The sequence below is a fragment of the Centropristis striata genome, chromosome 4 (assembly GCF_030273125.1).
Source record: "Centropristis striata isolate RG_2023a ecotype Rhode Island chromosome 4, C.striata_1.0, whole genome shotgun sequence".
Classification (NCBI taxonomy): Eukaryota; Metazoa; Chordata; class Actinopteri; order Perciformes; family Serranidae; genus Centropristis; species Centropristis striata.
The window spans coordinates 17,065,156-17,116,735 of record NC_081520.1 but is presented as its reverse complement, the minus strand read 5'-3'; the positions used below and the strand labels follow the sequence as shown (position 1 = coordinate 17,116,735).

Below are 51,580 nucleotides of genomic sequence, written 5' to 3'. Positions count from 1 at the left end.
TTTCTTGGTCATTTTTTTTCTTTTTTAAGTAATTTCGTTTGTAATGTCATTTTGTGTCTTTTTGGGGTCATTTTTGTGTCTTTTTTCATAATTGTGTCATTTTGTGTCTTTTTTTGGTCATTTTGGGTCTTTTTTTGTAATTTTGGGTCTTTTTAAGTAATTTAGTTTTTTTTTCTATTCGTGTCTTTTTTTTTTTTTTTGTAATTTTGTGTCTTTTTTTGGTCTGTGTATGCTCTCCACTACACCACTGATGTCAACCTTCAACACAGAATTACACAAATAATTCTAAGACATGATAAGAAAAGCTAGAAAAAGATTTGTGTCACTGTGTTATCAGGTTTGATAACAGATGTGATAACAGCGGCAGCAGAGATGTTCTTACTGTAATACTGAAGTTGTTTCTTGTAACTGATGTCATTAAATAAAAATGTAGGAATTTTTCTAGCTGTGGAGGCAAACGGCCACTAGGTTGCAGTATGTCACAAAAGCTAAACAGAACGATAGGGAATCAGATCATACATTGGAGATGACTGGGGAAAACAAATCAGGTCAAGAATCCGGTTTTTAATTTGGTGTGTCCCAAAATGTGATGTTAAATTAAAATAAAATCTTGAAATTTGCAGGGGTATAACCACACTCTTTCACTTTTGTTTTTAGATTTAAGAATGTTTTGGTTTTTTTTTGAAAAATTTGTCAAAATGGTTTTCGTGACTAAAGGGACAAAAATGTCTGACAAGACTCCAACTATTCTCTTTTTATATCTAGCAATAGTATCTTAATTATATTGTGGTGGAAGAGTATTTAGATCCATTACTTCACTAAAAGTATTTATACCACACTATGAAAACTCCACTACCAGTAAAAGCCCTGCATTAAAAACTTACTGAAGTAAAAGTACAAAAGTATCAGCATCAAAATGCAGTTAAAGTATTAAAAGTAAAAGCACTTGTTATGTAGATAATTTAATGTATCCCTAATATATTATTGCATTATTATTATTTATGTATTTGTGTACGTAGCATATTAATTAACTCAAGGTAGGGCTCATTTTAACTACTTAATATACTGTTATGAGGTTTAACAAAATAAAAATAAAAATCTAATCACTTTAAATGTATCATGTTTTTCATGTTAAATCTGAACTGAAAAGTAATTTAAGATGTCAGCTAAATGTAGTGGATTAAGAAGTTCAATATTTGCCTCAAAATGTAGAGAAGTAGAAGTATAAAGTTACATAAAAAGATTTTTTAAAAAGTACCTCAAAATTGTGCTTAAAAAAAAAATTCTGTCTGGCTCAAAATTGTTAATTTCTTAAAATAAGAAATTAACTCATTGCATCGTTCATCGCTGCTTGCAGCTTCATTTTATCTTGTTTTAAGAGTTAATTTCTCATTTTAAGTGTTCAACATGCTTATTTCTATATTTAATAATCTTAATTTAAGAAATCTTGTCAAGTGAAATTATCTGTCCATGCAGAAAGATAATTTCCCTCAGATTCAGTGTTTTTATCTTGTTTTTAGACACACCTTTTTTGCAGTGTGTGTATGACCTTTAAAATAGTTAGTTGATGCCTTAGATTGTAAGATCATTGATTAACTTTCTGACGAATGTAAGACCAAGTTCTTGTTCCCATTTCTATCTTTTAACTTTTAGCTTTAGAGGGTTGGAGCAAACAACATTATGTGGTTTGAAGGACTTTGAATTGTGTAGTTTATGTAGAATAAGTGTATACTTTTGTTTAGATTCTTTGTACGTATTTTACTCCTCTCAAAAGAAAAAGAAATCCATGCCAGAGATGGGTTTGTCTCCTTGAGGGCATATATAATGTAGCAAAATGCACTATTTTTAATTTAATGCCAGTTCTTCTTTGAACACAGGCGTATATATCTGAGGTTGCAATCTGAGCTGCTTCTTACTGTACTAAATGGACAAAAACAGTAATCAGCAATATTGTTCTTCTGCATCTGTACTGCCTGCACTGCCTATATTTACATCCCTGGTTGGCATTATAAACAAAAGTGCCATGCTTTTCTCTTTGTCTTTCAGTGTTTCCTCTTAAACTATGGACTGTATATCCGTGTTTCCACTGGGAGGAAAAGTGGCCACCAGGAAAGTCTCAGGCCACGCCCTCTCAAAAGTCCTCTCACTCTGCATGTCTCCATTACAAGTTATTACACACTATACTGCTACAGAGCTAACTGTTAGCCTATTAGCAATTTGCAGACCCCTCCGGCTCTGCAGCTGGGAGAGACTGCTGCAGGAGGACTGGGCCTCTTCGACTCGTTCTTACTCTTCTTAACAAGCCGCCGGCCCCCGCAGCTCATTAAGAAGAGAAGAGAGATGGTGGTTGACTTCAGGAGGAAGAAGATGCTTCCACAGCCACTTCTGATCAGGGGGGAGGTGGTGGAGGAGGTGGAGGACTATAAATACCTCGGAGTGGTGATCGGCAACAGACTGGACTGGAAATCTAACACAGAGGCTGTGTACAAGAAGGGGATGAGCAGACTCTATTTCCTGAGGAAGCTGAGATCCTTCAATGTGTGCAGCAAGATGTTGGAGATCTTTTACCAATCATTTTGTTGCAAGCGCCATTTTCTTTGCTGCTGTGTGTTGGGGCAGCAGCATCAGAGCCAGCGACACCAACAGACTTGATAAGATTATCAAGAAGGCTGGCTCTGTACTTGGTCTCAGGCTGGAGACTTTTGAGACTGTGGTGGAGAGGAGAAAACTAGACAAACTGCTGTCCATCATGGACAATGATCAGCACCCTCTCCATCACACAGTAGAAAGACAGCGGAGCACCTTCTCTCACAGGCTGCTCCAGCTCCGCTGTCATAGGGACAGATATAAAAAATCTTTCCTGCCACATGCCATCACACTGTACAATAACAAATAATAACCTGGTTCATTACATACTGTCTATGCACTTTATGTGTTTTTATGCACACTGTTCATTGCACCTTATTTGTTTCATAGCACCAACATTTTTATACTGTATATTCATATTTATTCTGCACTGGAATTCTATTCTACTCCTTCTTTAGACACTTTATATTTTATTGTATTTTTATATTTTATTGCTTGAAGTATGCCTAGGTTGTTCTTTTTACTTAATTGTGTTGTTATTGTCTCTGTGTGTAATGCTGCTGCTACACTGTAATTTCCCAGCTTGGGATAAATAAAGTATATCTATCTATATCTATCTATCTATCTATCTAAGAAGAGTAAGAACGAGTCTCCAAAAGTCTCCGATAACACCAGAAAAAGTCGCTGGATTTGTCGCCAGCCGCTTTTTTTGAAAAATAGTCGCTAAGGGGGTCTGAAAAGTCACTCAATATAGCAACAAAGTCGCTAAGTTGGCAACACTGCTTTGCAGGTTTTTACAAATGGTGCGTGTTGTTGTGACGTCGAGTACTACGTCACATCCTGCTTAGCGTTCTATCCAATCAGCAACCAGGCTTTTTTCAGGGGAGAAAAAAACGGCCCTGCTCTTCTACAGGGATGAAAAAAGACAAAAGGTCGCTCCAGACGGCTCGTATTCAAATTAGGGGCGTTTTGGTGAATGAGACCAGCCTCATTCCGGGTATTGTAGTGGAAACATCCTCATGTTTCATTCACAACCAGCAGTGATTTATTTTAAATGCACTCTTACTAAGATACATGTGTGTTCATCTAGAGACAAACCTTTGCTTGCTTTGACACTGTCTACTGAATGGCAGGATGCAGATTTGTGGCCTTTAAGTCAACAATACTGCCTCTCAACCTCTCCCAGCCTACATTTTTAAGTTAGTGCATTTTCTGCTACATGCATCTTTTTCCTTGTTTAGAATACCAACAAAACCTTGTGTAACACGATCCTCGTCTCCATCGACGAGAATAAGTGAAACCCCAACCTTTATTGTCCCGACACACAAAGAATCCTGCACGTCTGGTATTCTTTGGCAGAGCCTCTCGTGTTCTTTAATAGCTTAGCTCTCACGCCTCCCATTCTTCATTGTCAGCCGGCTCCACATGAACATAAACACCTGATCGGCTGCTGATATTCTCTCAGACACACGGAGAAGACGATGGCTTCCATGGGGATGCAGATGGCGGGCTGCGTCCTGGCCCTCCTGGGCTGGATCGGGGTGATCATTGTCTGCGGCTGCCCCATGTGGCGCGTCACTGCTTTCATTGGCAACAACATAGTGACGTCCCAGGTGATGTGGGAGGGCATCTGGATGAGCTGCGTGGTCCAGAGTACGGGCCAGATGCAGTGCAAGGTGTACGACTCCATGCTGGCTCTGAGCACCGACCTGCAGGGGGCCCGGGCCCTGGTGGTGGTCTCCATCGTCACAGGCTTTGCTGGGATCCTCGTAGCGTTCTGTGGTGGAAAGTGCACCAACTTCATTCCAGAGGAGAGAGCCAAGGCGAGGGCTTCAATAGCAGCCGGCGTGTTGCTGATCATCTGTGGGATCCTCATCCTCATCCCTGTTTCATGGACCGCCAGCATCATCATCAGGAACTTCTACAACCCCGTGCTGGTAGACGCCCAGAAAAGAGAGCTGGGGGCAAGTCTGTACATCGGCTGGGGGGCTGGGGCCCTGCTGGTCGTGGGAGGAGCTCTACTGTGTGCCAACTGTCCCCACAAAGAGGAGGAGGCCCCCTCAGTGAAGTACCTCCTAAACAACCCTGGAGGAAACAGCAGAGACGACTCGTTTCGGTCTTATGAGCCAAATAAGACGTATATTTGATTTTTAAACCTCTGAAGTCCAGGAGATTTTGGTTCAAATTTGTCAACTTCCTATGCATTCATTTCTGTCTCTGTTTAGCATCTTTCAGTCTGTCCTTACATCACATGCATGGCTCCTTTTTCTCCACACAAACTTGGCTATCAGTCCGATTTTTCATTTTATTTTAATTAACAAAGTATAAAGCTGCCAGGAACCGAAAATACAAACAAAAGACACAGGTGTCTATGGAAATGTACCTTTTTTTTTCTTCTTTTTTTTTTTTTTTTTTTTTTTTTTACCATTTATACACACAAAAACAGCAGAAAAAAAATTAAATAATAAAACTACAAATCAGTCTATTTGCATGCAAATTAAAAAATAGTAATAGTTTTCATTGTAGAAAGAAAATTCACAATTTAAAAATGGTCTAGAAACATAAATGGCACACTGTGAAAGCTCTTATGATTGAACTTTCAACTGGCTTTCTCAGCTTGTCTACATATCATATATAAATAAAGTTATTTCTGTAAATAAAACATGTATTTTCAATAAATAGATGGACTCCAGAGGGTTAACCCTCTGAAATCTTGGGCTATTATGTCCTTTAAAAAATCTGTTAAAAAATCTTCACCATGCCATGTTGGTATCAGTTTTTCCAGCGTTGCCTCACCTATATGTCCCGATAATTAATTTTACTTACTTGGTAAAAATGTTGAACCGAAAAGAAACAAAGGAAAACATAAAATCTTATCTTGAAAATTATATTTCAATACACAGAATTTTAAATGTTGCAAATATGAATACAGGTTGCAAATATTACACATAACAGGTAAAATGAGGATAATCTCTAGTTCTATAGTTTTATACTAAATATATTTGACATTATCTCCGGTTTTAACTTTCAAGCCAGAATTTTCGAGGGAAGCTGATGACAAGACTAAATGTTGCTTCATTTTTTATATTTTCACGTCATGAAGAAGTTAATGTGCCGGTGCTTTCATGGACTCTAGAGGGTTAAACGGACAATTCTGGAGAAGTCTGGTTGATGTTTTTGTCTTCAAGAAGTAAAAGAGTTTGATCAGCTGCTGTGAAACCTCAAGAAAAAAAGACATTCAACCCACAATGAAGGAAATTTGCACTTTGTTCTTATAAGAGATTCACTCTGGATGTATGAAGGACCTGTCTGAGATGTTTTTAATGTTTGTTACTCTTAGAAATGAACATTTATATGGTGGTAGTCTAAATTATACAAACTAAATGTGCGTTATGTTTGGGGAATTTGTTTGGTTTCTGTTGAAAATTCATGTTGTAATTGCACTGTGCACCTTTTTGTCCTTTGATAATTGTGATTTAAATTCCCCCACAATAAAATGAGCTTCTGTTTTTAAGTTTTGTGTCTCTCACGCTTTTTGTTTATGTACTTTTTTTTAAATGCCTTTGGTTCTTTTAACCAAACACTGGGAAAAAACCTGTTTGTCAGAGACTTCACAAAGGGAACAGAGATGATGACTCAGTCACTTGCAATCCTGCTGCTGTTTAGTGAAGCATGACCTGCTTGCAGGAGTTTCACTGTCAATGTTTGCTGCATAAGTCAGGCAGGGAATAGTTTAAAGGAATTTTAAGGGACTTTTCCAGACACAAAAGTAAAAAAATAAACTGTCAATGTTATTTTTTCTCTTGAGAATATAAATCATTTGGGTTTAAAATGGTTTTGAATAATTGTTTTGATTTTAACTCTACGGAGTCTTATAGGGCTATTTTGTCCATTTTTGAGTCATTTTGTGCATATATTGGTCATTTGTGTCTTTTTGTGTCTTTTTTGGTCATTTTGTGTCATTTTGTGTCTTCTTTGGGGTTTTTTTGGTCATTCTGTCTCCTCATTTTGTCTTTTTTTGACCATTTTGTGTCCTTTTTTTGGTCATTTTGTGTCTTTTTTGTCAGTTTGTGTCTTTTTTGGTCATTTTGTGTCTTTTTTTAGTCATTTTGTGTCTTTTTGGTCATTGTGTGTTTTTTTAGTCATTTTGTGTCTTTGTTTAGTAATTTTTGTGTCTTTCTGTGTCTTTTTTAGTCATTTTGTGTCATTTTGTGTCATGATTTGGAGCTTTTGGTGACTCCAGGGTTAAGTGTTGATGTTTCAGTCAGTCCCACCAACCTGATGGGAATGTTGTGTTTTCTCACCTTATCTGGCTGCAGATCAGACAGACAGGAGGGTCAGGTTACTCACATGTCACAGGAAGTGCTTGAAATATTCAAAATGCCAAGCAAGGGAAGTTTTCTCTTCCCTTGTTTTCTTTCTGGTTTACTGTCACCTTGTCCTCCACAAGTAACTAAAGTAAGATTCTAGGTATCAATAAAAGAACAATATCAATATTTGTACTCTTTTATGGTGATAGTGAAATACCTTAATAACTAACTGCCAACACACAAAACATACAATGCAAAGATAACACTGCAAAAACCAACTGACAAAACATAAGAAATAAATAAGCAAATAATGTTTGAAACAAGTAAAATTATCTGCCAGTGCAGTAAGTGAATTTTTCTTTGTAGGAATTCTTTAAATAAATAAAAAATATCGAGAAACTGGAAAAAACAAGTTATGGCTTGAAATAAATCCAAATAAACTTATTTTGAGCAATTGTGAATAGACCAACTGTAATAACAATAAAATAAGCCAGCAATACTTGAAACAAGCACGTTTTGGTGGATAGAAAATGCTTTTAAAATATCATTAAAACTACATGCAACTAAAACTCTCAATTGGAGACAATATTTTAGATAAAAACGTAAAGATTCAACAGTTGAATAGATTGAAAAGCATGAAAAAGCTCACAATGTCAATCCTAAACAAGTCTTTAAACAATAAGATAATTAAATAAGCACATAATAATAATAATAATAATAATCAATCAATCAGATTACATGTGTATGTTATTTCTCATGTGTTGTGTTCCTGGCCTTTTTTTCCTCTATTTTTTATTGATTTAACATTGTTTTTACGGTAAAAAAAAACGGCAGCTGTGGTTGCCAGAACTTTACCGTAATAAATACGGTGTAACTTTTTGTAATATTACAGTAAAATGATATTAGCGCTGTTGATTTCACATTTAAGAATGCTATTTTATTCCATATTAATAGGACTTACTTAGGTTGAAGTAACAATCATGGTCTGGGTTTAAATAACTACTTTGATGACGTCATGGTCATAATGATAACTGGGTCAAAGAATGATCTTAGTCACGGTCAAAAGAAACCCAATGTTAACTGTAGGCTGGAAATGTGCACACGAGAGGGTTTTGTCCCTTGAACATGTCAATTATTCATTTTCAGTGAAGCTTACATGTATCTGAAACTGTTATTATGCAACGCAAATTATTTGGTTCTTACCAAGATAGGGAGCGGCAATGAGCTCAGACACAATTAAAACTTCCTGCACACTGTAAATTTTTTTAAAAAAATGTTGTTTTTACGGTAAAAAAACAGCAGCTGTGGTTGCCAGAACTTTACCGTAATAAATACGGTGCAACTTTTTCTAATATTACAGTAAAATTATATTAGCACTGTTGATTTCATGTTTAAGATTGCCATTTTATTCCATATTTTACCGAAAAAATTAAAACGTTTTTCCATCAAAAGAAACACTGTTCTGCTATATAATTGACAAGAAAATACTTTATAAATGCTGTATAAATTAAAGATTTTACCATTAAATATTACAGTATATTTTAGTTCATAGATATGATGTTTAGTACATTTAACAGTAAGAAAAAGTATTTTTACAAAAAATAATGCAAAAATTACAGAGATGCTTGTATATATATTACAGTATATTTTTGTTACAAACACGATGCCGGTGTATTTTACAGTGGAGTAATTTATTTATTTTTAAAAACTGTAAAAAAAACCCCACACACACTGTTTTGGCTGATATATACATTTACAGTGTTTCATTGTTACTGAAACTGAATTAACCCATTTATCATTTTACAGTCTTTTACTGTCATGGTTTAGCAGTTTTTCACCGTAAAATCTACAGACATTTTTTACAGTGTTCTTATGGGGGGGTGAAACTTGGGTAAAGTTGCTCATCATGTTTTTTTATGGTAAGATCATTATAAAAAGCTGACAATTAGGTGTTACTGATTAAACACAATGATCAAGTATCACATACTTAAAATAAATAAATAAAAATTATATACAAATGTAGAAAAAAAAAACACTTTTTCCCAATGAATCGTTTACTGAAACCCATGTTTTTTAATCACTGCTAGTTGGACAGTGATGCATTTGTTCCATTGTTAACTCTGACATCAGTGTTTGGCACACAAGCATTAATTCATAACAGGTTCAGGTAGATTCTCTCTCTAATGGCAGAGGGCAGCTCAGGAATGTGAAACCAGCAGAACAACAGGGTGTGGTGACACCAGTGGATCACCTTGAAATACTCTGCTGACACTACGCCTGTAATGAAATGTCTTCAGAACATAATAGAAAAATGAAAAGATACTTTATTGGATGTCATACGGGCTGTTTTGTGTTTTATTTATGCTGTCTGGTTCAGTTCAGGCCTAAACAGGACTTACTTAGGTTGAAGTAACAATCATGGTTTGGGTTTAAATATCTACTTTGATGACGTCATGGTCACAATGATAACTGGGTCAAAGAATGATCTTAGTCACGGTTAAAAGAAACCCAATGTTAACTGTAGGCTGGAAACAAGAAATGTCCTCATAATTAATGTGCACACCAGAGGGTTTTGTCCCTTGAACATGTCAATTATAAATTTTCAGTGAAGCTTACATGGATCTGAAACTGTTATTATGCAACGCAAATTATTTGTTTCTTACCAAGATAAAAAAACTCTTTAGATTTAGAAGTGTTACATAATTTATCTTGTTTTAAGAGTTAATTTCTCATTTTAAGCGTTCAACATGCTTATTTATAGATTTAATAATCTTAATTTAAGAAATCTTGTCTGTCTGTCCATGCAGCAATATCATTTCCTGCAGATTTGGTGTTTTTATCTTGTTTTTAGACACACCTTTTTGCAGTGTGGAGGTTAACTTACTAACTTTCAGCTCTCAGGGACTTTAAGTGACTTTTATGCAGTGCAATGTTGGATTTTTGACTAAAGTTGCTTTTCAGAAATACATATTTTCTAGTTCAAGATTGCTTCCACATGGCTGTTATCAGAGTAGGAAATTCAGTGTCTGGACCTGTATCTGATGTCATAAAGGTCAAGAAGCATACACTGCAAAAAAGGTGTGTTTAAAAACAAGATAAAAACACTTGTTTGTTTCAAAACACTCTTGTTTCAAGAGTTAATTTCCTATTTTAAGCGTTCAGCATGCTTATTTCTAGATTTAACAATCTTGTCAAGGTAAATTATCTGTCCATGCAGCAAGATCATTTCCCTCAGATTTAGTGTTTTTATCTTGTTTTTAGACACACCTTTTTGGCTGTTACCAGAGTGACATTCAGAGTCTGGACCTGTATCTGATGTCATAGAGGTGGATAAGCATAAATGGCGGCAGCTAGCAGTTCTTTAAATAATCGTGTGTCAAATTGGTACAGTGTGTACCAGACTGTCACGGTGAAGAAGGTGCTGAGCAGAAAGGCAAATGTTGATTTAGAAACTGTGATTACTTTGATTACATATATATTTAATTTGCTTAAACTGATTAAGATTCTATGATCACAAAGAATATTATTGTCTGTTTCATATTTTTTAGACTTTAGAATCCATGTAAGATAGTGAAAATCCTTTGGCCTTCTCATTGTGTTGCAAGCAGTGACGTCCAGATGTATTGATGCACAATTTTTGCTGTGCGTGTGTGTGCATTTGTGAGTGTGTGTGTGTATGTGTGTGTGGAGAGAGCGGTGAGACCACAGAAAGCGGAATAAAAATCCTGTGTGAGGGATCTCTGATGTCATGGCGTGACGTGCCCCTGTATTGATTAAGACTGGCGAATCAGCGGATGAAGAAGGCGGAACTTCCTGGAAGAAATCTGCCAGCATGTTTAGTAAACAAATGTTAGTATTTTAATGGGTTTGTGGGAAATTAGACGGGGCTCAGGCTTCACGAACTGAACCCGTCTGTGTGTATCAGGGACATGTAGAGTGAACCCGGAGCTCTGTACTTCACATTTCTTGACGTATTGTAATAAACTTTTGTTAAACTGAGAACTTGGACGTCTCCTGCTCATCATTCCCCATCAACGACTGCGCAGGGAAAAATGGTGAGGGATTCTCTGTTGGTGTCAGATTATTTATTATTATTAATTTTCAGGGTTTCCTCATGCAATTTTTCTAACAATGTCCATCTTTGTTCCCTCACATATGGTCATGAGCTCTGGGTACATTAGAATGAGATCTGAGCTGAGTGGGTGGCCTCAGCACTAGAGATAGGGAGCGGCGATGAGCTCAGACACAATTAAAACTTACACCGGAAAAACGAAAACCTGTTGTTTTTACGGTAAAAAAACAGCAGCTGTGGTTGCCAGAACTTTACCGTAATAAATACGGTGCAATTTTTTCTAATATTACGGTAAAATGATATTAGAACTGTTGATTTCCCGTTTAAGATTGCCATTTTATTCCATATTGTGCAGTAAAAAATAAAAAGTTTTCCCATCAAAAGAAACGCTGTTCTGCCATATAACTGAAGAAAATACTTTATAAATGCTGCATGAATTAAAGATTTTACCATTAAATAGTACAGTGAGAAAAAGTATTTTTTACAAAATAAAAATGCAAAAATTACCGTGATGCTTGTATATATTACAGTATATTTTTGCTACAAACACGGTGCCAGTGTATTTTACAGTGGAGTAATGCATTTTTTTTTTAAAAACAACTAAAAAATACTGTTTTGGCTGATATATACATTTACAGTGTTTCATTGTTACTGAAACTGAATTAACCCATTTATCATTTTACGGTCTTTTACTGGTTTCACAGTTTTTCACTGTAAAATCTACAGACATTTTTTACAGTGTACATGTGTGACCCATATTTTAAGGTTTATGCAATCAGTAGAAATCATCGGCCAGAGACTGGATAGGGCAAAAACAATGTAGCCCATTGAGTGATGTTTTTTTATTTGTTGGCAATAACAAACATATACACTGCAAAAAAACATGAACCTTACCAAGTGTTTTCTTCTTATATCTAGCAATAGTATCTTAATTATTTTGTTTTGAGTATAATTTACCTACTGACCATAGCTTTATGTGCTTATTTAATTATTACTAACATTATTATTATGTGCTTATTTAATTATCTTATTGTTTAAAGACTTGTTTTTAGGATTGACATTGTGAGCTTTTTCATGCTTTTCAAGCTATTCAACCGTTGAATATGGTGAGTTTTTACCTAAAATATTGGTTCCAATTGAGAGTTTTAGTTGCATGCAGTTTGAATGTTATTTCAAAAGGATTTTCTACCACCAAAACATGCTCGTTTCAAGTATTGCTGGCTTATTTAATGTATTTAATGTTACTACAGTGCTCAAAATAAGTATATTTGTATTTATTTCAAGACATCATTGATTTTTATTTTACTTATTTAAAGAATTCTTACGAAGAAAAATGTACTTACTGCACTGGCAGATAATTTTACGTGTTTCGAGCATGTATTTGCTTAATTCTAGTTATTTATTTCGTATTTTTTGTCAGTTTTTTGCAGTGTAGAAGAATAATGCCAGCTGAATTTCAGTGCCAGTGTGCTTATTAGCAATTTATTTAATATTTTATCTTCTCATCTAGAAGCAAATATATATTTAGAGTGTTTAAAAGCAGGTGCTGTATAGTTAAAGGCTCATACAGTGTTCAAACTAACACAGTGTAGCCAGTTCTGTTTCTGGCACTCATCACTGTCAAACTGGTTGAACTAGTTTAACGTCTGCCTGAAGACTCGTGAATGTTTTTGAATACACTTTGTTGTTACTCTCTCTCTTCTGCTTCACTCTACTTTTCAGTTGGTGACAATAAACTTCCACTTCCTTTAAACAGTTTGCACAAATAATAAATTAGTTAGAACCGTCCATGCACGTCATCAAGCTTCAGTCTGACATGACCAAAATTTCAAAATGTTATGTTACTCACTGCTGACTGTCCTGATTTGAGTTTGTATATTTGAGTTTTTAAAATATTGCTGATATTTTTTACTGCATTTATTTTAAAATCTACACTGTGAATGTAAACAGCAAATAAAAAAACTTCAAAATTCAATAAGAAAGGCACACAAAACAATATAATTTAAGCAAATGTTTTTATTAAAAATCGTTGATTTCAGTAAACATAAACAGACTTCTGATAATGCATTCAAACAAGATATTTGTAAAATATTTTATACAGTAAATTCACAATATATCAAGGGTACTGTACAAGTTTTGTTCTATTGTAGCTCTTTTTTGTGACCACAAACATCCTTCTAGCGCAGCTTTACATTTACATTCAGAGAAAACAATCGTTTGATACAACAAGCATTATATATAGAATCGCTCTCATTCAGTCCAGTCATCATGCTGTTGGGAGATTTTCTTTCCAGCACAATAGATTCACACCACATCTTTCCCTCTGTTTCTTTTTCCTCAAGAAACGCTCTCTTGTGCCTCCAACAAAGAAATCTGAATTTCTCAGAGTATCAGTTCTTTTGCTGTGTCACTTTAAAACATTTTTTAAGTGAGACACAACTTCTGGCGCCATCAGAAACTCACAACAAAGGAGAAAAGTAAAACAGTCTTTCCCAGGAGAATCTCCCTCTCAGACGTAGGCCCTGCTGGTGGCTGTGGACCGGGCCCCGGAGTACTTCACTGGATACTCTGGGCTTTCTTTGGCCGGACAGGAGCTGCAGAGGAGGGCCCCGCCCAGGATGAGGAGCGCCGCCGTGCCCCAGCCGATGTAGAGCGCGGCGCCCAGCTCCCTCCTCTGGGCGTTGGTCATGATGGGGTTGTAGAAATCTCTGATGATGGTGTTGGCCGACCAGCACACGGGGATGAGGACGAGGACGCCGGCACAGATGAAGACGATCCCAGCAGCGATGGCCACCTTGGTTTTGGCCTGCTCATCCTCCACAAAGTTGGTGCACTTTCCCCCGGCGATGCCCAAAAGGACGCCGAAGGCGGAGACGATGATGGCGATGATGACGAGGGCTCTGGCGGCCTGCAGGTCCTGAGGTAAAGCCAGCATGGAGTCATAGATCTTGCACTGCATCTGGCCTGTACTCTGCGTCACACAGTTCATCCACAAGCCTTCCCAGATGACCTGCGCCGTCACAATGTTGGCTCCGATGAACGCCGTCACTTTCCACATGGGCAGGGCGCACACGATGATGGTCCCCAGGAAGCCGATGATGGCGAGGGCGAAGCCCAGCATCTGTCGTCCCAGTGACACCATGATGAAGTCGAGTTTGAGTCACTTGAACAGAAGAAGAAGAAGTTTTCAGAAGGCGGTCAGCTCAGCTGGGTTGTCAGGTTGAATAAAGACTGTGACAGACTCCTCTTTGTTATAAGGACGTCTTGTTTCTTGAAGGAGGAGTTAGGACGTCCTTCCCTCTGGCCTGAAACCAGAACGCTGAATGATTTACTCGCCCGACCAGATTCTTCACATTATCTGTGAGCGGACAGGGAGCAGTTTCGACGAGATGAACATCAGTCTGAAACGACTATGTTAATGAGAGAGAGAGAGAGTGCTGCATTCCTAATTGAAACAAAGCTCTCCTATTGGCCAACCTTTGATTGGGGCCGTTACCGGAAGATCAGGTCCAGTCACTGGTTTCAGGTTTAAAAGAAAACATCATTAGTGGGAGTATCACCGGATGGACAAATGTCAACGGAAGAAGCCTCCATTTATGGTTTCACTCATGTTTAATCATCACCATATGTTATTTATAGCTAGGTTTTGCTTTTAGTCAGAATGACAATGGTCATAAATCAACCAACCAAATAGACCAAATCAATGTCAATATGTTAATGAGAATTGTCACCCTGACCCCCTTTAACCTCTGAAGTCCAGGAGATTTTGGTTCAAATTTGTCAACTTCCTAGCATTAATTTCTGTCTCTGTTTAGCATCTTTCAGTCTGTCCTTACATCACATGCATGGCTCCTTTTTCTCCACACAAACTTCGCTATCAGTCAGATTTTTCATTTTATTTTAATTAACAACAAAGTATAAAGCTGCCAGGAACCCAAAATAATTTTTTTATTTTATTTTATTTTTTACCATTAATACACACAAAAACAGCAGAAAAAAATAATAAACAATAAAACTATAAAACGGTGTATTTGAATGTAAATTAAAAATAGTAATAGTTTTCATTGTAGAAAGATAATTCACATTTTAAAAATGTCTAGAAACATAAATGTCACACTGTGAAAGCTCCTATGATTGAACTTTTAACTGGCTTTCTCAGCTTGTCTACATATCATATATAAATAAAGTTATTACTGTAAATAAAACATGTGTATTTTCAATAAATAGATGGACTCCAGAGGGTTAACCCCCGGCATGGATTCTCTTTTTGTTTTGTTTTCCTACAAACTTATTTTATACAAGGTGAAATTGGATCAAAACAAAAACCTCTTTTTTTTCTATTTTGTCTTTATTCAAACTAGTTTATGTCAGAGGTTTTTTAGTAAGCTCCTTAAAATGGTGAAACAGTGAAATAATAGCAATTATAATTATTTTTAAAAGAAGAAGAAAATCCTTTGTTTTAATTTTTATAGATTTAGAGGGAATTTTGTATTATTATAATTGTTTTTTTTTTTATTTCTGCCTTTTACTTAACCAGACACAGACACATAGAAGACCCATGACCTTATAAAAAATTTTTTGTATGTATATATATATATATATATATATATATATATATATATATACGTATGCATATATATATATACACTATAGATAATATTTTGTGATAATGACTCAATAAACAAAAAAGTGAATGTACTACAAACATTTTATTGCATTTAAAAATAAAGTGGCATTGACAGAAAACAAACATCACAAATCATTATTATTTACAAAATGTGCTTAGAAAGACAAGGAAATAAATACAACAACAGTGACTTCCTTATGAAAAGCAATGCAGCTTTCACGGCACACACACTGCAAATTATTTGTTTCTTACCAAGATAAAAAAAACTTTAGATTAAGAAGTGTTACATAATTTATCTTGTTTTAAGAGTTCATTTCTTATTTTAAGTGCCCAACATGCTTATTTCTAGATTTAATAATCTTAATCTAGAAATAAGCATGTTGAACACTTAAAATAAGAAATTAACTCTTAAAACAAGATTAATTATCTAACACTTCTTAATCAAAAAGTTTTTTTTTTATCTTGGTGAGAAACAAATGATTGTCAGGTCACTCTGCTCGGGCCAGTTCATCGCTGCTTGCAGCTTTAATTTATCTTGTTTTAAGAGTTATTTTTCTTATTTTAAGCGTTCAACATGTTTATTTCTAGATTTAATAATCTTAATTTAAGAAATCTTGTCAAGTGAAATTATCTGTCCATGCAGCAAGATCATTTCCCTCAGATTTAGTGTTTTTATCTTGTTTTTAGACACAGTGCAGCCATGCTAATACAACATTTCTCTAAAAAGACTTCATAAACTAGGAAGATTTCTACTTAAGAGCACAAAATCAATCCAAAAGAGAAACATTTATGTCTAATCAAAAAGTCACAGTTAATTCTAGTTTAAGTGAATTCATGTTAAATCTAATCATTGCATTGAAATACATACCATCCTCTAGAAATACAATGTGTATTTTTATATTCTAATGGCATAATACGTCCCTGTTGCCTTCTCGGCAGAACCCTCAGTCTTTTTCCTCTTTCTGTCCTTTCAGTTTTAGAGGTATTGTCTCGGAGAGTATGCAGTTGGTGCTGCGTATGGTTTGGCTGGTGCATACGTCCCACTGGCTGTGTACGCTCTGCTGGATGGAGGAACATACACGGGGCCGTACGCCGGGTTCGGCCCCGGTCCTGCGTAGGGGTACCCCGGTGCTGGTGGGTATCCTGGGTATCCATAAACGGGCTTCTGAGGAGGGCAGGACGTGCAAAAGATGATCCCCCCGATGAGAAGAAGAGCAGCAGACGCCCAGCCGATGTAGATGGAGGCTCCGATCTCTCTCCTCTGTGTCTCGATGGTGATGGGGTTCTGGAAGTCTGTGATGGTGATGGCTGCAGACCAGCAGACGGGGATGAGGAGCAGGATGGCAGAAACAATGATCAGAACGCCTCCAATGATCACCACGTTGGCCTTGGAGGAGTCCTTCCTCAGGCAGCCGGTGCACTTGGCTCCGATGAAAGTGACCAAGAAGCCGATCAGGCCGAAGACGATGGCGATGATGACGAGGGCTCGGGCAGCTTGCAGATCCCTGGACAGCCTCATGACCGACTCGTTCAGCTTGCACTGCATCTGCCCCGTGCTCTGCATGACGCAGTTCATCCACAGGCCGTCCCAGATGATCTGCCCCGTCACGATGTTGGCTCCGATGTAGGAGGTGACCCTCCACATGGGGATCCCACAGGTCACCGCCAGCCCAACCAGCCCTACGAAGGAAATGACCTGACCTGCTATTTCTTTGCCAATTCTCCCCATTTTGAAGAGGCTTTGTCCGCTACAGATGAGTGTTTCAGCATACAGGTGCTTTTTCAGAGTGACACGGCTCTCTCTCTCTTGGTGTTGACAGAGAATGCAGAGGAGGAAGGCTGTGGCGTCGTCAGGTGAGTTCTTCTGGACAAACAAGATTCCTCCGAGTGCTAGAGGAGTGGCACCAGGTTTTAAACAATGTCGCCTTGCTTTTGTTCTTGGAAAACACTTTTTTGTATGTAAAGTTTATTGCACTAACGATGGGGATGTTGGATGGAGTAACAGCCACTTAAGAACTTTAATGACCCTGAAACCAGCTCAGACTGGAAAAGATCAATGCATGATCAGATTACATCTAGGCACTGTTTTCACAAACAGGATCTTTGCTGTGTTCATTTAAAATCTGAATATTTTAAGGCATTTTAACAATAATGATACATTATATTTTGAGTCAATGTTGAGCCAAAACACTGCAAAAAAGGTGTGTCTAAAAACCAGATACAAACAGTAAATCTGAGGGAAATTATCTTGCTGCATGGACAGATAATTTACCTTGACAAGATTTCTTAAATTGAGATTGTTAAATCTAGAAATAAGCATGTTGAACACTTAAAATAAGAAATAAACTCTTAAAACAAGATAAATTATTCAACACTTCTAAATGTAAAGTTTTTTTTATCTTGGTAAGAAACAAATAATTGTCAGGTCACTCTGCTCGGGCCAGTTCATCGCTGCTTGCAGCTTTAATTAATCTTGTTTTAAGAGTTAATTTATTATTTTTAGCGTTCAAGAGATTTAATCAAGAAATCTTGTCAAGTGAAATTATCTGTCCATGCAGCAAGATCATTTTCATCAGATTTAGTGTTTTTTGTCTTGTTTTTAGACACACCTTTTTTGCAGTGTTGTTGAGAGGGCTCTGCCATGCTTGAATCACTGATGCTGAATTACAACAGTCTGGCAGGTGATGAAAGGCATTTACAGCAAGCAGACCATAACATGTCCTGTCCTGGATCAGGATCAGAATCAGGATCAGAATCAGGATCAGAATCAGGATCAGAATCAGGATCAGAATCAGGATCAGAATCAGGATCAGGACACAAGATGTGCCCCAGTTATGATACTCAGCCCCTCCCACTAGGACAGATCTGATAGTGATCACTTGATGGAATGATGTCACACAGGAAGTCAGTCATGTCAGCTGACATCGTCCCTTTGCAGAAAAACAGAAACTACATCCTGCGTCACGTCTGTTTGATAAACAAACAGTTGAAACTGCATCTTTCACACACACACCTCATCCAGTAATGTGATACTGCACAAACATTTCCACACCAGGGAAGAAAGTTTGTTTTGGTGATTATGAAATACTTTTACACCATTTTAAAGTCCTACAGTTAAAAAAGCTAAACTTTAGTTTAAACCTATTAACCTCTGAGTGATATTTTTTTTACCGGCCTTAGTAGAATACAGTCCACTCTAAAATTTGATTGTGTCCTGTTAGTGTAACAATTTTGGTCATTTTGTGTATTTTTTTAAAAGTCATTTTGTGTATTTTGGTCTTTTGTGTGTCTTTTTTGGACATTTTGTGTCTTTTGTTGTATCTTTTTTCATTATTTTGTGTCTTTTTTTTGGGTCATTTTGTGTCTTTTTTTGTCATTTGGGGTCTTCTGTGGGGTTTTTTTGTTCATTTTGTCTTCTCATTTTATGTCTTTTTTTGGTCATTTTGTGTCTTTTTTTGTAATTTTGTCTTTTTGTGTCTTTCTTTAGTCAATTTGTGTCTTTTTGTGTCTTTTGTTGTGTCTTTTTTGTTATTTTGTCATTTTGTGCCTTTTTTAGTCATTTGGGGTCTTCTGTGTTTTTTGTGGTCATTTTGTCTTCTCATTTTGTGTCTTTTTTGGTCATTTTGTGTCTTTTTTAGTAATTTTGTGTCTTTTTTTAATAATTTTGTGTCTTTCTTTTTAGTAATTTTGTGTCTTTTTTGGTCATTTCGTGTCTTTTTGTGTCTTTTTTTAGTCATTTTGTGTCATTTTGTTGTCTTTTTCTTTGGTAATTTTGTGTCTTTTTTTGGTAATTTTTTAAATCTTTTTTAGTCCTTTAGTCCAACATAAAATGTGATATTTAATCTATTTTTTAACTTTCAAAACACTATCATGCTCAATAAAGAATTGTAAATGTTGCAAATGTGAACAAAGGTGTCAAATATAACATATAAGAGGGTTCCATCCAGTTCTATCATTTTATACTAAATATATTTGAGCTTGTCTCCAGTTTTACTTGGTATATCATCATCAAACTGAAACTGGCCTCATGGAGTTTACAGCCAGAACTTTAGAGTTAAATTTACAGTAGGGCTCCACGCTGCTTTGTTTTCTAGTCTGGATGTGAGTTTTGGAGACTCCAGAGCTGCTATTGTATGCTTTGATTTTCTCAGAAGTAAAAAAATAATCATGAAGTGAGTATAGAGTTTATTTACAGTAACAGAACATTACAGGATTCAGAGACAGAAATAAAAATGTGGAATTTGCAGGCTGTGTGAAAATGAAAAGGACAACAGATATGAATGGATAGATTTTCCTTAATCTACAGTGTTAAATATTACTGATCCCCCTTTTTGCTATTAATACAAATATAATCAATGCAAAAGTTGCTTAAACAGAAGTTAAACACAAAGGAAGCTGTAGCTTCTGCCTTTACGATGTGAATGACAAAGACAATTACACCGTAAAAGCAACAATCTAGCTTAATATTTACAGATTGGAATCATGATTCAAATCCAAGTTACTCATCAAACAGACACAATACAACGTGGATTAAAATATTTAAATGAGATAGTCCATTTTTAAATTTTCAAACTGAGACATTAACAAAGCCACGTTCCTGTTTTGGTCTTTAAGTAGACGGATTGTTTTCACAGCAAACATTCTGACTCATCACTGCAGGAAAAGCTCGATTACAGGTTACAGATGTGACTAGAGCCAGTGTGCACAATCCTAGCACTGCAAAAAAGGTGTGTCTAAAAACAAGATAAAAACACAAAATCTGAGGGAAATGATCTTGCTGCATGGACGGATAATTTAAAAAAAAATGTTTTATTTTGGTAAGTAACAAATAATTAAGAGTTAATTTCTTATTTTAAACATACGACATGCTGATTTCTAGATTTAATAATCTTAATTTAAGAAATTTTTCCATCATCTGTCCATGCAGCAAGATCATTTCCCTCAGATTTTATTGTTTTTATCTTGTTTTTAGACACACATTTTTTGCAGTGAGGGCCCTGTTTGCACAACTAATTGGGATGCAGCCATTGTTTACTGTTAGCTACACTTGCTTGACAAGACGAAACGTCCTCTGTGAGAAAGGTCACTTTGATTTATACACATCAAAACTCACACTGCAAAGAAAGGTGTGTCTAAAAACCAGATAAAAACACTAAATCTGAGGGAAATGATCTTGCTGCATGGACAGATAATTTCACTTGACAAGATTTCATGAAATAAGATATAATGATAGTTAAATATAGAAATAAGCATGTTGTACAATTAAAAAAAAGAAATGAACCCTTAAAACAAAATAAATGAAACAACATTCCTAAATATAAGTCTAATAATCTTGTTTTTTGCAAATAATTTGCAGTGCAGGATTCAGTTTGTGGCAAGCTGTGATTTCAGGCTATATTCACATTTCCAGTAAATAAAATAGTTTTCGTTGGTTAGTTTGCAAACTAGAATTTCATTTCTTTTCAGCTCCTGTGACCTGAAGAGTCCATGTGTGAAGTGTTAAACCATCTTAAACGTATTCTCTGGACGTGGAGGCTGACTTCACAGGCCTGAACTGGGGAACGTAGTGAGGATGTTCACGTTTGGGAGGGCAGTTCCAACACAGCAGCCCGCCTCCCATCAGCAGCAGAGCAGCAGCCGCCCAGCCGATATACAGCGCCGCTCCCAGCTCGTACCTCTGAGCTTCCAGCAGTAGAGGATTATAGAAGTTACGGACGATGGTGTTGGCGGACCAGGAGACAGGAATGAGACAAAGCAACCCAGAGACGATGAACAGAACTCCAGCCAGGATGCAGGCCTTGGACTTGGACCGCTCGTCCTCGATGCAGTTGGTGCATTTCCCCCCGGCGATGGACAAGATGACTCCAAAGATCCCCGTCAGGATGGAGATGATGATCATGGCGCGGGCGGCCTGCAGGTCCTGAGGCAGAGCCAGCATGGAGTCGTACACCTTGCACTGCATCTGACCCGTGCTCTGCACCACACAGTTCATCCACATGCCCTGCCAGATGGTCTGAGCCGTGATGATGTTGGCTCCAATGAACGCCGTCACCTTCCACATGGGCAGGGCGCACACCACGATGACCATGAACCAGCCAATCACAGCCATCGATATGCCGATCATCTGAATCCCCTGAGAAACCATCTTGAGCCTCACGTGTTAAAATCCAGAAAAGGAAGACAAGTGCAGTGATGAGAGCTTGTATTTATAGGCTGCTGAGTGAGAAGACATGAGGGTTTGTGGTACCGAGGTCCTCAGCTCTGATTGGCTGGAACAGTTTACACATAAACAGAGAGCCAGAGACCTTTAGGAGTGCTGAGCTGCCTGAATACAAAGCTTCAAGGTCAGAGACGGACAAAAGAAAACTTGTTTACAAATCCATCTTTTATTCTCTAAATCAGCTATTCTCAACCTTGGGGTCCCGGCCCCAATTGGGGTCGCGAGATGATTTCTGATTTTTCTTATTTTATCTATTTTCTGTTTGTATTTTTATTTCAATTTCCCTGTTTTAATTGCCTGTTTTTACTGTTTTCAATTGTGTCCTGCTGTTTTAATGTTTATGTAAAGCACTTTGAATGACCTTGTGTTGAATTGTGCTATACAAATAAACTTGCCTTGCTTTGCCTTGCCTTTTTTGGTCATTTTGTGTCTTTTTTTTTTGGTCATTTTGTGTCTATTCTGGTCATTTTGTGTCTTTTTTGGGTCATTTTGTGTCTTTTCTGGTCATTTTGTGTCCTTTTTTGGTCATATTGTGTCTTTTTTTTGTCATTTTGTGTCTTTTTTTTTTGTAATTTTTTTTGGGTCATTTTGATACTACCTCCAGCAGCTTTAACCACACAAATATGACTCATGTAACTTACCCACTTTTTCAAAAATAAAAAGTATTATTAACTTTGTTGGTACACTGTAAAAAAATGTCTGTAGATTTTACGGTGAAAAACTGCTAAACCATGACAGTAAAATCTTAAATTGCAACAGCGTTTGTTTTGATGGAAAAACTTTATTTTTTATGGTAAAATATGGAATAAAATAGCAATCTTAAACATGAAATCAAAAGTGCTAATATCATTTTACTGTGATATTATAAAAAGTTGCACCGTATTTATTATGGTGAAGTTCTGGCAACAACAGCTGCTGTTTGTTTTTTTTACCATAAAAACAACTTTCTTTTAAGTAATCATTTTCTTTAAATAAAAAGAGTTGCTGTGTGTTCACAAAAATGTGCTTTTCTATGATTATATTACAACCACAGGTGATAAAAGTACTGTTAGTTGTGTGTTTAGTTAGACAACCTAAGAGATGTGCTGTTTTTCTAACTGTAAGGGGCAGTGTTTGACAGGGAATGTCCCAGATTAAATGGGGGGGAAAAAAAGTTTCCTGTTAAAAGCATCTCATAATTAATGGGATACATGATATGATAATGATGATGATAATGATAATACAAACATCTTATTAGATTCGTCTGATACCAGGTAAAAATTAAAGTGTATTTTGTTGCTTTTTACATGCATGTTTATTCATTTAATATGTCCATTAACTTCAGCTGTTTTTGTCAACTTACAGTCCAGAAACACTTTAAAAAAAGTTATTTTTCAGGGTAATTTAATTAGGAGTATTTAATAACATATTTAGGAGTTATTTTTTGGGAAACCTTATTGGTTGAATATTATTATTTTTATAAAATATTTATGAGTATTTTATTATCACGAGCTACACTGCAAATTATTTGGTTCTTACCAAGATAAAAAAAAATGATTTAGAAGTGTTTTAAGAGTTAATTTCTTATTTTAAGCGTTCAACATGCTTATTTCAAAATTTAATAATCTTAATTAAAGAAATCTTGTCAAGTGAAATTATCTGTCCATGCAGCAAGATCATTTCCCTCAGATTTAGTGTTTTTATCTTGTTTTTAGACACACCTTTTTTGCAGTGAAAAGTCCTCAAATATAAGTCTGGTTGTGTGTAGCAGAGTCCCCCAGAAAGAAGACATGAGGTCTTCTTTCTGAATCCTCCATTTTATCTTGAGATGCATTTTCTAAAAAATGTTTTAATAACTAAAAGAACAAGCAAAACACAATAATTCAATGTTAATTCAATAAAAAAATCTTTATTTACAGTTTCAGACAGTCATATGTAACAGACAATTTGAAATGAAATATGTAAAAAGGCACAAAAAGCATAAAAACAAAAGAAAATGTCTGACCAAATAACAATTATTCAAATTAACAAGTTAAATGTTCCAGCATGTAGCCTAAATATAAATCTTTATATCGTTTTCCCTCTTGCTGATCGAGCATTGTGTCACTCAGTCCACTGTGTCGGGGCGTGGTGCACATCTCTTCATCTTGGCACTGATGAAACAAATCTGGGTAACACTTTACAATAACCATCATTTATAAATGGTAAACAGATAGTTTATTAATGTTTAATCATCATTTATAAACCATATATAGACCATTTAGAATGGTACATACATAATTTATTGTTGTTCAACTTTGTGTTCAACTATCTAAATCATTTAAAAAATGGCAAATACATGGTATATTTATGTAAGTTTATAGTTACTTTACCATTAACAAACCATTAAATTATAATTAACAGTTTATTAACTATTAGTTAGTAATTAGTAATTATTAGTCTTAGTTGCACTCGTTATAACATTTTTAACAACATATTAATGATTTTGAAATGATTCATAGGCCTTTAAGAAATTGGTTGAAAACATTTAACGATTAAATATGTATAGCACTTTGTAAATGCTTAATAACTGGTTTATAAACCATCTATAAACATTAATTAGTTGCTTATTGTAAAGTGTTACCCAAATCTGTAAGTGCTGTCTCTCAACATGAAGGTATCAAAGTAAAACATGAGCACAATAAAGTCAGTGTGAAATACAAATCATACTTATTGTGGCACAAACACAAATCAATGTCATGGACGACGAAGTGAGTCTTTTTTTTAGTCTTTTTGGCTTTTCTTTCCCTAGACGTAGTCTTTGTTTGTAGCTGAACGTGCAGCTGAGTACTTGGCGGTGGAGTAGTTATCCTTGGGAGGACAGTTGGCACAGAGGAGCGCCCCACCGATGATGAGGAGGCCTGCAGCCCCCCAGCCGATGAAGAGTGCAGCTCCCAGCTCCCTTTTCTGCGATCCCTGCATTAATGGGTTGTAGAAGTTGCTAATGACGGTGTTTGCCGTCCAGCTCACAGGAATGAGGCACAAAATTCCAGTAAGGATGAAGACCACGCCCGACGCCATGCCGACTTTGGCTTTGGAGCTCTCGTCCTCCACGCAGTTGGTGCATTTCCCCCCTGCTATTGAAAGGAGGAGCCCGAAAACGCCGAGCAGGATGGAGATGATGATGAGGGCGCGGGCGGCCTGCAGGTCCCGGGACAGAGCCAGCATGGAGTCGTACACCTTGCACTGCATCTGGCCCGTGCTCTGGTGCACACAGGTCATCCAGATGCCCTCCCAGGTGGTTTGAGCCGTGACGATGTTCTGGCCGACGAAGGCCGTCACTTTCCACATGGGGAGGGCGCAGACGACGATGACCCCTATCCAGCCGATGATGCACAGGGCCGTGCCCAACATCTGTAACCCAGCAGACACCATTTCTCCTCTCAAAGATTCTTGCACAGCAGAAAAAAAAGGTCCAAAAGTGTGTTTGTGTCTCTGGAAGTCTGTAGTCTTAAGCTTGAGAGATCCCCAAGAGTTAATGTTTGGGGAAGGTTGGAGCGGGTCTTTTATACACTTAACTCGGGAGGGGCATGACACACACACACACATATTGTCCCACAGAGCAGTGACGTGGTAACTACCCCCACCCCCCGCCGTGGGCATGTGTCATCATGTCAGTTTTTGTCTAATAGAGGAAATCGTTGCAGGTGCAACAGCCACGCTGTGACTCACAGGTATAAGGATCAGTTTAGTAGACTTTAAAAAAAAGCCACACCCTCAAAATAACAATCAAAGCTCTTTTGGTCCGTTTTTTTCAAGTTTTCTGTTACGTAATGTGGGAAAAACGACTGGAAATATACTTTTGATTCATCTGAGTGTCATGCTTGTATAAAATATAAACTTTTATGAAATTGTAGGTAACAGCTCAGTTAAAAGTTCACCTAAAATGTTTCCAAGATCTTAAGATTTTACTTTTCAGGCTTTAAAGGAGCATATGAAATTTAGTTTATGATTAAAATTGGAGACACAACAAAGATTTTCTCAATGTTTCAGGGTTTTCTTTAAAAGTTGACAGCTGGTAAATGTTTGCTTTCCACCCTCTGATGTCAGAACATTCATTTATGTCAAGATATAGCCGTCATTTCCATTTTCCATTCAGTTTGAGACAAAGGTGGGACACACTATAGACTGAAAATTGTATGAGTGAAGGTCAGAATATGTATCGAAGCGCATAAAACACCATTTTCTTACTTCACTATACATTTAAGTACATAGTACATCTGATTTAATAAGATCCAGTGTTGTAAAGATTAGTTAAACCTAAATAACTGGTCATATTGTTATAATGTTGTCCATAAGAAAGAAATACTTACTTTGATAAAGTACAGAATGCAGCTGGTTGAATAAATGCTCAGATCATTCTATGATTAATCACCTTGTACCCCATTTATTGTACAAATGTAACAATGAAATACATATTATACTAGAGCTGCAACAGTTATTTGATTAATCGAACGATAATCGATTATTAAAGTCCAAATTCTCTGATTTCAGCTTTTTCAATGTGAATATTTCTGGTTTCTTTGTTCCTTTATGACAATAAACTGAATATCTCTTTGGTTTGTGGACAAAACAAGAGATTTGAGGACGTCATCTTGTGGTTTGGGAAACACTCATTGATATTTTTATACATTTTATTGACCAAACAACTAATCAATTAATTGTTTAAATAATCGACAGATTAATTGATAATGAAAATAATCGTTAGTTGCAGCCCTATATTATACTACACTTTAAACACTCACAGAATTGTAACAAAGTACAATTGTTTGCCTGGCTTAAGTACACACATGGAAATATTTTCATAATGAGTAGAAAACTAAAAAGCAAATTGATGCAAGAAGGAAATAAAATATATAAATTAAATTATTGTTTTCTTATGAACCACTGTAGTATATTTTATGTTGCAAGTGGTATCATTTCTGTTACTTTTAATCAAAAGTCCTCTGCTTTACTAAAAGGCCCCAGTGTGACCTCCTGATTACACTACAGGCCAAAAGTTCCACAAAAAAAAGGCCAAAAAATTTCCACAAAAAAAGATCATAGTTTCATTGCTATACTTTGCAAAAAAAATAAATGTGATTATTATATAAAGAGTCACTTATTAGAACACATTTTTACTCTTGTTTCTTTACTCAGCTGCTTCAATTTTAGCCATTTTTGTGGTATTTGGTCAGAGACATGAACACAGTTGAGATTTATTGGGATTTTTTTATCGAAACTCTCAAAAGCCAAATAGCTAAAGTGAATAATGCAACTGTGATTTGTATTTCTTTTGCACTGAAGTTGTGACTCTTCCAAATCTTCTCAACCCTAATTGTTTAAAAATGCCCTGACACAGACAGAAAGAAAGAGAACTCAGGGATTTATTGAAGACGGGACACATTTTCAGCAGCAGCTGGGCAGTGTATTCTGATGTCTGGTAATAAAGAAAACTTAAAGGAACATCAGGTGCTCTTCGATTCATTTTCTCACTCAAGAGAAGTAGTAATTCTCGCCAACTTTGAAGACCTCAATGTAAAGCAATGTAAAGTGGTAAAATGATTCTGAATATAGCATACGCTTAAACTGATATCGATTGTTTTAGGTGGCTAAAATACATTCATGCATGGACAGAAAAGATGCAGCAACAGAAGGTGAAAAACAAGAGATGAACGCTGACCTTGCAGTGATTTCTGTCCTGAAAGGCTGAAAGGCTGCAGCCTCCACCTGTAGGTTGTCTTGGGGGGAAAATGTGCGCTCCAGGGGTCCCTCTTGATTTAGCGACAGTTCCTCCTCAGCAGTGAGAAGATATCAGGAGGAAGATGTTGGGGAAATGGCAAACACTATGCCAAGTGATTCCTGTTGACACACTGTAGCAAAAAGAGGGAACAGTGAGAGGGGGAAAGCAAAGAGAAGTCGAGAGGGAATCAGATTGTTTCTGAGATGAATAGAGGCAGTGTTTAAGGGCCAAAACTGCCGTTAGGACTATAATGCCTCTATTTTATCCAAGGTAGGATCATTAAAGCTACTTGGGCCTGGCTGCAGAGATTGGGTTCCACACACAAGGAGGGAGGGAGGAATTTCCACAATTAAGAATCTGAGGAGAGATGGTTTCAGGGTGAGATTAGTCCTGATGTGCAGGACTCAGAAAGGCCATAATCACGTCTCGTGGTTTTGTAGAAGTACGTCACCAAAGCACTTTTTTCAGATGAATAATCCAATATGCACATAATCAAATCTTTTAAATCAGCTAAAAGTCAAATTGAGTCATGCTAAATGAGCGACATTTAGCATGACTTAATTTGACTTTTCGCTGGATATGCATTTTTGAAAGTTTTAAAGCTGCACTGCAAAAACAGGTGTGTCTAAAACAAGATAAAAACACTAAATCTGAGGGAAATGATCTTGCTGCATGGACAGATAATTTCACTTGAGAAGATTTCTTAAATTGAGATTGTGAAATCTAGAAATAAGCATGTTGAACCCTTAAAATAAGAAATTAACTCTTGAAACAAGATAAATTATGTAACACTTCTAAATCAAAAGTTTTTTTTATCTTGGTAAGAAACCAATAATTGTCAGGTTACTCTGCTCGGGTCAGTTCATCGCTGCTTGCAGCTTTGATTTATCTTGTTTTAAGAGATAATTTCTTATTTTAAGAGTTCAACATGCTTATTTCTAGATTTGACAATCTGAATTTAAGAAATCTTGTCAAGGTAAATTATCTGTCCATGCATATATATATATATATATATATATATATATATATATATAATTTGTACTGATGCATTTATGTAAACTAAACTAAAAAGTTTGTAAAGGTAGGGCTCATTTTATCTATTATAAAGTTAAATAAAATGGGTTCACTCAAGTACACGTACATTTGTTGATTCAAATACACGTACCTCAAAGTACCCATGTACTTGAGTAAATGTAGTTACATAGTTACATTCCACCACTGATACTAACATTTTGTGGCTCCAGTGAGTTTATTATGTTTTTCTCAGGTGATTTCGCTACAATATCATATATATATATATATATATATATATCCATCCATCCATCCATTTTCTTCCGCTTATCCGGGGCCGGGTCGCGGGGGCAGCAGGCTAAGCAGGGCATTCCAGACGTCCCTCTCCCCAGCCACAACGTCCAGCTCCTCCTGGGGGACCCCGAGGCGTTCCCAGGCCAGGAGAGAGATATAATCCCTCCACCGTGTTCTGGGTCTTCCCCGGGGCCTCCTACCAGTTGGACTTGGAGAAGGCCTACGACCGTGTCCCTCGGGGAGTCTTGTGGGGGGTACTGCGGGAATATGGGGCACCGGACTCGTTGCTACGAGCTATCCGGTCCCTATATAACCAAAGTGAGAGCTGTGTCCGCATACTCGGCACAACGTCAAACACGTTCCCAGTGGGTGTTGGCCTCCGCCAGGGTTGCCCCTTGTCTTCGATTCTGTTTGTGGTTTTCATGGACAGGATCTCAAGGCGCAGCCGGGGGGAGGAAGGGATTCGGTTTGGTGACCTAAGAATTGCATCTCTGCTTTTTGCAGATGATGTGGTTCTTTTGGCTTCATCAAGCCGGGACCTCCAGCACTCATTGGGGCGGTTTGCAGCCGAGTGCGAAGCGGTTGGGATGAGAGTTAGCACCTCCAAGTCTGAGGCCATGGTTCTCTGCCGGAAAACGGTGGACTGCCCCCTCTGGGTGGGGAGAGAGGTACTGCCTCAAGCGAAGGAGTTCAAGTATCTCGGGGTCTTGTTCACGAGTGAGGGTAGAACGGAGCGTGAGATGGACAGGCGGTTTGGTGCAGCGTCAGCAGTGATGCGGGCGTTGTACCGGACCGTCGTGGTGAAGAAGGAGCTGAGCCGGAAGGCAAAGCTCTCGATTTACCGGTCCATCTACGTTCCAACCCTCACCTATGGTCACGAACTTTGGGTAGTGACCGAAAGAGCAAGATCGCGGATACAAGCGGCTGAAATGAGCTTCCTCCGTAGGGTGGCTGGGCTCAGCCTTAGAGATAGGGTGAGGAGCTCAGACATCCGGCGGGAGCTCGGAGTAGAGTCGCTGCTCCTTCGCGTCGAAAGGAGTCAGCTGAGGTGGTTTGGGCATCTGGTAAGGATGCCTCCCGGGCGCCTCCCTTTAGAGGTGTTCACGTCCAACTAGTAGGAGGCCCCGGGGAAGACCCAGAACACGGTGGAGGGATATATATATATATATATATATATATATATATATATATATATATATATATATATATATATATATATATATATATATATATATATATATATATATATCTGACAGTGTTCAGATAATGGGGAAGATATTTGTCTGCCAGCCAGGCGTTCCTATTCTGCAGCAGGCAAAGCTGAACAGAGCAGTTGGGAAATTATTACAACAACCACATCAGGATCACCACACCCAACTCAATGTTACTGTCCTTTACTACTAGTTTACCACCTTGAATCAAGAGGCCTGGCGAGGCACTCAGTATTCTGCAAATACCAACCACTAGCATCACCTCACTACCAAGGAGAGCACACACAATGGGTCTGAATTTATCAATAAACAAGATTTTATTCTGCCAGCATGTTCCTTACACAAAGATTAACAGAACATTTAACATCCACACTAAACTCTGTCACTCTGACAAACGGAGAAACACAAACATGTCAATGATGCTCCAAGATAAGAGATTATATAGTTAACTCCAAACAACAAACTAATTACAAGTTAACAAGCAGTTGTCAATTCTATCCTTGTGTTTCATACGGGCAAATCTACCAACTTTATAACTGTGAATCTGAAGTCTTTACATACAGTTTTCCATCCTGAATTTTAATTTATATCTGTTTATTAACTTTATAAACTTTCTCTTCCATGTCTGCAGAGTGATAATGCTTTTTCAACTTTGCATTGCATAATGAGCCAGCCAGTTTAACTGAAGGGTTAAGACACGTGACTGTGAGCCAAATCCAGCCGTTACTGTGAAGTCTGGGCTTGCCTTGAACTACCTGCTAACACTTGTCGCTCGGCTCCCTCTGGCATTTTCTCACGGCTGCTGGAGTCTTTCACCTGTTGCTGCAGAGATTGCACCCTTTTATAAAGTTGCCTTGATGGGACAACATGAGCTCCACATATGAGAGTAAATTACTTATTTTAGCTCAGTGTTTCAGCTTTAAAACAGTTCAATAATGCATATAGAGCGACGTTTAGCATGACTTAATTTGGCTTTTAGCTGATTTAAAAGATTTGATGCACATATTGGATTATTCAGCTGACAAAGTGCTTTGTAGACGTAATTCTATAAAAAACACGAGACATGATTATGCATTAAATCTTTTAAATCAACTGAAAGTCAAATTAAGTCATGCTAAATGTTGCTGGATTTTTTAAAGTTTTAAAGCTGAAACATTGAGCTAAAATAAGTAATAAACTCATGAAGAGCTCATGTTGCCTCATCAAGGCAACTTTCTGCATAAAAGTACTTTTACTTTTGATGCTGATACTTTTATAGTTTTACTTCAGTAAGTTTTGAATGCAGAACTTTTACTTGTAGTGGAGTAATTCCATAGTGTGGTATTAGTACTTTTACTGAAGTAAGGGATCTGAATACTTTTTATTATACATGATAAATTAAAAATGATGTACACCACAAGGTGTAAATACAAAAGAGCTAAATCACAAGTTCCAATATCAATATTTTGAGGTAATAGTACATGTTAAAATGGAGTAGCAGTATTATTATTTCATTGTAAGTTGGTGTTTCTTTGTGGAAATAGTATTTTCTGATGTAATGAAAATTGTCCTTAGTAACATTGTTTGGGGGAATAAAAACTATGAGTAGTTTCATGTATGTGAGTGGGAGGAGCATGTCTTTATTTGGCATGTGATGTCATCACAGCGAGCCCTGGGGCCATTGTCCAGGTACAGTCACAGTTTCAGTGGGTAATTTAAGCACGGAAGGTATGTTTGTTTGCCGGATCTTCAGTGAGTCATGCATGTTCGGACATGACACGTTATCACATGACAACAACAGGAACCTGAGGTCGTCAAAAGTCTGCTTAAGCGTTGAAAGAGTTTTTTTTCTTATAGAGATAACAATATCTCTACAGATCAAACAGTGTATTTTATTAATCCATCCTCAGGACATAATGGCTCAGAGTCTCTCTTGAGAGTGGTTTATGCTATATTGGTGAGCTAGGACTCATTCTGCTGTAGATCCCATCTGATGTTTGTCTAAATGAGAGTGTCAGGCAGGTGTTTGTGGCTTGTTTTAGCCCATTATATACATTTACACTATCCGACTTTCACACAACCACTGTGGTGCAAGTGAGGATATAAGCCATTTTGGTTGTGCAACAGGGAGTGAGTGAGTTTGTACTTTTGGTTCCACATCAGTATTCATTCTTAGGGTGATTTTGAAGACACAGCAACAACTTTTGCTTATCTTATTTTTTATTAGCTTAAATATGTGGTGAAGTAAACACAATCTAAAGAAACACAATATATGTAGACAGAATTTGTCACAACTTATACTCTGGTTAGTATTAGGAAAGAACAACAACAGCCTGCAGCAGACGCCAGTCCCTCATGAAACCAGTCAGACTGGCTCTTGTTCCCATGACAGGTGAATGTTAGCAAGGTGCTCTGCAAGTGCCTACATGTATATTTCCAGGTGGAGCTGCACCTGCAGAAAAAATGATGAACTTAAATAATGGCCGGGTGGACAAATATCTATTGAGATTTTATGCATAGACCTGTTGTATCCAGCCAGCAAACAATATGCATAAGATATTAGAAAGAGGAAATGCATGACACACACAAACGCTGCCAACAAAGACTTTCTGTCATCCGCAAACTCAAAGCACTCTCTGTAGCAACCCAACTTCTGTTATTACTTTACAAAAGCATCGTTCAACCCATCATCCTCTACTGTTCAACCTGGTTCTTTAACATGTTAACCACCTCAAACAGGAACACACTAGCACGCATTACACACCACGCCTCCAAAATCATTGGTCTCCATACCCCCAGCCTCTCTGACCTCAACAACACAGCTGCACGCAGAGCTGTTAGCATAGCACACGACCCCAGAAACCCCCTCGACTCATCATTTGTGCTGTTACCTTCTGGCTGCAGATACAGGACCCTGCTATGCTATGCTGGAGGGTTAAATATGATCAATGTGGTGGATTAAGTGTATATTTTTGTTGTGCCATGGTGTCTTTATCCTGTGTCAATGTGTGCATATATGTTGGAAGTACATGTACAGGCTGCAAAAACAAATTTCCTGAAAAGGACAATAAAGTGCCTATCTATCTATCTATCTATCTATCTATCTATCTATCTATCTATCTATCTATCTATCTATCTATCTATCTATCTATCTATCTATCTATCTATCTATCTATCTATCTATCTATCTATCTATCTATCTATCTATCTATCTATCTATCTATCTATCTATCTATCTATCTATCTACGACTCCCTGTAAATACTCTGATGCATCAGTCTTATGTGATACTTTTCAAGTCTCTGATTCACATAAAATCATCATAAAAGGATGAACCGTAAGAGCTGTCGCATTAAGGAAAGTTAATGTCAACTATTCAACATGCTATTCCTGAATTTTGGTGGCAAAAATAAAGGCTGCCTCCCCACACATTTTACTGAAGGTAAATCTAGTGCTTTGTGAAAAAAAGTAGCTAATATGCAAATCAAGAAATGCAATACCTTAGTAAGATTTAAATGTCAAAAATTGCAGCCACACAGAGGCCAATGCAACTATGTAATACAAGTGTAAGAAGGGAGTGTCATGCCTAAAAAAGGATTGCAACAGTCAGAACAAGAACGAATCAAATATGAATCAGTGTCTCAGACTGCGTAAGATAATGTTTGACGGGGAGAATAAAAAAAAGGTCAGCATTAGTGGTTACTGGTAAATTTGAAAATTAAGTAATCAATTCTCTGGAACAACATCGAAACTTCTCTTGCCTCAGGCTGAATCTGTGATCTGTGATAGTTAACATACTGCTACAAAGTAACTACACATGCTTCATTTGTATGTTTCATAATGATGAGTTGTGTTTTGTAACAGAATGAAGTAGTTAAGTATCAGTTATAGTATTGTGTTTTGTGTGTTTTAATCCCTATAGCAGGATATTTCATTATGAACAATGTGTTACCAGAGCGACCCAGTCGGCAGAACAAAATGTACACATTTAACATTTCTGCAAAATGCCAAAATGTTGATCATGTACGTTTCTAAACGAAAAATACGTATCATTTGGACGTTCCTAGAAATGTCCACGTTATAAATCTGAGTGCTTATGGCGCTTTGGGGCATTAGGTAAGGAAATAGTGTGGTTTTAAGCTTTAAAAACAACATTCTGCTTGTGAAATAATGTAAAATACTTTATATATTTCACTTCAAATGGCATCATGTAGGCTTTTTCGAGCCTGTCTAACAAGTACATGGATCTATTTGTGTTCTTGGTCCAAATCTCCAGTTATCATAAAGTCCGACGCACGTCACAACGCATCCCAGTCACCAGAGCAAAATGTAAATGTGTACATTTTGCCCTGGTTGACCAGAGAGTCAACCATGAGACGCTGCTGCATAAAGGTTAATAAAACAGAGCACACCTGTAGTGATACTGCCTCACCCTCCAACAAGCCGTTTCCAGGATACATTAGCCAATCACTGTTATGATTCAAGCTGTTTCTGGTTGTATCTGATTTAATCCGGTAACTGGCTGCAAGAGGTTTAAAAACACAAAAATGCATTTTCCTTGGAAGTAGAAACTCCCTAATCTTGAACACTCCTCGTGAGGCATCTGCCAGCTGCAAATCACGATAAAACCAACTGATAAAAACAATATTTGGCTCATATTAGAGCACCTTGTGTTCTGGACACCTCATAAAATAGTTCAGGGATAAATCAAAATTGAGAAAGGCATCAGAAGGCTGCCTTGTGTGAAAATAAAGATAAACATGTGTTCGAATAAAAATAAATAAAATCAGGAAAAAAAGAGTAAAATCAGGATGAGCTCCCATATAAAGTATGTTTTTATTTATTGAGCTTTAAAAGATTTGACTGACTCAGCCAACCTGATTTTTTCACTGTAACAAAACAGACAAATTCTTGTGAAGGGTGTTTTCAGGAAAACCAAACCCAGAATGCAATAGTGGCTCCCCCTGCCTGTAAAAACACACATTTACAATATAATGCACATAAACAGTTACAGTGTGTTGAAATTATTATGTCACGTCTTCAGTGTCTGTCCCAGAGTGCAACGAATCCTCCGTAATAATATTTAATTAATATTTGTAATAAATATATATAAACCAGTTCTTGGTTTTGCATTGTCTTTCTCTTGGTTAAATCAAGATGGCATTGTTATTAACTCTTTGGAGTTTGGGGCTATTTTGTCGGTTTTTGACTCCTTTTCATTCTGCCTGTATAAACCACTGAAAAACATTTACCATGATGTGTTGGTATCATTGTTTTCAGCACAATCTCATCTGTATGACCTGATTATCTTTTTCATTTTGACTTACTGGATCAACATTTTGAACACAAAAAACACAAAATGTTTACAAAAACACACATAAAAACAGACAAAAAACACCAAAAAACAAACAAACAAAAAACACATAAAAACACTCAAAAACCAAAAAAAAGTGACAAATAAGACACGTAAAAACACATTAAAAAAATTACAAAAACACACATAAGAACACACTCAAAACACACACAAAAAACACAAAAACCCCACATAAAAACACACAAAAAACCACATAAAACCACACAAAGACATTACAAAAAACACACAAAAAACAGTACATAAAAGATTGCATTTAAAATGCTGAATGCATACTGCATCATAAGAAAAATCTTAAAAGAAATTAGAAAAAAACCCACTTGGTCGAGGTGGTTTTTACCGTTGTTACCCTTTATTATTCCTCTATCAGATGTAAAATAATGCATTAAATCACTTTGCCTGTTAAAGTGTGTTAAGTGTGTGTGTATTTGTGTGTGTGTGTGTGTGTGTATGGGAGGATGGAGGGTTGGGTGTGTCTGTACTTGTGAGTCAACCACAAGATAACAGAGATCCTGATCCTGACCGCTGACCCTAGTCAACCTCAGTTATTAAAGAAAAGCCTGTAATGACACAGAGCTCACCTGTCAGCTCACCTCAACCCCCTGTTGTCTGTCAGATGAGCTGCTGCAGATATTTTAGGATATTCCCGTCTGCTGAGGTATTCTTTCATTCACCTCATGTTCAGCATGACAAAAGACTGATGGTGACTCACACAGACAGAGAACAGCTGTGACAGCATTTTATGGAGGCAAAAAAAAAAAAAGAGCCAAAGCTTACTCCATTTATTACACTGAAATCTACACCTTTTTAAATTAAGATTTTCAGGTGAGCAATTCCAGCTGCACTGCAAAAACTGAAATCTAAGTAAGATTAAATATCTTAGATCAAGGGGATATATGCTTATTTTTTGTCTGATAAGATAGTTCTTCTTAGTCAGCATATTTTATGTTCGACTGTTTCACTTGTTTTAAGTGTTTTGGTCCTTAATTATCTAAATAATAATAATATTACAACTTGTTACTGAGATTTTATGACCTTTACTGAGTACATACATGCAAGAAACTAGAATATCAACAGTTACAAAGCTGTTTCATCAACACTTACAAGTATAAAACTGCTATTTCAAATTAATAATTTCTTATTTCAAGCATAACTAAGAAATCATAACTTTGACATAATTTTACCTCTTCACCATAGACTGTATAAAATAGCTCTTCACATACTTAAAAAAAAAGCAGCCAGATTGAAATATTTGTAGCTGTATCACGAGAAGTTCACTAGTTTTTAGTCTGACTTTGCTGGTTTCTAGAAATATAATGCCTATGCATATCATGCAATATTTTTCAAGATATTGAGAAAATAGGTCACATGTATTTCATTAGAATCAAGAAAAATGCACTTTTTTATTAGTAAGAATACACTAATTCTAAGTTATTTTAGGGTTCATTAAGATTAGATATTTTTTACTTGTTTTGGAAAGTCTTGACATTTTCTTGTTCCATTGGCAGATCATTTTGCTATTTTTAAGCAAAATACACCTAATTTTTGTACTTTTTTCCCCTTGTTTTACGTATTTAGATAATTAAGGACCAAAACACTTAAAACAAGTGAAACAGTCTAAAATAAAAACTGCTGACTAAGAAGAACTATCTTATCAGACAGAAAATAAGCAGATATCCCCTTGATCTAAGATATTTAATCCTATTTAGATTTCAGTTTTTGCAGTGATAGGCCGATATTCTCAGTTTATTTAAATGTGTTGCCATGTATTCTACATATTCTTCCTTTTTAAGAGAAACACCTCAAACATGCACACTGACAATGATGCCTGTTACCTCAAACCCAGTGTGTTTTTTTCCTCTCAGGAGGGATTATGTAGCTGACCAGCTAAGACAAGGCCTGTCTTTGTTGCTTGTTTTTTCATGCACAGAGATCTCATTCAGATGGTGATTCAGCAGTTTTCTTCAAGGTTGTCACATATCACATACACAGATACATATCTTTCTCATATTTAAAAGACTTAAAAGGGAGTAATGCAAGAAAAATCTTTATGTAATATAGTATAATCAGAACTGACAAAATGGTTGCTGTAAGCATCTCTTCTGTAAATTAGCTTTCAGACAACACCAGAATCCATATCCATATTTAATGGAAGGTCCCTTTAATTACTTTACTTTTTTGGTAATTCTGTGTCTTTTTTGGTAATTTTGTGTCTTTTTAAAATAATTTTGTGTCTTTTTAACAATTTTTTGTCTTTTTAATAATTTTTTGTATTTTTTTGAATAATTTTGTGTCTTTTTTGGTCATTCTGTGTCTTTTTAAAGCAATTTAGTGTTTTTTCAGTCATTTAGTGTCTCTTTTTTGGTCATTTTGTGTCTTTTTTTTGTAATTTTGTGTCTATTTTTGTAGTTTTGTATATTTTTTGGGTCATTTTGTGTCTTTTTAAAATAATTTTGTGTCTTTTTTGGTCATTTTGTGTCTTTTTAAAGTTTTTTTTTTTTTCTGTCATTTTGTGTCTTTTTTTGGATACTGCCTCCAGCTGCCCCCAGGTAATTTGACTTTGAGACCCCTCTACAGCTCTACAGGGCCGGAATAAAACATGTTTTCATAAAGAGTGCTGATGATTTTCTCCATGTGAGCCTATAATTCCAGCTGCTGAATACAAAAGCATTCCCACTTGCAGGTGAAGTTTGAAGGTAAACACGATGCCACCTTAAGCTGACTCCACCTTCAGTGGTCTAAGCTGTATAAAGAAGCTAGAATCTGTTTCTCCCTCTCTCACTAAAAGTCTTATGCAGGATCCGATATCGCCTTCATCTCAGGAGGGTTGAGCCTGCCGACACAGAGGGCCTTCTATCCCACAGAGCCCTGGAAGAGAGTCCTGTTCAGCTCCTTCTCCATCCCCGGCTCCAGCCATGTACTCTGCAGGTTTGGAGCTCCTCGGGATGATCCTGGCGGTGGCGGGCTGGCTGGGGGTGATGGTGGCGTGCGGCCTGCCCATGTGGCGTGTAGCTGCCTACATTGGCCAGAACATCGTCATCTCCCAGGTGATCTGGGAAGGCTTGTGGATGAACTGCTCGGTGCAGAGCACGGGCCAGATGCACTGCAAGGTGCACGACTCCATGCTGGGGCTGCCGCTGGACCTGCAGGCGGCTCGTGCCTTGGTCATCGTCTCCATGGTGATGTGCATCGTGGGCATCGGCCTGTCGGTGGCAGGGGCCAAGTGCACCAACTGCAGCCGGGACGTGAGCAGCAAGCCGCGGCTGGTGGTGTCGGCTGGAGTCACCTTCGTGGTGGCCGGGCTGCTACTGCTGGTGGCCGTGTCCTGGACGGCCCACGCCATCGTCCTGGGCTTCTACGACCCGATGCTGGAGGAGACGGGGAAGAGGGAGTTTGGTAACGCTCTGTACTTTGGCTGGGCGTCCTCCTGCCTCCTCATCCTGGGGGGAGCGCTGCTCTGCTGCTCCTGCCCCCCTGCAGCTGCTGCAGCAGCCAGCGGCGGCGGCGGCGGCTCCGTGCCGCCCCGGGTGGATTACTCTGCTGTCAAGGTGATGTCAGTCAACGGATACCCCAGGAGAGACTACGTATGAACATGTGACATGAAGATAAAAGGACTCATGTTAGCATATTTGTGCATAGTAGGTGGATGTTTGGTGGCAGCAGTGCAAATGCAACATCATGAGCTTGGGCATTAAGTATTAATATCTGATGCATGCTTGATAATTTGTTTTATTGTGAGAATTTTTCTGTAGCAGGAATATTATATTGCTGTTAACCCTTGTGCCCTCTTTTTTTTTTCCATTTGTTGATCATTTTGGCTGTGTTAGAGCTTGAGGCATGAATTTTTGCAGGAACTTTTCTTTTTTTAAAAAGATGATGATGTATGGTTATTTAAAAGCAGTTTTAGTGTGCATGGCCTTTTTTGGCATATGGAGTATCTGGCATTGCATAAAAAATACTAATGCAATCAAATCAATTTTGTTGCTAATCTTTGACATATCCAAGACTCTAATCACCACCAAAACCCCAGCTCCCTACTACTTATTATATGGGGAAAAAATTCATCTTTTGTGTTTTTTTGGAAGAAATTATGAAAAACTTCAATATATTTAAACTGGCATATAAAAGGTTAAAATTCTGAAAATGATTTAATGTTTGGTAGTTTTGAAAAAGTCTGAAGTTGTTTAAGAGATTTATGAAAAAAAAATCTGAAAAAATATTGATATATGGTGATATTATAGCAGTTTTAGTGTGCATGGCCTTTTTTGGCCACGAGGGTCACCAGAGGGAGTATCTGGCACTACATAAAAAATACTAATGCAATCAAATCAATTTTGTTGCTAATCTTTGCTTTATCCAATGCTCTAATAACCACCAAAACCCCAGCTCTCTACTATTTATTTTATGGTTTAAATAATCATCTTTTGTGTTTTTTTGGAAGAAATTATGGAAAACTTCAATATATAAACTGGCGTATAAGGGTTAAAATTCTGAAAATGATTGAATGTTTGGTAGTTTTGAACAAGTCTGAAGCTGTTTAAGAGATTTATGGAAAAAAAAATATATTGATGTATGGTGATTTTATAGCAGTTTTAGTGTGCATGGCCTTTTTTGGCCACGAGGGTCACCAGAGGGTAGTATGGAGCAGGAGGGCATAAGGCTTAATATTTTATTTCAATTATTATTTTTCCTATTTTACTTTGTTCAGAGAAACATTAAGATGATGTCTGATCTTAAATAAATACTACGTCCATCCAGATTACTTGTGATTAAAGCAAGTTTTTACAAGACTATAAATAAAAAACAAAACTTTTTAAACTAATTGACTCATGTTTAAGTCTTCTTTATGGTGGAGATAAAGTTTGGAACTCTGCACTTTTATTACAAAAGACTTGAAATTGATGCTTAAATTAGGTATAACATACCTTTTCCTGCATGAGTTCTTTGGTATGCATAAAGAGTGGCAGATGCAGAGTTCAGCAGAGACTGACCAATAAGAGGTGCACGCCAAAATGAGGTATTTTATTTCAATGTAAATTGATGAAAGAAACAATGGGTGGCTTGTTTCAGCAGGAGGAGCACCGTATGCTTCCCTTCCATTGTAGCTTGTCCTCCATTTAGAGAGTGAAACCGAGTCGGAGATAAAAGTCTCTTGCAAGGGGAAGTAACCTGCACTGTAACCGAGCTACAAAGACCCCATTGATCTGATGGTTTCAACTGTTTACTTTATTCCCCAGGTGGGCTTCAGTGTAATGAAAGGTTATCCAAATTCTAAAAGAGTCACTAGAAATCTAAATGACAAAATACGAGCAGGTACTGTAGGAAAAATATTGTCTCTTTATAATATATGAAACATACAAGAACTTGCATTGTAACTCAGTGCTCCTAATTAAGTAATATAATTAACCCTTTGGAGGCCACAAAAGCACTGACACATTACTTCTTCATTATGTCATTATGGCATAATAACGAAGCAACTTCAAGTCTTTCTAAAGTACTGGCTTCAAACTCTGCCAGTTTTTGTTTGATGATGATAGGCCAAGTAAAGCAGATAATAAGGTCAAATATATGTAGTGTAAAATATAGGACTAGATTCATATATATATATATATATATATATATATATATATATATGTGTATATATATATATGTATATATATGTATATATGTATATATATGTATATATATATATATATATATCCCACCTTGGCATGAAAGTTTAATGTGAGTTTTAAAAGAATGGCACTTGTAATTTTGTGTATTTTTTTGTAATTTTGTGTCTTTTTTAATAATTTTGTCTTTTTTTAAAAAATCATTTTGTCTTTTTTGGTAATTCTGTGTCTTTTTTAAGTAATTTAGTGTTTTTTCAGTCATTTTGTGTCTTTTTTGGTCATTTCGTGTCTTTTTTTCATAACTTTGTGTCTTTTTTTGGTCATTTTTATGTTTTTTTTGTCATTTTGTGTCTTTTCTTTAAGTAATTTAGTTTTTTTTCCCCCAGGTAATTTGAGTTTGAGACCCCTGATCTTAAAGGAAAGGCTTCTAAATATCCTGAAAACTCTCTTTGAGTGAGCTCAGACCCTGCTGGCAGGATTCTGTCACTGAGCCCAGCGGTGAAGTCATGTGTTGAATGAGAAAAACTCAGTGAGAGGTGAAGAAATTGCATAAGAGCAGCAGCTCCCACTTCATCGGATTCCAATAAGCGAAGCAACAAATGTGATATTATTGCTGAAATGCTGACACGTACTGCACAATTCCATTAAGGTGTATATGAGCACATCGCCTCGTGGAAAAGAGAGTGACTATAAGAAATAAGATGTCACAACTTTTGAGGTTAATAGTGTTTTGATTCTTACAGAACAATGTTTCATTCATGGCCTGGTAAGAAACCACCAGAAACTTCTGAAATAATGTTACGGAAGTTTTTTGCACAATCATCAATACATGCTGTGTTTTAGGCAAACGGTTACAGTCATTACATCACAGAGCAGATTCTTTTTCTCCCGTTTTTGTGAGCTGCAACTTGACAAAAGTGCTGTGCACTGTAAAAAAAAAAAAAAATCTGTTTAATTTACGGTAAAATACCTCATATCTCATACCTCATACCTACTTCACCGTAAAAAATACAGTGAGTGGGTTTTCTACTGTAAATTTAAATGTAAATATCAGCAAAAACTGTAATTTAAACTGAATATTCCTGTTATTTTTAGGATAATTGTGTCATTCATTCACACATGATGGTATTTCTCCATTAACTTTACATGAAAATGTTATATTTTTACAGCAAAACTGTGTGTTTCCTACAGTTTATGACAGAAAAAAGTAAAAGTTTTGCGCTATTCTTTGACTTACAGTAGCCTAATTAAAAGTTTCTACAACGGTGATGTACAATTTTACGCCCTATTTCTGATGTAAATGACAGTGTATGACAGTATTTGACAGTGTTTTACTGTTATTTCTACAAACATTTTTTTACAGTGTGCAGATTGAGAGTGTCCTGGAAAAGCTACTGGGGGTCAGAGTGTGTGTGTGTGTGTGTGTGTGTGTGTGTGTGGTGTGTGTGTTTGTGTGTGTGTGTTTATGGGGGTCTTTTTCTGTGGCAGATGCAAAAGTTAAACTGAGGTTAAAACCCAGGATGCACTAGGACCTTCAGAGCAAGGACACTGATAACACCATTGACAATTATTTCAGCTTCCAACCCACTGCTCCTTCAAATCATCACTCGAAACACGAGAAAAACATGAATATTTTTAATGAATTAGCACATAAGAGCCCTGTGCTCCTGCCACATGCAGATATTATACACTGCAAAAAAAGCCAACTTGTATTTTTTGCCTAAAACAGTGATTTAAGTTGGTAAAACTTGGAAAAATTATTGACATTTAGGGCAATAATGTAAATTAGCACAACAAAGGAAGCCAGTTGTATGCTCAAAAGCAAGTTTGTGAGTTGTTGTTACTTATATCTTTAAGTTGGGGTTCACAACAAGGGACAATAGTTCTGCAAACTCTTATTTCTTTATTGTGAAATGCGGGAAAGCGGTGAAATTAGCGAAAGCTAGCAGCTAACTGATGCTAGCGGCTAACTGATGCTAGCGGCTAACTGATGCTAGCGGCGTTGCTTGTTACAGCTACAAGAGTAGCCATTACCGTATCAATGCTAATTCAAAATTGTGGCAACATCAGCTGACATTTCATAGTGGCTTTACAATCAATTCAGCACATTGCAGAAGTTAGCAGAAATAAGGATTAAAAGTTAATACAATGTAAAATTATAAGTTCAAAAATCTGAATTCAGAGTTGAGCAAACTCAAAAACAAAACTTAAAATATTAATATTATAATAATAGTCCAACTTAAAATTTTATCGAAGTTTGTTGCCTTGAAATTTTGAGTTCACCCAACTTTTCTTTTTTTGCAGTGTATATATTGAGGGGATTTGTCTTGTTTGCATTGCAGTTCCCACATGTGCTCTCAGCTATTAACTTCCCATGGTGAGCTAGGCAACTAGGTGAAGTTATTTTTAGCATTGCATAGCAGCATACGCTCCAACGATGTGAGGTAATATTTTATGTTCTTGTGGTTGCTGTAAAAAGGACAGGCGCTGTTACTGGAAACATTCTGGACATCATCTCTTGTGTTACGTAACTTTCGCATTAACTGCTGATTTTATCCTCCTTATGGCAAGACTGTTGATAATGCTCCCACACTTTAAAACACCAACAAAGCAAAAGCATTTCAGTTCCATAGAAATCGGGATGGTGGTTTACACAGACTGCCAGGAAAGTTCTGAATATACGCCTCAGGTCATCAGAGCACTCCCACTCATTTCCAGAGAACTGATTCATTTAAACCCTTTTTCACCACATCTATCACACCTCTCCTTTCATATTTGCCAGCTTCAGTCATTTCATACAAACAAGCTAAATTTAACTCTATGGAGTCTTTTTTGAATCCTTTTCATCCTGCCTGTACACCACTTAAAAAAATGTTTAAATGCCATGTTGGTCTATTTTTTTTTCAGCACAACCTCACCTATATGACCTAATAATTGTTTTTTTCATCCTGACTTAAAGGATCAACAGTTCGAACCCAAAAGAAACAAAGAAAAAACAACATAAAATGTGATTTTTAACCAGGTTTTCTTTTTTTTTAAACTTCCAAAACACTATCATGATCAATGAAGAATTTGAAATGTTTCAAATGTGAACAAAGGTTGCAAATATAACATATAAGAAATTTGAACAAAGAAAAACCAACATAAATGTGATCTTGTGATTGTGTGTGATCCTGTCATCCAACTCTGGTTTTTATTCTAGTGGGACTCAATTTTATTTGTGTCTTGTGTGTGTAGCGGAACAATTTTGGTCATTTTGTCTGTTTTTTGTCATTTTGTGTCTTTGTAAGTCATTTTGTATCTTTTTTGGTCATTTTGTATCTTTTTTGGTCATTTTGTGTCTTTTGTTGTGTCTTTTTTAGTTATTTTGTGTCTTTTTTTGGTCATTTTGTGTCTTCTTCTGTGTTTTTTTTTTTGTCATTTTGTCTCCTCATTTTGTGTCCTTTTTAGTAATTTTGTGTCTTTTTTAGTAATTTTGTGTCTTTTTTTGGTCATTTTGTGTCTTTTTTATACAGGCAGGATGAAAAGGATTAAAAAATGGACAAAATAGCCCAAAACTCCATAGAGTTAACTCAGAACTCTAATCATCTGTCCGAGACGAGAACAATGAGAAACCTGCAGGAGTTGATATTGTGTCTTCCACTTTCAATCATTCATCCACCGTTCTTTATCACGTCCGTTATCCTTTAACTACTCCAGACCCATGATACATCCCTCTGTTTACTCTCCCCTCACCCAAACAGGTGGGAGAGCTACCGGGCCACAGGAAGTTGAATGATTAAGCTGAGGCTGTTTTCATGCCAAGGCTGCGTTTTCAAACATTCAAACAAGGTGGGACAGACAATGATTAGAACTCCTCTCTGGCCAATGACTCAGTGACTCCACCTTCTAGATATCTGCTCTTATATGAGCAATCCAGAGGACACTATCACTGTCCACCTCTGACTCCAGACAGACAGAGAAGACCTCTGCACACTTTGACTCACACAGACTACAGACATGCCTTCAGTGGGACTGGAGATCCTCGGAGTGACTCTGGCTGTGTTGGGATGGATCTCAGCCGTTGCGTCCTGCGCCTTGCCCAATTGGAAAGTGTCCGCTTTTATTGGGTCCAACATCATCACAGCGCAGGACACCTGGGAGGGGATCTGGATGTCCTGCATGGTGCAGAGCACAGGTCACATGCAGTGTAAAATGTACGACTCCCTGTTGGCTTTGAGCCCAGATCTCCAGGCTGCACGCGCCCTCACTGTCATCTCCATCGTTTTGGGTATCATGGGGGTCCTGGTGGCCATGATGGGCTCAAAATGCACCAACTGTGTGGACGAAGAGGCAGCAAAGGCTCGGGTGATGATATCCGCTGGGGTGGCCTTCATCCTGGCTGGTCTGACGCAGCTCATCCCCGTGTCGTGGTGCGCCCATGTTATCATCGTGGACTTCTACAGCTCGGTGCCAACACAGAAGAAGGAGCTAGGCGCGGCTCTGTACCTGGGCTGGGCTGCAGCATCCTTTCTGCTCATCGGAGGGGGCATCCTTTGCTCCAGCTGCCCCCCGCAACCGGAGAAGAAGTATGGGCCTCCTTCAAAGATGATGTACTCCCCAACCAGGTCGGTCGCCCCCAGTGGTTACAACATGAAGGACTATGTCTGAACCGGCACCTGCTCTTTTCTCACACCTGTACCTTCATGGAAAAGACTGCTTAAAGAGAACTGGGGAGGACTGACGTTTTTAAAATAACATACAAATCTGAGAAATGCTGATATTCGTGCCAACATCTAATGTATGCTCTTTGGAACAGAGCCTACACTGCAAAACAAGGTGTGTCTAAAAACAAGATAAAAACACTAAATCTGAGGGAAATGATCTTGCTGCATGGACAGATAATTTCACTTGACAAGATTTCTTAAATTAAGATTATTAAATCTAGAAATAAGCATGTTGAACGCTTAAAATAATAAATGACTTAATTAACTTGCTTAATTACTTAATTAATTCACTTGTCAAGTGAGATTATCTGTCCATGCAGCAAGATCATATCCCTCAGATTTAGTGTTTTTATCTTGTTTTTAGACACACCTTTTTTGAAAAGTTGTTTTCCTTTGTGAAATGCTTTGTGTGTAACTTTGAGGCTGTTTTTGACACTGACTGCTAGTGATGTAATGTGCCCTATGTTTTATACTTTATGATAATAAGTGTATACTTTATGACTGAGGTGAATCTGTATTTTTTTAACTTCACTGCTTGTACATGTATGTTTTACAAATGGCATTTACTTTTGATTAAGAGATTCAAAGAAGCCTATCACAAGATAATCATTGTCATATATTGTGTAAATCAGTTCATCTGAAATGTTTTGATGTTTGATTTGTAACTTTTTTAATTAAAGGCCTTGGTTTGTTTTTGTTGTTTTTTTACATACATTGTGTTGATGACTTAAATTTTTGACAGTTCTTTTCTCTGGTTGTCTGTTTTATTAGGCTGTAACATTTGGCATTTGAAAGTTTGATGAAAAATCATATAAATTGCACTTTCAGTAACTTCTCAGATGTGTTTTTTTTGTCATGTCCATGTGCAAAATATGTTGTTATGCCCTGATGTGTCCATAGCAAGGTTATAATAGTTTTAGATTTTTCATTAGTTTTAGTTTTAATTTCGTTGTCAATTTTTGTTTTCAAATCCAGTCAGTTTTAATGAGTTTTTAGAGTGTGTTTGTTAGTTTTAATTAGTTTTCAGTTTTGGGAAAATGCTTAGTTTTAGTTTATTTTTTATTAGTTTTAGTGTTAGTTTTAGTTTTTTTGTAATGGGGTATTTGTTGGGTGCCAGATTTTAAAAAAGTCACAATAAATGTTGCCTTTATTTCCTTTTCCTTTATTATCCTATCTGAGCCCCAATAAGTTTTTAAGTCATAAAACCAGATAGAGATAAAAGTTGACAAAAGACGAAAACGAAGGACATTTTCACTATAATTTTAGTTAGTTTTTTTACCACATAATACAATTTCAGTTAGTTATCGTTTTTTTTTTTAAACTCTTGTTTTTATTTTTATTTCAGTTAACAGAAATGTTTTTTCAATTCTAGTTTTCGTTATTTCGTTAGTTTTCGTTAACTATAATAACCTATGTTAATGTTACATTAGTTTTTACATTAGTTATTAAATGAAGATCAAATATTGTATTATAGCCTAAATGTGTGAGATAGGTAGTTCAGAGAGACAGTAGTTTAGGTGAATTTGACCATTTTTTCCACTTTCTCAGAGTCAGAAACCAATAAATGTTTGAGGACAGACATTTTTTTATGTATTTGGTGTAGTCTGAAGGGTAACACTTTAAAATAACCATCATTTATAAATGGTAAACAGATTATTAACGTTTAATCATCATTTATATGTTGTTTAACTGTATATAGGCCATTTAGAATGGTAAATGCATCATTTATTAATGTTTAACTAACCAAATAATTTATAAATGACAAATAGATGGTATATTAATGTAAGTTTATAGTTACTTTACCATTAACAAACAACTAAATTATAATTAACAGTTTATTAATAGTTTTAGTTGCACTCGTTATAACATTTTAACACCATATTAAGTATGTTAATGATTTTTGAAATGATTCAAATACCTTTAAGAAATTGGTTGAAAACATTTAACGATTAAGTATGTATAGCACTTTGTAAATGGTTAATAATTGGTTAATAAACAGTCCATAAACATTACTTAGTTGGTTATTGTAAATTGTTACAGTTTGAAGTTGTATGGAACAGCAATATAATCCCAATCATTAAGTATAATAAGATATGGCTAACTAACATAATCATAATCACAATGATGCCCAGGAATTGAGCAAAACTAAGTAAGTTACTTTTTTTTTTTTTCTAAGCTTTATCTGAGAGAAATTTCACAGTCTCAGACTTTGAAAACCCTGGCGTTATTTCAATAAACCTTCAAATATGAATCAAAAATATCAAATACAACCCTGTAATACATATGTCAATGTTGAACAAAACATCCCAACAGTCCATTATGAACTTATTTTATCTTAATCTTTGTAGCATTTTGTGAATGGGTAGCCTATACCTCCTGGAGGTTTACTCTTGCAAATTTACTAGATTAAAGTGGCAAATCTGCTCGAAAAAAGTCCCAGATTTACGAGACAAAAGTGGGGAAAAAACTCCTTTTTTCTCGCAGATTCGCCACTTTAAATCTCATAAACCTGCACATTTTTTCTGGAAGATTTGACACCTTAATCTCGTAAACTTTTTTTTTCAAAATATTACCCCCCTCCCCCGGGTTAAGGGTTAAAGACAGATTTCTTTTGCAATTACGCAAATAATTTGATTGCAAGTTTTTAATGTCTTTGACTTCATTTATTTTGTATTTGACATTTTGAGAAATATTTTTTGTGTGAATTAAAAAAAAAAGGGTTGTTGGAACATTTTGGCACAAATCTAACTACCTTTCTTTGAAAAAAAGTGACAACCACTTGGAAATTGGAAAAACACATTTGCAGCAGCAAAATGTTTGATCTTCATATCAACACGTGCAAAGAAAAAGTGTGATTCCATAAACTCTGCATACCGAGACATTAGTGTGACGACTGGGAGTCTCTATCACAGCACCTCTCCACCTGGCTGACTCCCACATGTCTGTTGGCTCTGTGATAACAAGAACCGCTACTTTGTCAGCTTCCCCACACTCCACTATCTGACCTGCCTTCACAAACAATGAACCTGTTTCATGTCAGGGGGGAGACTGGGGGGGCTGTCAGCACTGAGGGGGTTGGGGGGATTTCTAGGGAGACAGTCGAAGAATTTCAAGGGCATTTTGCAGACAGACGGAGTCATTAAGGCCCATCAAACATAAGGGGAAAGCCTCGTAACTCCAACTCTGAGTATTAACCCTCTGGAGTCCACGAAAGCATCGGAGCACGACTTCTTCATGACGTCACAACGTAAAAACGAAGCAGCATGGAGCCCTGCTGTCAGCTTTTCTCTAAAGTTTTGGCTTTTCCACAAGTTTCCATGTCCAATGTAATGCATTAACTCCTTTTCAGTAAAGGTAAAAACCACCTCGACCAAGTGTAACATGATGTTACTTTTTTTGCAGAGATTTTTCTAATTTTGCAGTTTGCATTCATCATTTTTAATGCAACTTTTAATGTTTTTTGTGTGTTTTTTGTAATTTCTTTGTGTGTTTTTATCAGTTTTTTTGTGCATGTTTTTGTGCGTGCTTTTGTAATTTTTTGTGTTTTTTGTAATTTTTTTATGGTTTTGGTGTGTTTTTGTGTTTTTTGAGTTTGTTTTTATGTGTTTTTGTGTGTGTGTTTTTGTGTGTTTATGTGTGTTTTTGTATTTTTTTATGTGTTTTATCTGTATTTTTTTGTTTTTTTGTTTTTTGTGTGTTTTTATGTGTGTTTTTGCAAACATTTTGTTGTGTTTTTTGTGTTCAAAATGTTGATCCAGTAAGTCAAAATGAAATTAATAATCAGTTTACATAGGTGAGGTTGTGCTGAAAACAATGATACCAACAAGTCATGGTAAAGATTTTTAAGTGGTTTATACAGGCAGAATGAAAAGGAGTCCAAAACCGACAAAATAGCCCCAAACTGATTTTTTAAATAAAAAAAAAACTGAAACCAAGATGCTTTTTGTTGTTGCTTTACACCCTAAAGTTCTGACATCTTGGAGATGTATGGCTTTCACTAGACAGGGATAATAAAAAAGCTAGGAGGAGGAACCAGGTCTGGGCATTCTTCATTTATTAGCCTTTTTAAAGGAACATCATAGCTGCAGAAAGAAGCATGTACTAATTATGACAAAGTGTTCTTTGACTTTTTCAGGTAAAGCTAGAAGAAATATACAACAAAGAAAAGTCTCCTTTCATTCACATTACATCTGTATCAAAATACCTTTTTTTTAACAATACAATGACCCTTAACCTCCCTTTAAACCATGTCTTTTGGTTATACTAACAAATGCAATACTTGCATGCTCTTTCAGCTGTAAAAGGCCTCTTTGTGGCCAGGCCCATTGTGAAGCTGCCCATGTAAGCCGAGAGCAGAATGTGTCCAGGCCCTTCCTCCCCTTTTAGTGATGTCAGCTCCTTCAAGGACTCCTCCCCTCCACCTGATCTGCCTTATAAAGGATACTGGTGAAGCTGAGGCAACAGATGATCACACACTCACGGATGCGAGACCTAAAAATTAACTTAATTACTAGTCGGGTCTCTGGTTGACTCTTCCTCTTCCCCTTTGCAGGTTTCTTTCTGTGACCTCCTTTCAGGTGTGACAAACAATCAGCAGCAGAAGAAGAAGAAGACGTGTCAGAATGTCTATCGGGCTGGAGTTGATAGGCATCTCCCTGTGCATTCTGGGATGGATTATTGCAATCGTGGCGTGCGCTCTCCCCATGTGGAGGGTGACGGCGTTCATCGGCAGCAACATCGTGACGGCTCAGATCATCTGGGAGGGCCTGTGGATGACCTGTGTGGTGCAGAGCACGGGCCAGATGCAGTGTAAGGTCTACGACTCCATGCTGGCTCTGTCCCAGGACCTGCAGGCCGCCCGTGCCCTCACCGTCATCTCCATCCTGTTGGCCATCCTCGCCGTGCTCATCGCCATCGCCGGCGCCAAGTGCACCAACTGCATCGACGACGAGGCGTCCAAGGCCAAGGTGATGATCATCTCCGGGGTTTTCTTCATCGTTTCCGGGGTGATGCAGCTCATTCCCGTCTCGTGGTCGGCCAACACTATAATCAGGGACTTCTACAACCCGTTATTAACAGACGCTCAGCGGAGGGAGCTGGGCGCCGCGCTCTACATCGGCTGGGCGGCTGCTGCTCTCTTGATTCTCGGTGGTGGACTGCTCTGCTGCTCCTGTCCGCCACGTGAGACCAGATACAACCCGTCACGGATGGCTTACTCTGCCCCGCGGTCCGCAGGTGGCCCCGGGTTAGAACGGAAAGACTACGTATGAGTGAGGGGGAAAAAGAGGAAAAGACATTTTGAATCTCAAACCTGCTCTCCACAACAAACTGGAGGGTGAACAAGTGCTCAAGGAAACAAGGAGACTCCGTGATGAAGGATGTGTTTGATTTTGCCTTTATTTTTAAGTATGTTTTACTTAGGCTCTTTGTTTTTCAGAGACTGAAAACTCATGCAAAGGACAATAATGGAGAGAAAATCTCATTTAATCATGTTTCAAAACAAGGAAAATTTGTGCTCTGTCTTTTTTTAAGGTTAACGCGCTAAATGTTAGCATCACAAGTCTCAGTATATACTCATGTCCTTTTTTATACAGACTTCTTAGTGTTTACCACTGAATTTTTTTTTTTTTTATAAAAACCGCCATGACTGCTTCATGTGTCATCTTCATAATAAGACGCGGCTGTGTACAAAATGGAAGAATTGTGGTTATCACCTGCATAATGTCCTGTAAATACTGTGTAAAAGTGTCAGTAATCCCCTGAAAATGTCAAGAGAGTTGATAACTGTATTCAACTCAGCTTTTGGTGCAGTGTGGTAATGTTGGGGGTGCTTTACAGTTTG

The 51,580-nt window shown here is 37.1% G+C and overlaps 6 protein-coding genes across 6 annotated transcripts; 3 read left to right on the top strand and 3 right to left on the bottom strand.

Annotated features, from left to right (window-relative positions):
• The first annotated feature begins 4,067 nt into the window (after positions 1 to 4,067).
• On the top strand, positions 4,068 to 4,952 carry LOC131970077 (claudin-4-like). Its single transcript, XM_059331342.1, has one exon. It carries the CDS (start codon positions 4,068 to 4,070, stop codon positions 4,731 to 4,733), a length of 666 nt encoding a protein of 221 aa, XP_059187325.1. The 3' UTR covers positions 4,734 to 4,952.
• Positions 4,953 to 13,477: 8,525 nt separating this feature from the next.
• On the bottom strand, positions 13,478 to 14,110 carry LOC131970078 (claudin-4-like). Its single transcript, XM_059331343.1, has one exon. It carries the CDS (start codon positions 14,108 to 14,110, stop codon positions 13,478 to 13,480), a length of 633 nt encoding a protein of 210 aa, XP_059187326.1.
• Positions 14,111 to 16,571: 2,461 nt separating this feature from the next.
• On the bottom strand, positions 16,572 to 17,333 carry cldnf (claudin f). The gene has a single exon (XM_059331344.1). The coding sequence runs from the start codon at positions 17,322 to 17,324 to the stop codon at positions 16,572 to 16,574; it is 753 nt and encodes a 250-aa protein (XP_059187327.1). The 5' UTR covers positions 17,325 to 17,333.
• A 3,771-nt stretch (positions 17,334 to 21,104) lies between these two features.
• Positions 21,105 to 25,331, bottom strand: LOC131970080 (claudin-4-like). The gene is made up of 2 exons (XM_059331345.1): positions 24,723 to 25,331; positions 21,105 to 21,740 (listed from the first exon to the last, which is right to left on the bottom strand). The coding sequence occupies exons 1-2, from the start codon at positions 25,206 to 25,208 to the stop codon at positions 21,105 to 21,107; spliced, it is 1,122 nt and encodes a 373-aa protein (XP_059187328.1). The 5' UTR covers positions 25,209 to 25,331.
• A 12,593-nt stretch (positions 25,332 to 37,924) lies between these two features.
• Positions 37,925 to 40,218, top strand: LOC131970076 (claudin-4-like). Its single transcript, XM_059331341.1, has one exon. The coding sequence runs from the start codon at positions 38,336 to 38,338 to the stop codon at positions 39,008 to 39,010; it is 675 nt and encodes a 224-aa protein (XP_059187324.1). The 5' UTR covers positions 37,925 to 38,335; the 3' UTR covers positions 39,011 to 40,218.
• A 4,597-nt stretch (positions 40,219 to 44,815) lies between these two features.
• On the top strand, positions 44,816 to 51,368 carry LOC131970081 (claudin-3-like). Its single transcript, XM_059331346.1, has 3 exons — positions 44,816 to 45,481; positions 47,915 to 47,961; positions 50,351 to 51,368. Exons 1-3 carry the CDS (start codon positions 45,032 to 45,034, stop codon positions 51,006 to 51,008), a joined length of 1,155 nt encoding a protein of 384 aa, XP_059187329.1. The 5' UTR covers positions 44,816 to 45,031; the 3' UTR covers positions 51,009 to 51,368.
• The last annotated feature ends 212 nt before the right edge of the window (positions 51,369 to 51,580 follow it).

What these genes read in the sequence shown, in the direction of transcription:
- LOC131970077 (XM_059331342.1), top strand. Translation starts at nt 4,068, where the DNA reads ATGGCTTCCATGGGGATGCAGATGGCGGGCTGCGTCCTGGCCCTCCTG.
- cldnf (XM_059331344.1), bottom strand. Translation starts at nt 17,324, where the DNA reads ATGGGGAGAATTGGCAAAGAAATAGCAGGTCAGGTCATTTCCTTCGTA.
- LOC131970080 (XM_059331345.1), bottom strand. Translation starts at nt 25,208, where the DNA reads ATGGTGTCTGCTGGGTTACAGATGTTGGGCACGGCCCTGTGCATCATC. An exon ending in AGAAAAGGGAGCTGGGAGCT is followed by an intron (nt 21,741 to 24,722) that starts GCACTCTTCATC and finishes GTGAGGCTCAAG; the next exon opens with ATGGTTTCTCAGGGGATTCA.
- LOC131970081 (XM_059331346.1), top strand. Translation starts at nt 45,032, where the DNA reads ATGCCTTCAGTGGGACTGGAGATCCTCGGAGTGACTCTGGCTGTGTTG. An exon ending in TCGTGGACTTCTACAGCTCG is followed by an intron (nt 45,482 to 47,914) that starts GTGCCAACACAG and finishes TTTTTTTCTAAG; the next exon opens with CTTTATCTGAGAGAAATTTC. An exon ending in CAGACTTTGAAAACCCTGGC is followed by an intron (nt 47,962 to 50,350) that starts GTTATTTCAATA and finishes AAGAAGAAGAAG; the next exon opens with ACGTGTCAGAATGTCTATCG.
- LOC131970078 (XM_059331343.1), bottom strand. Translation starts at nt 14,110, where the DNA reads ATGGTGTCACTGGGACGACAGATGCTGGGCTTCGCCCTCGCCATCATC.
- LOC131970076 (XM_059331341.1), top strand. Translation starts at nt 38,336, where the DNA reads ATGTACTCTGCAGGTTTGGAGCTCCTCGGGATGATCCTGGCGGTGGCG.